The sequence below is a fragment of the Papio anubis genome, chromosome 8 (genome assembly GCF_008728515.1).
Source record: "Papio anubis isolate 15944 chromosome 8, Panubis1.0, whole genome shotgun sequence".
Lineage (NCBI taxonomy): Eukaryota > Metazoa > Chordata > Mammalia > Primates > Cercopithecidae > Papio > Papio anubis.
This window is the reverse complement of record NC_044983.1, coordinates 53,426,815-53,498,903: the sequence shown is the minus strand read 5'-3', so window position 1 is coordinate 53,498,903 and position 72,089 is coordinate 53,426,815. Positions and strand designations below refer to the sequence as shown.

Below are 72,089 nucleotides of genomic sequence, written 5' to 3'. Positions count from 1 at the left end.
GGGCAGATAGACAAATATGCTAGAAGATGCAATACTCAGTGCAGTGTGACAACTTCGGAAAGTCTCCCTTTTTCTGCCTTCTCTCTCCTCTGTCCTAAGTCTCCTACCACATGTGTCCAGAAAATACCATTGTCTATCCTATGATTAATTAAATCCACTCATTTACTCATCATGTATTCCTTGAGTGTCTCCTATTTGTCCAACTCTATTCTGTGTGCAAAGGATACAGCAATGAAGGAAATATGTATTCCATCATCATGGAATTACATTCTCATAGGAGGCTGAGAATACATTGATAGCATAACAGATAGTGATAAATGCAATAAAAGAAAATCAAGCTGGTTAAGAATGGTAGGAGGGTTAGAGTTTTACACATTTCAGAGTGGTTGTTGGGAAAGTTCTTCTGAATAAGCTGATATTTGTATAGAGAACTTGCAACATAATGACTGGGGTCCAAAACCTGTCAGGTACTTAGTGGAATGAAGTGAGTCCTACTTGTCTCTGCATCCCTGAGATCCAGCAGGGTTTGAAACAAAGAAATTGCTCGTTAAATATGTGTTGGGTAAATAGGTTTCAGAGTGAGAAAACTCACTCTCATAACTTGGACATGGGCAGTGGAAAAAGGGTGGGCTGGAGAGTAAGGGTCTTGACAGTTGGAGACACATAGGCTCTAGGAGTGAGTCCAGAGGGCAGCCTGGGACTCAGTTCTGCAAACCAGCAGCACTGGGCATTCATCAGGTAGGCAGCGAGGTATAGAAGATGTAGCTGGATATCAGTGTCTTTAGTGAGGGTTGCCTCATAAGGCTGAGGAGGTTGCACACTGAAAAACCCTAGGAAAATATCACAAAGTCAATGTGTATGTTTGCTACAGAAGTCTTTTGGCAGATGGCAGTAAAACTTCCTGCTGTGGCACTCCATTAAGTGTCTTGGCAAAGGTTACCTGGCGGATGCTAAAATGCATTCATGGGGTTTCAAAGGCACCACGGAGGAGACTGAGTGCCAGTGGCCAATCATCCTTTCAGGATTGCCTTCGGATTCAGTTTTATGCCTAAAACTGGACTATTTGTCATGACTTCTCCTTCCAACTTTGTTAATTTGCGAAGTTGGAATTGTCACAGAAAACTCCACTTTCTGTGAGGATCGGCCCCTGCCTGATTTTTCAGACTCTGCCTGGCAACACAATTCACGGCTGGGCCCCTGGTGGCCTCACTTGTGATTTCTGGGGCACCATTTCCAATTCCTGAGCTCAGTTGGCTTACGACAGGAAGTGGATCGGCAGCCTCCATCTTCTCTCCCACCTCAGTGCTTGTCCATTCAAAACCTGTCCCTCAAACAGAACTGAAGGGGTTGGCCTAGGACTGCTCACTGGGCTCCTACATTTTCCACCTGAGTTTCTCTGCTTGAGCCCCTGCCTCCAGGAATGTTGGATGGGCAGCTGGCACCTGCCATCCCCACTCTGCTCTCCATAAGCTGACTTTAAACATAAAGCAGGCAGCATTTTTGCTAAGTCTATTAGTTACTCAGCTAGTATAACGGTCTTTTCTGGGATTACAGCTCTATTGTAAACCCTGTCTCTGGAAGCAGAGTCCTGTGAGTCTGGTCTTGGGAGCTTGGGGTCCTGCCCCATTTCTAGCCTCGGGGGCGGGGCCCTGCTACTCATGGACAGGTTTGTTTCCTTGGGCCTCTGCAGGCACAGAGGTGACTCTGTGTGAACTAGAAAACAACACTGTGAAGAAATAAACAGATACATTTATCTATACACATTTGGATATAAACTATATTGTAAAAATATGTATGTAATACATATTTTAATGTATGATACATATGTTTTCTTCTAGTTTCTTTAGTGGGTACATAAATAATATGAATGTGCATTAAGTAACTGTTTGCAAAACTAAGGTCATATTAAATATGCTGTTTTTGAACTTTTAATTAACATTGGCTTAGCATTTCTTTTGCCATTAAATATTTGTTGACAATGCACTTTTTATATCGGTGCATAAGATCCCATCATCTAAAGAATATACCACAGTTTATTTAGCCAATTCCTAATTGTTGGCCATTTGAGTTTTAATTTTTTATTATTATAAATAATGCCAGGACTACTATTGGTCTGTGTGAACCTTTGATTGCATTTCTGACATTTTCATCATGGGATTATTATTAATAATCAGTCTTCAATCCTAATCAGCCTTTGGAAACAGCTATGTTCTCTTTGGTCCTCTAGTCAGAGGTTTTCTTAGTGGTATTGTGCAATTTAGTTTCACATTTACATTTTACTAGGTTTAGATTTCTATTTCTTTATTAGTGTGATGGAGTAAATCATTCAAGAACAACCAAGAATGTGCATTAGCCTTTCTTGCTAGCTGATACTCACCAATCTGTCTCATATGTATAAAAATGTCCCTTCAGGGACTGGCTCAGAGAGGGAGTGAGGTCATGAGAAAAGCAAGTAGTTGGGAAAGTCTGAGGGGGGCACCGTGGTCCCAGTGAGTGACTGGTATATCTTGTGCTGTCTCCCAAGAACTAGTGTTATCCTTATTCCCAGCCTTCAAGATGAGCGTCTAAAAGAACTTCTCATCAATTAACTGTAGTGTCTTCACTGAGTCTTGCTGGAAACTCAGTAGAGTGGGTAGGTGCTTTTTATGGGTTAAATTGTGCCCTCCTCCCAAAAAGATCCATTTGAGTCCTAATCTGTAATAGCTCAGAATGTGACTTTACATGGATATAGGGTCTTTACAGAGGTAAACATGTTAAAACGAGGTAATTAGGGCAGACTTTAATACATATAACTGGAGTCCTTATAAAAAGGAGAAATTTGGTCTTGGGAAAGATATTCCATTTTATTGCCTATCTTCACAAAGAGAGGGCTGTGTGAAGAGACATAGGGAAATGACAGCCACGTGAAGACTGAAGTGATGCTGCCACAAGCCAAGAAATGTCTGGGGCGACCAGAAGCTGGAAAGAGCAAGGAGGGATCTCTCCTCTACAGACTTCAGAGGGTGCAGAGCCTGACGACACCTTGGTTTTAGACTTCCAGCATCCAGAACTGTGAGTAAATACACTTCATTTTTTCTCAGTCAAGTAGTTCTTGATACTTTGTTGTGGCAACTCTAGGCAACTAATACATAACTTCTATGCTATAACCAACGACACTGCCTATACTTGATCAGGGAGTTTTAAACTGTAGCACTTATAATGGTGTAACTGCTGATGCATGATGCATTCATCCATCCATTCATTTCTTCATTTGACAAATGCTTATTTAGTATCAACTGGCTTCCTCATATCTCAATTTCTTTTTTCTTGCCTTCTTTCTTTCTTTCTTTCCTTTTTTTTTTGAGATGGAGACTCATTTTGTCACTCAGGCTGGAGTGCAGTGGCGCCATCTCGGCTCACTGCAAGCTCTCTGTCTACTGGGTTCACGCCATTCTCCTGCCTCAGCTTTCCGAGTAGCTGGGACCACAGGAGTGTGCCACCATGCCCAGCTAGTTTTTTTTTGTATTTTTAGCAGAGACAGGTTTTCACCATGTTAGCCAGGATGGTCTCGATCTCCTGACCTCATGATCCATCCACCTCAGCCTCACAAAGTGCTGGGATTACAGGCATGAGCCACTGCGCCTGGCCCTCATATCTCAATTTCTAATGAACCAGTGCCACAAACACCATTTGACTATTTGGCTCAGTCATTGTACCGAATTTTAGGGATTTTTTTCCCCTTTGCCTATAACTTAGTGGTCAAACAAAATATTCCTACAAGAAAGCTATACCTATGTCAGCCCTCTTTCTCCCACTGCCTGGCCATTCTACATGTTATTTGACGATATGTGATCCTGTATTGCTTGGTAGTCTGCCCGTTTATCCCATCCCCTTAACTCAGTGATGTTTGAGCCAACTCAGGTTGATCAGTTCAATATACTTCCACCCACAACAGACGAGTCTTTATTACTCCCTTCTTATCTTTTATGTGACAGGAGAAATATGTCCACTCATTCAACATAGAACCCAGCAGTTAAGCAAATACATCACTTTCTTTAGTTTATACAGAAACAGTTTATTCCTTGACAGTAGTAACCAGAATCTCTCCTATAATCTGATTCAGTTTAGCATGGAAATGAGCACACAATACGAATTCATTAAATATTTGACAATAAACTATCTGTGATCTCTGTGTTCTTGTCTGTTTCAGACAGAATGGGGCTGAGTTTCTTGCTTAAGCTGGTGTCTTTCCAACCCTTCATTTTGTCCTTTAAAATGTGTCACTGTATTTGGGGAGAGTTTGGTTAGTATTATTGGCAGAATCATTGGAAATCATGGTGGCCATGGAGAATCATCAAAGGTCTGATTCTCTCATTCTGGTGCAGCCTAGCTGGTTAAGACAAAACCTTGAGATCCAGTTCCCAACTCTCATGCTTATGAGGTCAGTGACTTGGGGAAAGTAATTAATTCTGCCAAACCCAGATGTGTTCTCTGTAAAACAGGAATAATATAATAATACTTACCCCCGTAAGTCATGCCTTCTCAATGAGATAATAGGTTTAGACTAAGAAGCACAGTAACTGGCCCCGTAGTGAGCGCTTAATAGACAGCATACTATTATTAGTAGAGCCCGGCATTGTATTTCTAGGTGTTATCTAATGACGAGGAGAATGCCATTCATTGCAGGAGCTTCAGGGTAGTCACATGTCAACAGAGTGCTCTGGCTGCCATTGGGCTGGGCTGTATGCAGGTCTGGAGCTGCAGGCTCACCTCACGGCCTCTGAAATATACAAAATTCCAGGGGCTTTTGCATTTTAAACTTTAACCTTTAATTTAGTTTAACATGTTTCTTTTATTTACCTCCCCTGCCTCAGCTTCTGGGTAGTTAGCAAATACGACAAAATCAGATGCTGCTAGGGCCTTGTTTCAGTCCCTCTTTATTTTTCTCCACCAACATTTACATCTTATATTAATTTTCATTTTCATAAAATTATCCTGTCAGTTATATTAGAGTATTGTATGTACATATCATCTTCAATAGAATTAAACATTTTCAATAACTATCTTAAGAGCAATACTTTCAACTTTAGGTCTGTGAAAAAGGCAAGAGCAATGTTCTATATTTACCTCATTTTGCTAAGTCACTTTTAGCAGTTACATCTTTAGCCCTGGAGATTTATAGAGGTTAACTTTTTGAGTAACAGAAAAATAGTCCTAAGGCAGAAAAGCCTTATGTAACCTTGGTTAACACCAAAAGAGCACATAGGTTACTGAATAGAAAGACACTGCAATGTGAAGTGGTTTATTATGTCAGAGAGCATCAAATTTTCAATGGGCTTTATAGTACAGAAAATGAGAGCTATGGTTTTTGATTAAATTATGAACATAAAATCTACTTCAGTTGTGCTAATAGAAAACCCTAATGTTGATCCTGGCATAACTTCCAAATTTTTAAACATTTATGCTTTTCATTAGTCATAATCACCATTAACACTTGAGCACTATCCATAAAAGTAGACTTACTTGCAGATGCCAAAAGCTAAAGCAACAGCAATTGAAGATTCTGAACGTAATAAAATTTCAGGCAGAAATATGAGGCCATAGAAACATTCACTTTGTATAGACTTTTAGCTCTCTAGAAGCTATTGGTAGCCTATTCTATGTATTCATATAGCTTCATTTATTAGTATAATCTTATAATCTGGGGCATTTCTGTAAATAGTTTCATTTATTACTATGCCTTCTAATGTTGGAACATTTCTGTGATACTAAATGGTCCTGCAAACGGCTTTAAAACTGCTATTATGTTCCTAAGACTTCTGACCTTCATTTCCCTCAACAAATCTTTTAAACCTCTCAACACTAGTGGCTGTGGAGCTTCGGAGATGGGAAATGTAATAACGCCAGTCACATAGGGCAAGCAGTGGAACTTTTCTCTAATGTGCTTCAGACTGGCTGGAATGAAAGAACACTGCAGACTTTTCTTCAGGCTAGCTGCAAGAGGAGGTGAGCTGGGTGAAGCATTCATGGTGTGAATAATCCAACCTTCAGAGGGTAAAAGGAGATGTTAAAACTCCTTTCTTCTGACCTATGCCAAGACTTTACTCCAGAGGTGAAATGCCTGTGAGGTTATGGAGTAGACATTCAATCCTGGATGTCATTTATTGTATCATTGTAGAGTTGCCACAAACAGAATTTCCTGATATTAGCCTCTCTCTAATTCATAGCAAATTTTCAGGCTTATCTTTGATATTTAAGGTATAAATCAGACTAATGTTTTAAAATGACTTCTGACTTGCAGCTTCATAAGCTCTCAGTACAATACTTAGGAAACAATGCAAAATGTGAAAACTCAGAATTCCACAGACAATTAAGGCAGGCAGAGAAATATGACCAGAATTTGGGTAGATTTTCAACAATAAAGCAGATGTAGTTATATAATGAAAAAATTAAAGCAGGCTGTGATATATTCTAAGTCTCATGAAACAAAGGAGGTTCACTTTCCTTGAAATGACTGGAAACATGGTTTCTCTCTCCTTTCCACTCTGTGACTGCATCTGTGTCAGGGACCCTGGCAGGGCCTGGGATATCTAAAGTAGCAACAGCAACATCAACAGCGTCCACAGACAAAACCAAAACAAACAAGAAATACATCAGCTACTGAGTGAGGGAAGAATATTGTCCTCCTCTTCCCCAACTGGCACCTGCTTTGTTCATTAGCCTCAGTCCAGCAATATGGAATAGCTTGCGGGGAAGGCCTGGTAGATGTCCCCTCACTTGAGGACTAGGGTTCCTGTATGCCAAGAGTTATAGCGAGGACTGTTTTTAAAAAAAGCCTTGGCACTAAAAGGAGTTTATGCATGGAAATAATTTTTTTTTCATGTATTTCATCAGAGTAGAGGCTAGTCTATGCAAAAAATGTATTCTTTTAAAAAGGCTTCAGTAACCTAGACACATGAATGTCAAAGAAAACTTCTATCAAACTTAATGGACAAAGAGGGGATTAGAAAATTGTACTGAGAGTTTGGAGACAACTAGAATTATCTTGGTCTCTATTCATACTACAGCCTCCATATATGGAAAACATAATGAGTGGGGAAGGAAGGAGGGAAACAACATAGGGAGCTTTGAAAGCACAAGGTTTCACCAAATATGACTAGGTGAACTGAGAGTGTCTCAGATTCCTCAACAACACTGGGGCCTAAGTATTTCAAAGAATATCCTCAATGGCTTTTTTTTTTTTTTTTTTTGCTTAAAAAATCACAACACAAAACTTGTGAAAGCCTCACATGTATGTGGTACATGTGGTATGACAACTAAATTACAAGGGGTTATCCTCTCCTCTTGTCCTACCAGGTTACATCCATGGATTATTGGATGTGAGGGTCATTCTTGACCCCTCTGCTATAGCCTCACTATTCTGTGGATAGGGCACATAGGTTAATAAAAGTTCTAGCTGGAAAGTAGAGCTATTACAAGACTGTGCAAAGCAAATGTTCCAAATAGGTGGAGAGCGGAGGTCCTCTTTCAGTGCAGCCCTGGGTAAATGCTGCTGTGCACTGGGAATTCAGCTGGGAATCGCAGTAATTAATCTTTGAGGTGGTGTGTCCGGAATTTATTCCTTCTGGTGGGTTCTTGGTCTCACTGACTTCAAGAATGAAGCCGCGGACCTTTGCGGTGAGTGTTACAGTTCCTAAAGATGATGTATCCGGAGTTTGTGCCTTCAGATGTTCAGATGTGTCTGAAGTTTCTTCCTTCTGGTGGGTTCGTGGTCTCACTGACTTCAGAAGTGAAGCTGCAGACCTTTGCAGTGAGTGTTACAGCTCTTAAACGTGGCACATCCAGAATTGTTTGTTCCTCCCAGTGGGTTCATGGTCTCGCTGACTTCAGGAATCCAGCTTCAGACCCTCACGGTGAGTGTAACAGCTCATAAATGTAGTGTGGACCCAAAGAGTGAGCAGCAGCAAGATTTATTGTGAAGAGCAAAAGAACAACACTTCCACATTATGGAAGGGGACCCCAGTGAGTTGCCACTGCTGGCTCATTTGGCCCTGCCCATGTCCTGCTGATTGGTCCATTTTACAGAGCACTGATTGGTCCATTTTACAGAGTGCTGATTGGTCCATTTTTACAGAGTGCTGATAGGTGTGTTTACAATCCTTTAGCTAGACACAGAGTGCTGATTGGTGCATTTGTATGGAGTGCTGATTGGTGCATTTACAATCCTTTAGCTAGACACAGAGTGCTGATTGGTGCATTTACAATCCTTTAGCTAGACACAAAAGTTCTCCAAGTCCCCACCCAACCCAGAAGCTCAGCTGGCCTCACCTCTCAGTGGGACCAAGGGAAATTTATACATTGACCAGATCTCTCCAGAAATATATTGAAAAAAATTCCTTTAGCTTTTCTGGTATGTAGAAATGGGAACATTATCCTGAAGACTCAGTGGAATAGCAAACCTCCTAAAACGTTTTATCATGAGAAGCATAAGACTATTTGGGATGCTTTCTAGAGGAATATCCATCAATAGGAGGAACAAAATATATAACCTCTAGGAAACAAGTCCAGAAAGCAATGAGAAGAGAATGGGTTGTACTGATTAGAATTCTTTCTTTTGACATTGACAGAAAGTCTAATTAGAAAATGGTTAGAGCAAAAAGGGAATTAAGTAACTCCCCTAAACAAAACATTCAGGGGCATACTGGAGGAGCCCAAGTAGAGTTCTCATAAACTGATTTCTCACTGTCTATATCTTGAAGAGGAGAGCCATCTTCCTCTAAATGTGTTCTGTCCTCATAAAAGATTGTCCTTTAGAGGAGAAAGATGGCTACAAAAATATCAGCCACACTTTCAGGTTCTGTCCCCATAGAAACAGAGCAGCTGCCCCTCACCCACCATATTCCCTTGTGGCCTCATTGGCTGACTGGGTCATGTGCTCATCCTGGAAATAGTCACTGGGGCTGGAGATCATCTAGCTGATTGGCTTTAGCCCAAGACTCCTGTCTTTCCCTGAGACTTGCCAGGTTGCAAAGACTAGAGTAAATTTCCAAGATAAATCAGGATCCTTTGTTTAAAAAAATAGAAATGAAAATCAGGTAGTCGAACAGCAAAGACCCACTACTTAGAGTCAGATTAAAATGAAACAGAGCACAATAAGATTCATGAAAAATAAAATTAAAACAGAATAGAGTACCATATACAAGGACTGTTAAATAGTAATATAGAATGACAGAATCAAAATCTGTACCAATCTAGTAAAGAGAAGAAATGAAATGATATGAAAATTAAGTTGTGATATGAAAAAAATTAAGAAAATCTTCCAGAAGCAGAGGAGAAGGAAAAGAAGAAATGATATAAAAGGCAGAGAAGAGAAATCTAACTTAGAAATTATAGGTATTCTTGAGCAAGAATTCAGAAAAATGAACATAGACACACTTGTGCATAATTGAAATAGACTTCCCAGACACTTTGAAAAAATGTATATCTAGGTCAGAGTATTTATTATAGTCCAGGAAATATTAATGAAAAAAGACTCCCACCTAGATATAGTCCAGCTAAAATTTTCAATTACCAGAATAAAGAAAAATTGAAATTAGACAGAAAAAATAGGCTATTCAGAGAGAAATAAAAGGAATTCTAGCCTGATTACCAACTTCCAGAAAATAATGGAATTTGTATTATCTCCAGAATTTTGAAACAGTAATGTTGTGACCCAGAAATTTTATAGTCAGCTAAATTACTATTTAAGTATGTAGAAAATAAACATGACTTTAATGAAAATATATGATATTTACCTGCATATATTAAAACAAAATTACTTATAGACACACTTCAGCCAACTGAGAATTGTATCAAAATAAAAATCATAAAGTGGAAATGCATAGCATATACTGCGGACTAAATATTTTTCCCCACCTCCACATATTGAATTCCTAATCCCCAGTGAGATGGTATTTGGAGGTGGGACTTTTGGAAAGTAATTAGTTTGGATGAGGTCCTGGGGTTAGAGTATATAAGGGGATGAAGAGACTACAGCTCTCTCTCTTCATCATGTGAGGATACAGTAAGAAAGTGGCAATCTAAATTGGGAAGAGGGCCCTCATCAAGAACCTGACCCTACTCACATCCTGATCTTAGACTTCTAGTCCCCAGAACTGTGAGAAATACATGTTTGTTGTTTTAACCTCCTATGCTATTGTGTCCTGTTACAGCAGCCCAAACTGACTAAGGCAGTATGTAAAGATTGATGGTGGAAACTGGAAACTGCAGTCCAGAGTCAAGTCTAAAAAGTTGTAATTATGGGACCTAAAAATTATGTCACTGTATAAATGATTATTAAAAATAATATGTATATAGTTTGAAATAATTCTGTAACAATGCTCTGGTTATTCATGTTATACTAGCAAAAAAGGTGTTTTTCTCCCTAAAAAACCCTTTATATTATACTTGGTATTGGAGAACAAGGAAACAATGAAACATACTTGTTTTATATTGAGGAAGTTTAAAAGATATCATTCCAGTTTTACCTTTATAAGTAAATAAAAGAAAATTAAGGAATTTTTTTGAAAATTCAAAAGTAATAAACAGTAGTATTCAAATAAAATGCATAATTTCTAAAATAACAAGAAAGAACTAAAAAATAATAGCTAGCCCAAAGCTCATACAGAAAAAGGTTAAAAGAAAAATGAAGTGATGAAGCACCAAAATTATGACAGACTCAAGGAAATTTAGGACAACATATTGTTTGTCAGTATACTTAATGTGTTAATATCTTCAAATAAATGTTGAGATGTTCATACTGTGTTACAAAGACAATCAAAGTTGTAAATACTAGTCATAAAAACAAAGAGTAGTGATGTTAACAAAATTGCAAAGGAAACAATTATAAGCTGTCATCCTCACACTGAAACATTGAAAAACAGGCAGAATTGTCAGAATCAACATTGTCAGAACACTGAAAATGGGTGAAATGTTTACAACAGCCAAGTAAACACTAATTAAAAAAAAAAAAAGGCAACTTAAAATGATAGGAAAGCATTTTGGCATTTTTACTTTTCCTTGCTTCTCCCTGTAGACAGAAACCCACATTCCCATAGTGAAACCCTCATCTCTATTTCTGGAGGAAGCAGGGATGACCCTACTTACAAATTATTGTGTATGTATGTTCTAACATATTTTGAGGCTACTTGAAGAAGTGCTAATCTCTGTTACTCCAACCTTGAAACTCAGGCTGGAAAAGCAGCAAGTATTGTTCAAAAACAATACTTGCATGCCAAACTAACAACTGATAGACTCCCAAGGGAAAAGATTACAGTTGAACCATAAAACAGACTGCTCAAGGATGCTTAAGGAGCAAAAACTGAGAAAGTTTCTTTGGGAAATTGGAACATACAAAAGTATATTGTGAAATTTAAAAGGCTACGTGCATGTCCAGGGTAAGACACATGCTTAGATAATACCAAAGAAAATTCTCAACTTTCACCATAGGCTCAATGCAAGCCTGGCTATATGTTGAGGAAGCACTCTGGAAACAAACCAATCTGTAAAGACAAGAGAAAATGTCTTCTGTTGTTTATTTTATACTTAGCTCCTGAAATTCCAGGGACTCTCCCTTAAAACATTAGCTAACAGAAGCTAAAGAACAAAGAACTAAGTGTCCACAAGAAATAGCCTTCATGAGAATTATTTGGAATAGTCATTAAATAAATGGACGATTACAGCCTTTAATCTAACAAGCAAACAAACAAAAAGCACAGCAAACTTTGGAGGTGTTAATCTGATTTTCAGAGTTACCACATTATAATACTTAAATGTCCAATTTTCAACAACCAAAAAAAAATCACAAGGCTTATAAAGAATCAGGAAAGCATGACTCATCTGAAGAAACAAAATAAATCAATGGAAATCATCCTTGAGGAAGTCCAAACATCAGACTTACTAGAAAAATACTTGAAAACAACTGTATTAAATGTGATCAAAAATCTAATGAAAAACATGTATAAACAAAGGGAAATTAGGAAAACAATGTGTGAACAAGCTGAACATATCAATAAAGTGAAATTATAAAAAAGAAGGAAACAGAAATTCTGTAGCTGAAAAGTGTAATAACTGAAATAAAAAAATCACTAGAGGTATTCAGTAGCAAAGACGAGTAGGCAGAAGAAAAAATCAGCAAGCTTCAAGATAAAATAATTAAAGTTATCAAATCTTAGGCGCAAAGAAGAAAAGCATGAAGAAAACTAAATAGAGACTAAAATACCTGTGGTATACCATCAAGCGCACCAACATATTCATTATGGGGATCACAGAAGAAAAGAAAAAGAAAGAGGCGGAAAGAGTATTTTAACAAAATAGTGGCAGAAAACTCGTCAAATTCAATGTAAGACATGAGTTTACAAATCTAAGTGCTTGATAAACTACAAGCAGGATAACCTCAATGAGAGTCACACTGACACACATTAAAATCAAACTGTCAAAAGTCAAAGACAAGAAAAGAATCTTAAACACAGCATGAAAAAAGCAACTTGTCATGTACAAGGTATTTTCTGTAAGATAAATAGCTGTTTTCCCATGAGAAATCAAAGAAAACAGAAGACACTGGGATAACATTTAAAGTAGAGAAAGAAAATAAACTTTCAATTGAGAGTTTCACATATGGAAAACTGTTCTTCAAAAATGAGGGAGAAATTAAGACATTTCCAGCTAAACAAAAGGTAGACCTGCTGTATTAACTATGTCTTTTAATTTTGATGTTTTGACATCTGACATCTTATTGACCCTGGAGAGATTTTCCCTCCCTCAGCTAGCCAATTCCTAGAAATAGAAAACTGTTTGTTTGTGAGCATTACTTTCACATAAATGTACTAATAGAGAGCCTTCCTTTCCCACTTCTTCTATCAGGCTCTTAACACTCTGAGCCAATAGTCCCCTACCCTGATTACCCCAGAGTCAAGTACCAGACAACTCAAGACAGCCTGTACACTACAGAGCCCACCAAAATCATTCAAACTAGTCAATTCTAAGTCTGCTTACTCTGCTTCACCTATTCCTTGTCACAGAAACCTCCGTAAAGGCTCTTGTTCATGTTTTCTCGTTCCTCCTGCTTCCTGACCCATCCTGATGCTTCCTTGTACAGCCCTTTATGATGAGGTGTGCTCCTTCCTCTTGGGGACTGTGAGTAACAAACTATATTTTTAATAACAATCATGTCCTGATCTTTTGGCCTTGCCATACCTGAATAATAAAACCTACATTTTAAAACATCTGTCTTAACAAGAAATGCTAAAAGATGTTCTTTAAGTTGAAATGAAAGGACACTCCACAGTTTAACTCAAAGCCATATTGAAGAGATGAAGATCTCCATTAAGGAGAATATATGAGCAAATCTAAAAGTTAGTATTGGTATAATTTTGATTTGTAACTTCACTTTTTATTTCCTAAAGAATTCAAAAGACAAAAACATAAAAATAAGTACAAATTGCTTATTGGAGTAGACAATTGTATAAAGATGCAACCCAACAACAATGACATAAAACACAGTTTGTGTGAACTATTGATTTTAACTTGGTATCAATACAAAGTAGGTGTTATAAATTTAAAATGTTAAATGTAATCTCCATTGTAACTACAGATAAAATATCTAAAAAAAACTGTGTGTAGAAGGTAATGATAATGGAATAAAAATGGTTCACTACAAAAAAATCAACTAAATAAGAATAGGCAGTAATGGAGAAGATAGGGATAAAATATAGGGCATAGAAAACAAATAGCAAAATGGCAGAAGTAAGTCCTTTCTTATCAATAATTATTTTAAATGTAAATTAATTAAACTTTCTAATCAAACAGCAGAGAGTAGTGAAATGAAGGAACAAGCAAATAACAATAAAACATAATACAACTATATGCAGTCAAGAGATTCACTTTAGGAATAGGAACAGCTCCAGTCTCCAGCTCCCAGTGCAAGTGACACAGAAGACAGGTGATTTCTGCATTTTCAACTGAGGTACTGGGTTCATCTCACTAGGGAGTGCCGGACAATTGGTGCCGGTCAGCTGCTGCAGCCCGACAGGCAAGAGCTGAAGCAGGGCGAGGCATCGCCTCACCTGGGAAGCGCAAGGCGGAAGGGAATCCCTTTTCCTAGACAGGGGAACTGAGACACACAACACTTGGAAAATGGGGTAACTCCCACCCCAATACTGTGCTTTACCAAGGATCTTAGCAAACGGGCACACCAGGAGATTATATCCCACACCTGGCTGGGAGGGTCACATGCCCACGTAGCATCCCTCATTGCTAGCACAGCAGTCTGCGATCTAACCGCAAGGCAGCAGTGAGGCTGGGGGAGAGGCGCCTGCCATTGCTGAGGCTTAAGTAGGTAAACAAAGCCTCTGGGAAGCTCAAACTGGGTGGAGCTCACAGCAGCTCAAGGAGGCCTGCCTGTCTCTGTAGACTCCACCTCTGGGGACAGGGCACAGCTAAACAACAACAACAACAACAACAAAAGCAGCAGAAACCTCTGCAGACGCAAAGGACTCTGTCTGACAGCTTTGAAGAGAGCAGTGGATCTCCCAACACGGAGGCTGAGATCTGAGAAGGGACAGACTCCCTGCTCAAGTAGGTCCCTGATTCCTGAGTAGCCTAACTGGGAGACATCCCCCACTAGGGGCAGACCGACACCCCACACCTCACACAGTGGAGTACACCCCTGAGACGAAGCTTCCAAAGCAAGAATCAGACAGGTACACTCGCTATTCAGCAATATTCTATCTTCTGCAGCCTCTGCTGCTGATACCCAGGCAAACAGGGTCTGGAGTGGACCTCAAGCAATCTCCAACAGACCTACAGCTGAGGGTCCTGACTGTTAGAAGGAAAACTAACAAACAGGAAGGACACCTACACCAAAACCCCATCAGTACGTCACCATCATCAAAGACCAGAGGCAGATAAAACCACAAAGATGGGGAAAAAGCAGGGCAGAAAAGCTGGAAATTCAAAAAATAAGAGCGTATCTCCCCCTGCAAAGGAATGCAGCTCATCGCCAGCACCGGATCAAAGCTGGACGGAGAATGACTTTGATGAGATGAGAGAAGAAGGCTTCAGTCCATCAAACTTCTCAGAGCTAAAGGAGGAATTATATACCCAGCACAAAGAAACTAAAAATCTTGAAAAAATAGTGGAAGAATTGATAACTAGAATAATTAATGCAGAGAAGGCCATAAACGAACTGACAGAGATGAAAACCATGACACGAGAAATACGTGACAAATGCACAAGCTTCAGTAACTGACTCGATCAACTGGAAGAAAGAGTATCAGCGATTGAGGATCAAATGAATGAAATGAAGCGAGAAGAGAAATCTAAAGAAAAAAGAAGAAAAAGAAATGAACAAAGCCTGCAAGAAGTATGAGATTATGTAAAAAGACCAAATCTACGTCTGATTGGGGTGCCTGAAAGTGAGGGGGAAAATGGAACCAAGTTGGAAAACACTCTTCAGGATATCATCCAGGAGAACTTCCCCAACCTAGTAGGGCAGGCCAACATTCAAATCCAGGAAATACAGAGAACGCCACAAAGATACTCCTCGAGAAGAACAACTCCAAGACACATAATTGCCAGATTCACCAAAGTGGAAATGAAGGAAAAAATCTTAAGGGCAGCCAGAGAGAAAGGTCGGGTTACCCACAAAGGGAAGCCCATCAGACTAACAGCAGATCTCCTGGCAGAAACTCTACAAGCCAGAAGAGAGTGGGGGCCAATATTCAACATTCTTAAAGAAAAGAATTTTAAACCCAGAATTTCATATCCAGCCAAACTAAGTTTCATAAGTGAAGGAGAAATAAAATCCTTTACAGATAAGCAAATGCTTAGAGATTTTGTCACGACCAGGCCTGCCTTACAAGAGACCCTGAAGGAAGCACTAAACATGGAAAGGAACAACTGGTACCAGCCATTGCAAAAACATGCCAAAATGTAAAGACCATCGAGACTAGAAAGAAACTGCATCAACTAACGAGCAAAATACCCAGTTAATATCATAATGGAAGAGACAAGTTCACACATAACAATCTTAACCTTAAATGTAAATGGACTAAATGGTCCAATTAAAAGACACAGACTGGCAAACTGGATAAAGACTCAAGACCCATCAGTCTGCTGTATTCAGGAGACCCATCTCACTTGCAGAGACATACATAGGCTCAAAATAAAGGGATGGAGGAAGATCTACCAAGCAAATGGAGAACAAACAAAAGCAGGGGTTGCAATACCAGTCTCTGATAAAACAGACTTTAAACCATCAAAGATCAAAAGAGACAAAGAAGGCCATTACATAATGGTAAAGGGATCAATTCAACAGGGAGAGCTAACTATCCAAAATATATACAAGCACCCAATACAGGAGCACCCAGATTCATAAAGCAAGTCCTTAGAGACTTACAAAGAGACTTAGACTCCCATACAATAATAATGAGAGACTTCAACACTCCACTGTCAACATTAGACAGATCAACGAGACAGAAAGTTAACAAGGATATCCAGGAATTGAACTCATCTCTGCAGCAAGCAGACCTAATAGACATTTACAGAACTCTCCACCCGAAATCAACAGAATATACATTCTTCTCAGCACCACATTGCACGTATTCCAAAATCGACCACATAATTGGAAATAAAGCACTCCTCAGCAAATGTACAAGAACAGAAATTATAACAAACTGTCTCTCAGACCACAGTGCAATCAAACTAGAACTCAGGACTAAGAAACTCAATCAAAACCGCTCAACTACGTGGAAACTGAATAACCTGCTCCTGAATGACTATTGGGTGCATAACAAAATATAGGTAGAAATAAAGATGTTCTTTGAAACCAATGAGAACAAAGATACAACATACCAGAATCTCTGGGACACATTTAAAGCAGTGTGTAGAGGGAAATTTATAGCACTAAATGCCCACAAGAGAGAGCTGGAAAGATCTAAAATTGACACTCCAACATCACAATTAAAAGAACTAGAGAAGCAAGAGCAAACACATTCAAAAGCTAGCAGAAGGCAAGAAATAACTAAGATCAGAGCAGAACTGAAGGAGATAGAGACACAAAAAACCCTCCAAAAAATCAATGAATCCAGGAGTTGGTTTTTTGAAAAGATCAACAAAATTGATAGACCACTAGCAAGACTAATAAAGAAGAAAAGAGAGAAGAATCAAATAGACGCAATAAAAAATGATAAAGGGAATATCACCACCGGCCCCACAGAAATACAAACTACCATCAGAGAATACTATAAACACCTCTACGCAAATAAACTAGAAAATCTAGAAGAAATGGATAACTTCCTGGACACTTACACTCTCCCAAGACTAAACCAGGAAGAAGCTGAATTCCTGAATACACCAATAGCAGTCTCTGAAATTGAGGCAATAATTAATAGCCTATCAACCAAAAAATGTCCAGGACCAGATGGATTCACAGCTGAATTCTACCAGAGGTACAAGGAGGAGCTGGTACCATTCCTACTGAAACTATTCCAATCAATAGAAAAAGAGGGAATCCTCCCTAACTCATTTTATGAGACCAATATCATCCTGATACCAAAGCCTGACAGAGACACAACAACAACAAAAAAGAATTTTAGACCAATATCCCTGATGAACATCGATGCAAAAATCCTCAATAAAATACTGGCAAACCAGATCCAGCAGCACATCAAAAAGCTTATCCACCATGATCAAGTGGACTTCATCCCTGGGATGCAAGGCTGTTTCAACATATGCAGATCAATAAATGTAATCCAGCATATAAACAGAACCAAAGACAAAAACCATATGATTATCTCAATAGATGCAGAAAAGGCCTTTGACAAAATTCAACAGCCTTTCATGCTAAAAACTCTCAATAAATTCGATATTGATGGAACGTATCTCAAAATAACAAGACCTATTTATGACAAACCCACAGCCAATATCATACTGAATGGGCAAAAACTGGAAAAATTCCCTTTGAAAACTGGCACAAGACAGGGATGCCCTCTCTCACCACTCCTATTCAACAAAGTGTTGGAAGTTCTGGCTAGGGCAATCAGGCAAGAGAAAGAAATCAAGGGTATTCAGTTAGGAAAAGAAGAAGTCAAATTGTCTGTGTTTGCAGATGACATGATTGTATATTTAGAAAACCCCATTGTCTCAGCCTAAAATCTCCTTAAGCTGATAAGAAACTTCAACAAAGTCTCAGGATAAAAAATTAATGTGCAAAAATCACAAGCATTCTTATACACCAGTAACAGACAAACAGAGAGCCAAATCATGAATGAACTTCCATTCACAATAGCTTCAAAGAGAATAAAATACCTAGGAATCCAACTGACAAGGGATGTAAAGGACCTCTTCAAGGAGAACTACAAACCACTGCTCAGTGAAATAAAAGAGGACACACACAAATGGAAGAACATACCATGCTCATGGACAGGAAGAATCAATATGGTGAAAATGGCAATACTGCCCAAGGTAATTTATAGATTCAATGCCATCCCCATCAAGCTACCAATGAGTTTCTTCACAGAATTGGAAAAAACTGCTTGAAAGTTCATATGGAACCAAAAAAGAGCCCGCATTGCCAAGGTAATCCTAAGTCAAAAGAACAAAGCTGGAGGCATCATGCTACGTGATTTCAAACTATACTACAAGACTACAGTAACCAAAACAGCATGGTACTGGTACCAAAACAGAGATATAGACCAATGGAACAGAGCAGAGTCCTCAGAAATAATACCACACATCTACAGCCATCTGATCTTTGACAAACCTGAGAGAAACAAGAAATGGGGAAAGGATTCCCTATTTAATAAATGGTGCTGGGAAAATTGGCTAGCCATAAGTAGAAAGCTGAAACTGGATCCTTTCCTTACTCCTTATACGAAAATTAATTCAAGATGGATTAGAGACTTAAATGTTAGACCTAATACCATAAAAACCCTAGAAGAAAACCTAGGTAATACCATTCAGGACATAGGCATGGACAAGGACTTCATGTCTAAAACACCAAAAGCAATGGCAACAAAAGCCAAAATTGACAAATGGGATCTAATTAAACTAAAGAGCTTCTGCACAGCAAAAGAAACTACCATCAGAGTGAACAGGCACCTACAGAATGGGAGAAAATTTTTTCAATCTACTCATCTGACAAAGGACTAATATCCAGAACCTACAAGGAACTCAAACAAATTTACAAGAAAAAGCAAACAACCCCATCGAAAAGTGGGCAAAGGATATGAACAGACATTTCTCAAAAGAAGACATTCATACAGCCAACAGATACATGAAAAAATGCTCATCATCACTGGCCATCAGAGAACTGCAAATCAAAACCACAATGAGATACCATCTCACACCAGTTAGAATGGCGATCATTAAAAAGTCAGGAAACAACAGGTGCTGGAGAGGATGTGGAGAAATAGGAACACTTTTACACTGTTGGTGGGATTGTAAACTAGTTCAACCATTATGGAAAACAGTACGGCGATTCCTCAAGGATCTAGAACTAGAAATACCATATGACCCAGCCATCCCATTACTGTGTATATACTCAAAGGATTATAAATCATGCTGCTATAAAGACACATGCACACCTATGTTTATTGCGGCACTATTCACAATAGCAAAGACTTGGAATCAACCCAAATGTCCATCAGTGACAGACTGGATTAAGAAAATGTGGCACATGTACCCCATGGAATACTATGCAGCCATAAATAAGGATGAGTTTGTATCCTTTGTAGGGACATGGATGCAGCTGGAAACCATCATTCTTAGCAAACTGTCACAAGAACAGAAAACCAAATACCGCATGTTCTCACTCATAGGTGGGAACTGAACAATGAGATCACTTGGACTCAGGAAGGGGAATATCACACACCAGGGCCTATCATGGGGAGGGGGGAGGGGGGAGGGATTGCATTGGGAGTTATACCTGATGTAAATGACGAGTTTATGGGTGCTGACGAGTTGATGGGTGCAGCACACCAACATGGTACAAGTATACATACGTAACAAACCTGCATGTTATGCACATGTACCCTAGAACTTAAAGTATAATAATAATAAAATAAATAAATAAATAAATAAATAAATAAATAAATAAATAAAAGAGATTCACTTTAGACTCAAAGATAAACTGATTGAAAGTGAAGGGGTAATAAAAGATATTCAAAACAAATAGCAAGCGTAAAAGAGCTGATATGAATACATTAATTCAGACAAAACACTTTTATTTAAAAACTGATATAAGGAACCAAGAGAAACATTAACTGTTGCCAAAAGAGTCTATGCCTTGAAAAGAAACAAGAATTACAAACAAGTATTCACCAGACTACAGAGTCCCAAAACATACGAAATAAACATTGTCAGGACTGAAGGGAGAAATAGAGAGTTCTACAATAATAGAAGATTTGATGAGTCATGTTCATTAATGGATAGAACATCTCGGGATCAATAAAGAAATAAAAGACTTAAACAATGCTGTAAACTAGCTAGACCTAACAGACATCTATAGCACACTCCTCCCAACAATGACAGAATACACATTCTTCTCAAGTGCACATAAAACATTCTCCAGGAGAGACTATATGTTAGGCCACAAGACAAGTACCAAAATAAATTTAAAAAGATCAAAATCTTTATGACCACAATGGGATGAAGCTAGAAATCAAAAACAAAAGAAAAACTTGGAAACTTAAAAATATGTGGATAGGCCAGGCACGGTGGCTCACACTTGTAATCCCAGCACTTTGGGAGGCCGAGGCAGGTGGATCGCTTGAAATCAGGAGTTTGAGACTAGCCTGGCCAAGATCGTGCCACTGCACTCCAGCCTGGGAGACAGAATGAGACTCCATCTCAAAAAAAAAAGACATGTAATTAGGATGTCAAGACTATCCAATATTCAAGTGATATACAGATTAAATGTAATCTGCATAAAAATTCCAAAAGCTTTTTTCTTTGTACAAATGAAAAAGGCTAAGTGACTACTAATATACTGTTTGCCTTTGTAGATTTTTCTATTCTGGATTTTCATATGAATGGAATTATATAAAATGTGGTCTTCTGTGATGGCTTCTTTGGGAGTGGTAAAATATTAAATCTAAAGAAGTGGAAAGTTAAGAAAGTATATTATATTCCAAGAATTGTCACTTACAGATACTCTTAAATTATTTACCTAAGTTCCAATATAGGAATTAAAATGGCAGGCTGATAATATCATATTAAAATTTACATTGAATGTAAATGGATTAAAAATCAAATTAGAAAGTGAAATTATCAGACCATATAAAAGCAAGGCCTATTTGTACGTGGTCTCCAAGAGACATAGTCTAAGTAAAATGACAGAGATAAATTTAAAGTAAAAAGAAAAATACATCAAGAAAACACTAATCATGAAAAAGTTGGGTGGCTATATTAATAAGAGGAAATATAGGTTTCAGGAAAATAAGTGTTTGGACACTTTGTAATGATAAAGATTCAGTTAATCATGAAACTAAAACAATCATAAATGTGTAAGTACTTATTTAATAACAACAATATATGAAGTAATATTGACATAGCTAAAGCAAGATATTGGCCTTGGTAACTGATAGAGTAACAAGATAAAAGTTAGAAGAATATAAGATTTCAATAGCACTAGAATCCACCGTGACCCAATTAGCATCTGTAAAATGGTATACATAACACCCACAAAATTCATACTCTTTCACATGCACATGGAATGTTAAGCAAGGTATAACATAAAATTTCACAATATATGTTTTTTTAACATCAGTAGCATTATTTTATAAATCCATGGCAATAAAATTTTAATGAAAGATGAATTGTTTTGAAATTACACAACAGACTATAAATAAACCATGGGCCAAACAAATCACAGACAGAATTAGAAATTATTTTGAATTAAATTATGATGAAAATGCAAAATAGTAACATATAAAAATTTGTGGGCAGCAGCTAAAAATGCTTAGACATTTATAATTTTGAAATTCAGAAAAAAAGGATTAAAATTGATTGATCTAATTTTCTACTTTAAGAATGCAGAAAAAAATTATTAAAATTACCCCCAAAATAAATGGCAGGAAAAATAATAAAGATAGAAAATAAATAAAATAAATAGGCAATAGTTAAACTGTAGAGGAAATCAACAAAGTCACAAGTCAGTTTTGAAAAACATTGATGAATGCTAGCAAGATTCATCAAGGAGGAAAACTAAAAAAAACCAAATTATTATTATTATTACTTTAAAAACCACAAATTATAACAAATGAAAAAGTAGATTTTTCAACAGATCCTACAAACGTTAAAAAGGCAATAAAGGAATATTCTGGACAACTTTACATCATTCAGTAAGAGCATAAAAATAGAAATAGAAATTCTTGAAAAACACAACTGTCAAAACTTAACACAAATAAAATAGAAATCTAAACAAACCTATACATATTAAAGAAATCAAATTTATTGTGAAACGCTTTCCTCAATGACCTCTTCAAACCTGAAGTATTTTATTGTCAAACACTTGCATAGGATAGAAGCAGTCTAATGTATACTCTTCTAGAAAATAGTGAAAGGGGAATCCCTTCTCATCTAGCTTTATGTGGCCAGAATAACCCTCATATCAAGAATTAACAAACACATTATAAAGAATCTAGAATAGTCAAAAATTGTGAGTTTATACTATCTGACTTGAAGACTCTCTATTACCAATAATCAAGACCATCAAATTGGCATAGGAATATTCAAATATATTGATAGGACAGAATCAAGTCCAGAAATATTTATCTTTATAGAATAAACTAATTTCAACAAAGATGTTAAAGTAATTCCATAGAAAAACAAATCTGTTCCATAAGTGAAGGTAGAAAAGCTGAAAGTCTATACAGTAAAAACAAACCTTGAACTCTATTTCAAATCATACACATATTAATTTAACAAAAATTCATATGTTAAGCTCCTAGCCCCCAGCAACTCAAAATATGACTGTATTTGGAGATAGGACCTTTAAAAAAGTAATTAAGGAAAAATGTGTTTATATGTTTGGGCTCTAATCCAATGACTGATGTTCTTCTCAGAAGCAAAGATTAGGAGATGGCCAGTGCACAGAAGGGTGATAGTGTAAAGACCTGCAGAACTGTGAGAAAATTAATGTCTCTTAAGGTATGATTTATTCTGAGGCAAAATTCCTCAACTGTGAATCTACAAAATGAGACATGTGCTTTTATTTATTTATTATTATTTTTATTTATTTTTATTTTTTGAATAAGCTGGAGTGCAGTGGCGCGATCTCGTCTCACTGCAACCTCCACCTCCTGGGTTCAAGCAGTTCTTCTGCCTCAGCGTCCCACATAGCTGGGATTATGGACATGCACCACCACGCCCGGCTAACTGTTTTGTATTTTTAGTAGGGACGGGGTTTCACCATGCTGGCCAGGCTGGTTTTGAACTCCTGACCTCAAGTGATCCTCCCACCTCAGTCTCCCAAAGTGCTGGGATTACAGGCATGAGCCACCGCGTCTGGCTGACATGTGCTTTTAAAATACCGTGAGAGGGGAATTTCCATACCAAAAGGGGAAAATCAGAAATAAGAAATGGGTGATGGGTCCCAAGCAAGTCAACCTAGCAAGGAAATTTTCATTACATTTTAAAGGCTCAAGAATAATTCTCTTTGGCTCCAGACTCACTGGGGTAGCTCTGTCGTCTGGGATTCTCAGAGCAAAGATCCTGCCCCCTCCATTTTAGGCAGTGGCCCTGACACCTCTGTTCACGGCCAAATATCTCTACTGGATCATTCTGTAGCATCCCCGAAGTCAGATAGTCTTCTTTAACTGTCTCATCCTCGTTCCCTTCTGTCCAAACCTTTGCTGGTACAACCCCATCTCTATTCCTGGCCTCTGCTGATATGGCTCTTTGGATCCATAAGTCACACACCTGTAATCTCTTTATCAAACACCAACATTCTTGATTTTTCTTCCCAGAACATAATTGTTCATCTTTTGCAATGTGGACAGCCCGAGAATTGTTCAAATCTTCAAGTTCTAGTTTCTGTTTGCGTAATAATTCTTTCAACTTCTCTCTCTCCTCTCCCATTTTGCTATAAGCAGCAAGGAGAAATTAGGTGGTGCCTTCATCACTTCCCTGTGCTTTGTGTCACCTCTCTGTGCACTGGCCATCTCCTTATGGTTGTTTCTTAGAAGAACATCAGTCATTGGATTAAGGCCCAAACATAAAAACACATTCTACCTTTACTTTTTTTGAAGGTCCTATTTCCAAATACAGTCTCATTCTGAGGTGCTGGAGGCTAGGAGTTCAATATATGAATTTTAGAGGGGGACACAACTCAGCCCTAACCCATGTCAAGGATCTATTGAACTGCCTGACTCCACTACATATTGATCTTTACCTTTTAAGAACTCTTCTGTAATTTATCATTTATGACACAATTAATTAATTAGATGCTATATTTTGTTTTCTAATCCATTAAAGTATTGTCTTTCAATAAAATAATAATTTCTTCACGTCCATCCATTGTGTTTGGCTGAATCACAGTCCCCACCGGAAGGCTGAATTTAAGCAATCTCAAAAATGTTTGAGCAAAACAGTAATTTTACTTCCTTAATATAAGATTGAGGTAGTCTGGATAAGAAATAGTTCCAGGGTTCATTAAATTAATTCAAAAAAATTATTGCATCTTAGGCAATGTTATAGGCTCCTGGGAGAAGATAGTCAACAAAATGAAATCCCTGCCTTGATGGAACTTAACATTTTATTTGGTGAGACAGGTAATAAGCAAGTAAATATAAGCATGATGACAGTTTCAGTCAAAGGAAAATACAAATACACACCCACACACAAGCAGAGTAAAAATTAATAGATTGGAGTAGGGTTAATAAAATAAAAATATCTAAAAAGTTGAGACTTGAAATGAGTTGTGATATAATTTGTTTCTTGTGTTTTTTTTTTTTTCTTTTTTGAGATGAAGTCTCACTCTGCAGCCCAGGCTGGAGTGCAATGGCACGATCTCCGCTCACTGCTACCTCCACCTCCTGGGTTAAAGCGATTCTCCTGTCTCAGCATCTCAAGTAGCTGGGATTACAGGCACGTGCCGCCATGCCTGGCTAACTTTTGTATTTTTAATAGAGACGGGGTTTTGCCATGTTGACCAGCCTGGTCTCAAACTCCTGGCCTCAAGTGATCTACCTGCCTCAGCCTCCCAAAGTGCTGGGATTACAGTCGTGAGCCACCATGCCCAGCTAAAATTAGTTGTGATATAATTTGTTATGAGGTGATGTGCTTTTCTTCTGATTTTAAAGATTAAAAAACAATTGTGGGAGAAAGACTATCTTTGTAGAAACAGAGGGGTGGACAAGACATTACTGTCATGTTCTGCATAAAGACACTTGAGTCAATGACAGACTGCATATAGTTGGTCCCATAAGATTATAATGCTGTGCTTTTACTGCACCTTTTTTATGTTTAGGTGTGTTTAGATACACAAATACTCACCAAGGTGTTATAAAGGCCTACAAGATTCAGTATAGTGACATGCTATACAGGTTTGTAACCCAGGCTATACCATATAGCCTGGGTAATGTAGTGGGTTATACCATCTATGTTTGTGTGAATACTCTATGATGCTCACATAATGACAAAATCGCCTAACAAAGCATTTCTCAAAACATATTCGTGACATTAAGCGACACATTGCTGTACTTCCTTTGCCCCAAATATTTTCCTATACTATGGTTTCACAATACTATTACAAAAATTATACATATTTTCTTCTTTTAACTTTCATACCCATTAACATATAAAAGGTTTCTTTTTAACTAGCTTGATTTTGTCCTTCAGAAACTTGATTACCAGTGGAAAATGATTTAAAAACATTGTTATTTATTCTGCTTTTCCAAAATTATATGAATTAAAACCCTTCAAACTTGAAGATTACAAATTCCTATTTTAAATTGTAGTTACCTAGCAGAAAGACGCTCATGACAAACTGCATGTGTCAGCAAACTTATTCTGGAGAAATTAGTTCAGACCCTCCAAGATTGCTTAGAAGATGCCTTTCATCCAGGAAGGCAGCAAGAATTCCAGGTTATCTGTGGGGCCAAATTACTGGGCAGCTTATGAAGAGACCAAAATTCCATGGTCCCAGACCTGAGACTCCCAGAAACTTTAATAGAAATGTGTTCTCCATTAAAGAAATTGAAAAGACTGTCAGATCTGCCCATTCCATCACTTCAAACTCAAAGAACAATAAAAACCAATTTAAAAATGTTAAATGCTAGGTCTTATTGTGTAAATAGCTCAGTATCCGGTTAAAAAAAAATTCCTGACTGGGTTTGCAAAGATTTTAAATTTTGAAATTTGGTTGATTTCAGTATTAATAGACAGATTGTCTAGCCTGCAGGGTCTTTTTTCTTAGCCTGCGTTTAAAATTAGGTAATTAAATAGCTTTGAATGTACTTAGAAACTACAAATAACAAGTCATGGAAAGAAATGAGGATATAAAAATGAAATTTTTCAGATCACAAATAACAAATTCAGAGAGCAAGTGAGCCCCCGCTCACCGCAGGCTGTGCTTTGGGTGGGGTTGGGGAAGGGATGCATTTCAGTGGTTCTGTCAGTTTATACAGAATTGTGTTCTCTAGAGAAACTAATTGAATGAGACCCTACAGAGTTCACTTTACTTTTTCAAAACCCATATAATTTTCATTACATTATGCGCTGGTCGACATAAGCAGAATATAAATTAGCTTGGTGAGAGCATTGTGTGCCTGTCAATAAGCTCTTTAGTTGTGATAAAGTTATGTCACCATCATACCGCTAAGTCCTGGATTAGGAGGAGGAAATGCTGAAGGGAAACTTTCTCAGTGCACCTACTCATCTCAGCCCTCTTCATTTCTCCCTCACTTTCCTTCCCCTCCTGGACTGTGTGAAACCTTTGAAAGGACTGTTATCAGCTGTCATTAAACCAGCTGTCTGTCTCCTTGGCAACCCTTATCTAGCTGTACCAGGCTTGGGCTGCTAGTGAGTACCTTCAAACCTGCTTTGAGTAAGGTGCTTCAAAATTTTGCCATCTACTATACTAAACTCATAAAATATCAGGAGAAGAACTATATCTTAGTCTGCCTACAGTCTTTATGGCCTAAGAAGATGCACTGCAATTCACCAGCAGTGAAACAAAAAAGGTGGGAGGAAGAGAGAACAGTCATTTCATAGATGCAGAAAAAAAATTATCTTTGATCCTCTTTTCAAACTGATGAATATTTTCATGAAGAATGTCTCTGGCTCTGATCAACTATATGTTATTAATATTCTCATTGTCTCTTCTATATTCACATCTAAGCTTACATGGCAAATGTTGAATCACTGAAAGAAAAGGAGAAGCCACCTCTCTTAGCTTCTCTGATGGTTCAATAGTTAAGACTAAACAAGACACTGTTGGCTGCCTGCTGTCTCTAAATAATTTCTTCATTCTTTATGACTGCAGAGTTCCAATTTTGCTGACATTTTCAAATCCTTCTCTCCTTCCACATTGTTCAGGGTAAATCCTGGCTAATTTAAGCCAATCATAGTAATTTTATTCCTTTTTCCAGTGATTGATTAGAAGATTATGTGACCCAATGTTGGTTAATGAGAAAGAAGAGGAATTCAACAGGGAGGCTTCAGAATGGTGCTATAATCAAGAAGAAATATAAAGAAGTAAACCACCATGATGCTTCCATTACTAGAACACGGGTAACCATCTTGTGCTCATGAGGGGGTGCTGACCTGAGGTTGGCAGAGATAAAAGTCATAAACATTCTGGACCTCCATGACATCACTGAGCTATAGAATTTCCTAAAATTGAAGTAGTCCAGCATTGGGACTTGTTTTAAAGTAACAAAATAGAATTTCCTTATTGGTTATGGCATTTAAATTATATATGTATTTATTTTACTTTCAGCATCCCAGATATACTCATAATTCTTTATCCTTCTCATTTTCAGTTCCCAATTTCTCAAAGTACTTCTTTTAGAAACATTGCTCAGATTTTAAAATCATCCAATCCATTCTCATATATGTAGGGGCACCTTGGATTAAGCTATTGATTCAGAAAGTTAGTTAAAATTCCAATGTTTTCTAGGGAGTCTGACTCAAAAGCATCCTTTAACATGGAATGGTTTGCCATATTGGCTCAAATTCAACTAGCTCCTTAAGACAATTTTATCCAGAAGAGGGAAGATTCCATATAAAGGAACGGACAGGAAAGAGCGAGGAAATGGGAACTCCGTTAGGGGCTCTTAGAGAAAGAACAGCATGAGGGCTAACGGGTTATGGGAGGGTGGGCTCCCCATCCATTTTTTTATTCTTAAATGTGAACATAACCAAAGGATCACCACATCATGAGGAAATTGAGAGAAACCAGAAATAGAGAGAGAATTAAATTTTTTAGTAGTTGTGCAAAGAAAGATGAAGACTGAAAGAACCAAATCCTCACCACTCTTTCTGAAAAGGTAAAGAATTCTTGTCTAAAGTTGATAAATCAGGAAATAAATATATAAGCTAATTGTTTACCAAGTAAAACTCTTTTTGTTGTGATATTTGTGGGACTGCAGGCCTAAATATAGGTCACTCCTACCCCAACACATATGCTTTAAAAGCCCAGAAAATGCCAAGTAATACCCAGAACCCTATAGACAACTCACATTAAAGAGACAGACCTAGTGAGGAGTTAGACCTTCCTAGAACACAGCAAAGAATGCTTACCAGCTAGTCTTATTTATTTATTTATTTATTTATTTATTTATTTATTTATTTAGACAGAATCTTGCTGTGTCGCCCAGGCTGGAGTGCAGTGGCATGATCTCAGCTCACTGCAACCTCTGCTTCCTGGGTTCAAGCGATTCTTCTGCCTCAGCCTCCCTTGTAGCCTGGATTACAGGTGCGTGCCACCACATCCAGCTAATTTTTGTATTTTTAGTAGAGATGGGGTTTCACCATATTGGCCAAGCTGGTCTCAAACTCCTGACCTTGTGATCCGCCCACCTTGGCCTCCCAAAGTGCTGGGATTACAGGCGTGAGCCACCGTGCCCGGCCTTGTCATTTTTTTATTCTTAAATGTGAACATAACTGAAGGATCACCACGTCATGAGGAAACTGAAAATCAGGAATGAAGATTATAAAAAAAGAAACAAAAAAACTAATGGAGGAAGTATGTTTTGATAAGTAGAACTTTGAGAAACCTCTAATTAGAATATTCAGAAAATCAACATTTTTAAAGTAAAATAAGAGAATTGAGAGAATACTCAAATAATTTGAAAGTCTTTTCAAATATTAAAAATATAATTGCAAAAAAAATTAAATAGAAGGCCTTTTAAATCAAAGTGGCAAAAGTTTCCAGAACATAGAGCAAAATACTATGAAAATACAAGCATAATTACAGGGTGAAAAGAGACCTGCAAGATAAAATCAGGTGTTGTAATGCCAGACAATTGATAGTTTCAGAAAAGAAGAACATAGAAAAAGTAGAGAGAAAATTATTGAGAAGATAATAGGGTACAATTTCCTAGAATTTAAAAAGGACAAAGGGCTGGGTGCGGTGGCTCATGCCTGTAAATCCTAGCACTTTGGGAGGCCAAGGCAGGTGGATTGCTTAGGTCAGGATTTTGAGACCAGGCTGACCAACACAGAGAAACTCCATCTCTACTAAAAATACAAAAATTAGCCCGGTGTGGTGGCGGGCACACCTGTAATCCCAACTACTCGGGTGACTGAGGCAAGAGAATCACTTGAACCCGGGAGGCAGAAGTTGCAGTGAGCCCAGATTGTGCCACCGCACTCCAGCCTGGGCAATAAACTGAGACTCTGTTTCACAAAAACAAAACAAAACAAAAATAAAAATAAAAAGAACAATTATTTTCAGATTCTAGGGAGCAAGAAATTAACAAACATTTTTAACCTGGAAAGCAGTCGGTAGAGATTGGATTGGGAAGATGTAGGGCTCTGCAAGACAAGTATCCAAAGGAAAGAGGATTCCAAGCAACAGTTAGGATAATTGGTATGATGGGATATCCTGAGAATATAAGGGGCATTTTTTATGTGTGTCGAGAAGGAAAATAGGTTAACTGGAAACTACAAAAACCAAAACAAAACCCAAAAATAAAAAGCAAAACCCTGAAACTTGTAAGATTGTGATGGAAAAGATAAATGGAAGATTATCATATCAGTTTGCATAGTGATCATTAAGATTATGATTGAAAAATGAAGATTATGTATAAGCTATCTATATAAGATAGATATCTATACACATGTGTACATTTGTACATTTTGTTATACAGGTATATATACTCCAAGGATTACCATATCATGAGGAAATAGAAAATAGAAAAAATATATATATACACACACACACACATACACATGCAACTATATACATATAGAGAGATATACATATATATGTATGTGTATATAGATATACATATATAGCTATATATGTATAAATAATATGGATACAGCCATATATTTTTATAGACACTATATCTATATGTACATCTATATAGCTGCTGTTGAAATTTAGAAAAGTAACAAGTAGTATGACTAAAAGCAATATCATCTTCACACATTCTTAGGAGAATGGTCAAGCAGAGCAAATGCTCATCTTTCATTGTGGGAAGGCAAGGAACATCTGTAGTTGATAAATCAGTCTTAATGACTTTGAACTCCAACTCCAGTTTCCTCTGACAGAACGTAAGTATGTAAGGGTCTAACCCTAAATCCCTGAAGGAATTCAGAGGAATTATTTTCTAGAAGCTGTAACTGTATCAAGGAAAAGACTTCCATACTCTGGCATTTTTGGATCACACAGCTTATGGGGTAGAGCACAGTTAGTCACTTGAATGGAGAGTTGTCCAGCCCATGTAGAGACTTCCTAAGTAGGTTTTTAGTGACCAATTCTTTTTCATTTTTTTCTTTATTTTCTTCTTATATAATAATATTTGACACACAAAATTTATGTGATGTGCATATAAGCTATGAAGCCAAATAAGGAACAAATATTGGTGAAATCATAGCCCATGTAAAAGCTAAAGTAAGAGCTGCTAATAAGTTGTAAACACTATGAGTTTCTTTTCTATATCACATCTATTCTTCTTACCCACAGTTTATCACAATCCTGGATTCTGTAGTCATCCTTCTCATGCTTAAAAAAAATACAGATTTACCCCAGGCATGTTTTCTGCTGGATAATATATTTAGTTTTTCTTTGTTTTGAACTTTATAAAAACAATATTCTTTGTATATTATTCTGAATTATGTTTTCAGTTATTCAATCTTGTATTTGTAAGATTTCCCTGGAAAAGACCAGATAGTAAATATTTTAGTCTTTGTGAGCCATATGGTCTCTGTGACAACTACTCATCTCTGCTGTTGTAGCAGGCAAACAGCCGTAGACAATACGTAAACAAATGGGCATGGCTATGTGGTTTACAAAACCAGGTAGCCTAGGGGCCTGGCCTATCGGTTTAGTTTGAGTAAACCTGCACTACAATGTACAACACAAGTGAGCAGGATGTTTGTCTTGTTGAATATACTGTTACTAGATGCAGTGTAGAAGCTCAATAAATACTCTTGAATAAGTAAACACATATATACATACATTCATCTTGGTGACATACTTCTCTGAATATTTCCTTGAGATAAATTATTAGAAGCAGAATTTTTGCACCAAAGAGTATGCAGTCGTGATGTTTATTTCCAAGGCTTTACATAGCTCTTAAAAGTGTACCTTGTTTACTCACAGCAGCGACATGTAATAATGCCCATTTTCTCATGCCATTATCAAAATTAGCTATTATCAATTTCTGCTGCCCTTACCTTCCAAAATGAAAATAAATGAAACCTTGTTGTTTTATTTAACATTTTTTTTTAATTAACAGTAAGACTGGACATGCTCTTAAATAGTTTCCTGGTGTTTTATTTTCTTCTTTTGTGAAATAGATCTTCATATCCTTTGTATGTTTTTCTATTCGATTTGTTTTTGATGCTTCATAAGACTATTTGACTATAATAGAAATTAACCCCATGTGTATGTTAAAAGATGATGAGGCATCATTCAATATGTGAATTAAAAAGCTGAAGTTATTGCTTAGTATATTAAAGGAGAGTAATGCTGGTCAGGCACTGAGTGATGATTTTGTATAGGGTTTTTGGAAGGTGGTCAGGGATTAAGAGACTTCCAGAGGTGGAAGTAGGTTGAAATCCCTTTAGCAGAAGCCCGGTTACTTGTATGAGACTGTATTGATTGGTTTATATTCAGAAGTGCATTTACTGGAAAGTAAATCCCTGATGGGCTGAGTCAGAAACTCTGGGTCTCAGATTGGTTGGTTTACGAAAGACTATTCACTGAGGTAACTTGTCTTTGATGTGTGGAACAGATACACAAAATGGATTCTTCTGACTACTTGCTAACATTGCTGAAGGAAAGTCAGGTTTTTGTCATAAGAAAGTTTGAAGTTTTTTATAAACACATTTATTACTGTTTTACTTTTTAATTCTTGAGTTTGATGTCATGTTTTTCATGAATGTCCTCCACCTCCACCATGGTTGTAAAAAATCAATTTTCTTCTGAAACATTCACAGTGGTGTTTTTATTGATGCATAATAGTTGTACATATTCATGGGTACATGTGATATTCTGATACATGCATACAATGTGTAATGATCAAATTAGAGTATTTAGGCTATCCATCACCTTGAACAAGTATCATTTCTTTGTGTTGGGAACATTTCAAATCTTTTCTTCTAGTTATTTTGAAATATACAACATATTGTTGCTAACAATAGTCACCCTACTATGCTATTAAATGCTAGAACTTCTTACAAAAATTTTTATTTTAATAAGTTTTAGGTAACAGATGGTGTTTGGTTACATGGATAAGTAATTTAGTGGTCAATTCCGAGATTTTGGTGCACTTATCACCCAAGCAATGTACACGGTACCCAATGTGTAGTCTTTTATCCTTCAACCACCCTTTCCCCCGAGTCCCCAAAGTCCAATGTGTCATTCTAATGCCTTTGCATCCTCATAGTTCAGCTCCCATTTATGAGTAAGAACATATGATATTTGGTTTTCCATTTCTGAGCAACTTCACTTAGAATAATGGTCTCCAATTCCATCTAGGTTGCTGCAAATGCCATCACTTCATATATTTTTTTATGGCTGAGTAGTATTCCATAGTATATTTTCTTGTTGATTGATGGACATTTGGACTGGTTTCATATTTTTGCAATTGCAAATTGTGCTTTTATAAACATGCATGTACAAGTTTCTTTTTCGTGTAATGACTTCTTTTCCTCTGGGTAGATACCCAGTAGTGGGCTTGCTGGATCAAATGGTAGTTCTACTTTTAGTTCTTTAAGGAATATCCCCCACTGTTTTCCATAGTGGTTGTACTAGTTTATATTCCCGCCAGCAGTGTAAAAGTGTTCCCTTTTCACCACATCCTTGATTGTGGCCATTTTTACAGTAATAAGATGGTATCATATTGTGGTGTTGATTTGCATTTCTTTGATGATTAGGGATGTTGAGCATTTTTTTATGTTTGTGGGATGTTTGTATATCTTCTTTTGAGAATTGTCTATTCAAGTCCTTAGCTCACTTTTTGATGGGACTATTTTTGTTCTTGCTGATTTGAGTTCCTTGTAAATTCTGGATATTAGTCCTTTGCCAGACGTACAGATAGTGAAGATTTTCTCCCACTCTATGGGTTGTTTGTTTTCTGTGCTGATTATTTCTTTCATTATGCAGAAGCTTTTTATTTAATTAAGTCCCGTCTATTTCTTTGTTTTTGTTGCATTTGCTTTTGGGTTCCTGGTCATGAAGTCTTTGCCTAAGCCAATGTCTAGAAGGGATTTTGCAGCATTATCTTCTAGGATTTTTATGGTTTGAAGTCTTAGATTTATGTCTTTGAACCATTTTGAGTTGATTTTTGTATAAAGTGAGTGTTTAGAATCCAGTTTCGTTCTTTCATTTTTTCAAAAATATTTTGTCATCTGGAAATATATATATTTGGTATTACGTCTTTTTAACTTCATATTTCATTGTGATAGCAAACTTTTTTAAATTAAACTTTAAGCTTTGGGATACATGTGCAGAACAGTTTAATTCTTCTACATGTGCCTTGCCAATTATCCCAGCACCATTTGTTAAATAGGTTGTCCTTTCCTCACTTTATGTTTTTGTTTGCTTTGTCAAAGATCAGTTGGCTGTGAGTATTAGGCTTTATTTCTGGGTTTTTATTCTGTTCTCTTGCCTATGTGCAAGGTCTATGTGCCTATTTTTATACCAGTACCATGTTGTTTTGATTACTATAGCCTCATAGTTTAGTTTGAAGTCAGGTAGTGTGATGCCTCCAGATTCATTCTTTTTCCTTAGTCTTGCTTTCACTGTGTGGCCTTTTTTTGTTTTCATATGAATTTTAGGATTTTTTTTGCTAGGTTCATGAAGAATGATCATGATATTTTGATGGGAATTGCATTGAATTTGTACGTTTCTCTTAACAGTATGGTCATTTTCATAGTATTGATCCTACTCATCCATGAGCATAGGGCATTGATATGGTTTGGTTGTGTTCCCACCAAAATGTCATCTTTAATTGTAGCTTCCATAATTCCATATGTTGTGAGAGGGTCTCAGTGGGAGGTAATTGAATCATGGGAGTAGGTCTTTCCTGTACTATTTTTGTGATAGTGAATGAGTCTCACAAGATCTGATGGTTTTATAAAGGGGAGTTCCCCTATACAAACTCTCTTGCCTGCTGCCATGTAAGACGTGATTTTGCTCCTCATTCACCTTCAGCCATAATTGTGAGGTCTCCTCAGCCATGTGGAAGTGTGAGTCAATTAAACCTCTTTCCTTTGTAAATTACCAAGTCTTAGATATGTCTTTATGAGCAGCGTGAGAACATGCTGATAGAATAAAGTGGTACTGGGTAGTGGGGCACTGCTGTAAAGATACCTGGAAATGTGGAAGTTATTTTGGACCTGGGTAACAGGAAGAGTTTCAAACAGCTTGGAGGACTTGAAGAAGATAGGAAAATGTGGGAAAGTTTGAAACTTCCTAGAGACTTGGAAGACTCAGAACACAGGAAGATGTGGGAAAATTTGGAACTTCCTAGAGACTTGTTAAATGGCTTTGACCAAATGCTGCTGTCTCAGATGGAGAAGAGGAATTTGTTGGAAACTGGAGCAAACGTGACTCTTGCCATGTTTTAGCAAAGAGACTGGTGACATTTTTCCCTGCCCTAGAGATTTGTGGAACTTTGAACTTGAGAGAGATGATTTGATTTAGGGCATCTGTTGCAAGAAATTTCTAAGTAGCAATGCATTCAAGAGGTGACTTGGGTACTGTGAAAATCATTCAGTTTTATATATTCACAAAGATATGGTTTGCAATTAGAACTTATGTTTAAAAGGAAGCAAAGCATAAAAGTTCAGAAAGTTTACAGCCTGACAATACAATATAAAAGAAAATTCCATTGTCTGGGGAGAAATTCAAGCTGACTGCAGAAATCTGCATAAGTAACAAAGAGCCAAATGTCAATCCCCAAGACAATGGGGGAAATGTCTCCAGGGCATATCAGAGAACTTCATGACAGCTCTTCACATCACAAGCCTCCCAGAGGCCTAGGAGGGAAAAATGGTTTCCTGAGCTGGGCACAGGGCCTTGCTGGTTTGTGGAGTCTCAGGACTTGGTGCCCTGCATCCCAGCTGTGGCAAAAGGGGGCCAATGTACAGCTCAGGCCATTGCTGCAGAAGGTGCAAGCCCTAAGCCTTGGTGGTTTACACACAGTGTTGGACCTGCAGGTGCACAGAGGTAAAAGAATGTCTTTGGTATTTTGATATGAATGGCATTGAATTTGTAGATTACATTGGGTAGTATAGTTATTTTAACAATATTAATTCTTCCAATCTATGACTGTGGTTGTCTTTCCATTTCTAGGTGGCATATTAAATTTCTTTTATTTGTGTTTTATAGTTTTTATGGTAGACGTCTTTTACTTCCTTGGTTAAAACTTATTCAAGATATTTTATTTTTGATAGTTATTGTAAATGGAATTGCTTTCTTGATTTCTTTTTTAGCTAGTCAGTCATTCATGTGTAGAAATGTCACTGATTTTGTATACCAATTTTTATTCTGAAATTTAGTAAATTTGTTGATAAGTTCTAAGCGTATTTTGATAAAGTCTTTTTGTGTAGGACTCCCATAAGAATTTCTTCTTCCAGCAGCCAATTGAGCCAACTGAGTTCCTTTCCTCATGGGGGCCCAGTGTGCAATGGTTGCAAACAGCAGCTTCCCTGGTAGTGATGCAGACTGTTTGTTGTATGGGTTGCTCTAAGGGACCTTAGAGACAGTCCTTTCAGATGGATGTTCATGTTTCTGACCTTGAACTACCCCAGTGTAGGCTCCAAACAGGCATGCGAGGTGCCACTGGAAAACCCCAGGGCACTGTGGCCAGAGTTCACATTGGCCAAGTTATGTCATTCCGCACCAAGCTGCAGAACAAGGAGCATGTGATTGAGGCCCTGTGCAGGGCCAGGTTCAAGCTCCCCAGCTGCCAGAAGATCTACATCTCAAAGAAGTGGAGCTTCACCAAGTTCAATGCCAATGAATTTGAAGACATGGTGGCTGAGAAGCGGCTCATCCCAAATGGGTCAAGCACATTCCCAGTCATGGCCCTCTGGACAAGTGGCAGGCCCTGCACTCATGAGGGCTTCCACTGTGCTGCCCCCTCTTAATATTCACCAATAAATTCTACTTCCTGTCCACCTAAAAAAAAAAAAAAATGCTTTCACTTCAATTACCCCTCTCTCTTATGTGCTTTTAGTCTGTTATTTTAGTTTTATCCTGATTCCCTCAATAAACATTAGTATATTTAAAAAAAAAAAAAATTTCTTCTAGGGCAGGTCTAGTGGTGATGAATTCCCTCAACTTTTGCTTGTCTGGGAAATACTTTATTTCTTTTTTATTCCTGAAAGATAACTTCGATGGTTATAGTATCTTTGACAGATTTTTCCTTCAGAACATTAAATGTATTACCCCATTCTCTCCTGGCCTGTAAGGTTTCTGCTGGGAAATTTACTGTTAGTGTGATGGAGGTTCCCTTATATTTCACTTGATGCTTTTCTCTTATTGTTCATAGAATTCTCTTTTTATTTTTGACTTCAAAGTTTGAGTGTAATGTGCCACGGATATGACCTTTGTGAGTTGGATGTATTTGGGGATCTTTGAGCTTCCTTTACCTAGATGTCTACCTCTCTTGCAAGACTTGGGAAACTTTAAGCTATTATTTTGCTATACAGGTTTTCTATATCCTTGCTCATTCCTTCTCCTTCTGGAACTTTCAAAATTTAAATATTTGGTTGCTTTATGGTGTCCCATATGTTACATAGGCTTAAAAAGTTGGTTTTTACTCCCTCTTCTTATTTTTTTTTTTGTCTCACTGGGTTATTTCAAAAGATTTGTTTTCAAGTTCAGAAATTCTTTCTTCTGCTTGACGTAGTCTATTGTTTAAGATCTTGCTTGTATATTTTATTTCATTTATTGAATTATTGAGTTACAGGATTTATTTTAAAATAATATCTATTTCTTTGTTGAATTTCACAGATCATAAATTATATTTTCTGCTTTCTTTGTATTGTTTATCCATGTTCTCTCATATCTTAGCTTCTTTAATGTCATTATTTTGAATTCTTTTTCAGGCATTACATAGATTTCTTTTTCTGTTGGAAGGTATTGCTGGAGAATTGTTGTTTTCCATTGCAGATGTTATCTTTCCTTTCTTTTTCATGTTTCTGGTGTTCTAACATCGATGTCTGTTCATCTGCTATGACAGTACTACTTCTAATAACACAGATTGTTTTTTGTACAGAATGATTATTTCCCACTGATGTATCTAATGTTGTTTGGGTAGGGGTCTTTGGCTTTGATTCTGGGTGGATGTAATAGTCTCCATATGATTTCTCCTGTAATCAGTGTCAGTGGTACCTGAGTTCCTCAGTGGCCTAGGCTACAGTTGTTAGCAAAGGATGTGGTGAGGGTTTGCTGCGGACAGGAATGTCAGGTAGGCTGGTCCTTGGGAACCAGTGGTGGCAGCAGCAGGCTGGCTATGCCAATTTTGGGGCCTCCAGTTGGATTGTTCAAGTCCTGGTAATGGCAGTGGTGGGCCAGGTGGGTAGGTGGATCCTCAGGCCCCTGGGTGGCATGAGTGGCATTAACAATGGCAGCTATAACAGTGGGCTAACCCTTGGGTGTCTCTGTCCTCAGGCACCTTAACGGTGCACACAGGTACAGGCTGTGGTGGGTGGGTTGTTTGATTCCCAGGTCCCCAGGTGGCATGCTGGGGCATTGGCAGTGCTAGTGGTAGATGGGGTAAGCTTATCTTCAATACCCTGGATAGTGTGCATGGGTGCCAGCAAGGACAGGCAGGGTGGATTAATCCCCAAGCCCCCAGAGGATGCATGAAAGTACTGCCAGTGGAGGCTGCTGGCAGGGTGGGCTTGTCTTCAAGTGCCCAGATGGCACATGCATGCACTGGCAATGGATGGGCCAGGCCTGTTGTCAGGATCCCTGATTGTGCTCATGGGCTCCAGCTGTGGCAGGCAGGTGCGCCTGTCCATCAGTTGATGGTGCTCGAGTGCACCGTGTGTTGTGGGCAGGGAAAATTGATTCCCAGGCATCAGGACAGTGAATGTGGGCAGTGGCAGTAGGGGCAGTGGGCAGGGTAGATCTATCCTCAGGCCCCTGGGTGGCTCCTGAGTGGGTCAGTCCCCAGACCCCATAAAAGCACCTGCCAGTGTGCAGTGGCTCTGCTGCTTGCGGGTAGGATGGAGTGTAATCATTGGTAGCAGCCTCAGGCATGCTGCTCTTAGGATCTTTGGAACATGGGCTTTGGCAGCCTTTGTCCCAAGGCAGCCTCCTGACTGTGCTGCACTGCTGGTTCGTCGGGGTGTAGGACATTGTGTGGACTAAAGTGCTGGGCACCTCATCACACAGCTGGATCCAGCTGGCATTATGACTCTGCAGACCCCTGGGTGAATGTGATGGGATGTCAGCAGGTCTCCAGTAATGTGGAGGTACAAGGACTGTTGGGCCCCAGGGCAAGGTGTTGTCTGGTGGGGACTGGGTTCTCAAAATGGTGCCATGAGGTGGTTACTTGGTCCTTGAGAAGGTGTGTGTGACCAAGGGTGAACTTTCTCTCTGGAACAATGCCATCATATGGACTCCAGGTTGCTCCCTATACTAGTCTCAGGGAATGTGAGAGCTGAGAATCTCTTCCATGGCCAGGATTCTAAGAATTGGTGGTGGGAATAGGGGACCATTGGAAATCTCTTATCTCTTTCCTACCCTGCGGAGTTTTTCCTGGCTTCAAGCCAATTCTGGTCAAGCTGGCTGCTTTGCTTCACTCTCTTTCCATGTTTCAGAAGTTCCCTGTCACTTCCCTGCTGAACCCCTGAGTTCTCTCTTAGATACTCTATTTGACATGAAATTATCTGCTCACTGTTTTTATCTTTCTTTATGAAGATGGTGAGTGCCATGTACCTCTGGTCAGCTATCTTAAATCTAAGTCTCCTTCACAGTGTTTTAAAATTCAGATCGTTAAACCATTTAAATAATGTAATCATAATCCATCTGAAATTAAATTTTGGTGTAGGTGTTAAGTAGTCATTTAATTTCTTATTTCAAACTGAGTTGCCAATTTTCCAACTCACATTCACTGGATAACATACTTTCTTCTTTTATTTGGATAATACAATTATTCAATTACAAAAACATATGTGTGTGTGTATTTATTTCATTTTTAGAATCTTGATTTCCTATAAAAGCATCAATATTTTCAGTTACAAAGCTTTATAATATGTTTGAATAACTAAAAAGGGCAACCTCCATTTTATTTTTCAACAATGTCTAGCTTACTACTGAACATTTATTTCTCTACACAAAAATTTAAAACTTTTGGAAACTTCCTTTATTTGAAAAATATGGCCTGCATTTTTATTGTAAATGCATTAAATTAACGTTTCTTTGGGAAGGAGGGACACCATATTGTCTCCCCATCTGGAAAGATGTAAGTTTCTCAAATTACTCAAATCTTTTATTTTTCTAACCAAAGTTACACTTTGGGAGTTATAACTCTTTCAGACAATCTTTTTGAATGCATAAAACCTTCAGTTCTCAGAAAAAAAAAATGCATATGCCCAAGCTCATAATATTTTGCATATTTCTAGAAAATAACAAATTGTCATAAGTCCATCAATGGACTCAAGATTAAAAACGGTCTTCTACATTCAAGTTTTGTAGTTTTCTAAGATTTTATTTTTTCTTATGGAATCTACCTATTTTATATTAACTTTTTTTACATGTTAAGCATTTAGATAATAAAATTATTATTGTTTTTAAACATGTCATCATGACATGGTACATGCCTGGCCTCTTGCAGGCCGTCTAACTGGGTTCTTGGGCCCTTGGGAGCATGGGCTTTGGCACCCTTTGTCCCAGGGGCAGCCTCCTTACTGTGCTGTGCTACCTGCTCCTCAAGGTGTAGGACATTGGGTTGGCTACACTGCTGGGGACCTGGTCACACAGCTGGCTCCAGCTGGCATTATGACCCTGCAGCTCTCTGGGTTATTCTGTATTTCATTATTCTACATTTCATTATTATTAGCTGTGACTTCTCCACTCACTAGCTGTGGAGAAAAATCACTTGCACCTCCCTACCTCCATTTCCTCATCCTAAATGTGGTGATGTTCAAGGTAACCTAACTTAGAACAGTCTTTCAAATGTTTATGTGACATATGAATTAATTGTCATTATTAAAAATAGATTTTTTCCAGTTAGCTAATTGCTGTATGTGTTCATTTCCATTATTGAAAATATAATATTTTTTCAAATTAATTATTTTACTTGGCCACTTACCTAACTTTCTTAAAGAATTTTCAAGTTAAATCTCTCAAATTTTTAAAGTAGTATATATCACTTAAAAACAATAGTAATCTTGGCTCTCCCTTTTCAATATTTATACCTTGCATTTATTCTTTTGTTGCTTTTCATTGGCTAAAATTTGCAGAAAAATATAATGGTAGTAGATGTTTTACTTGGCTCTAATGTTTCACTATTAAATGTGGTTGAAGCTGATGGTTTTTTATTATAAGAGAATAGACTGCCATTCCTAAAAATAATAAGGCATTTTATTTTTGACCATAAATAAAAGGCAACTTTTATTAACTGCCTTTTTGGAAAATTCTTGGAATCATAATATTATCTTCCTTAAAATACATTATAATAAAATATATTAAAATAAAATATTAACAGTTCTGTTAATTGACTTGTAAACACTGGTCCTATAATTAAAATTAGACTAGTATGGGATATTACATTTTAATAATAGCTAGATTTGCATTATCAAGGCAGTAGGTATAATCTGAGTCATATATTTACATATAATTTTATTTATTTTTCCATACATCAGTTTTGATTCTGTCTCTGAGCCTTCATCCTGCCAGCTTGTGACCATTTGGAGGACTCATCCACTTCTACAGGTGTCAAAGGTCCATAGTCTAAGGAAGTGCTATATTCACAGATTGTCTACACAGTATATAGCTAAGACATTAGCCACTATCCTTTTTGATCCAGTGGCACTCTTCTACTTCCATGTCTCTCTGGGGACTTCAGAACATTTGCAAGCTGAAAACATCAGGTCAGTGGTTGTGTCTCTGTAGATAAACCTTGAATATATTTGTCTCTGGAACACTGCCAGGTGGCAGGCATTTATGATCCAGTATTCCCACTGCCTGAGTTTCCAGCAACCTGCAGATGACTTCCTTTTTCAGGAAAAGCAGCAAGAGCTTTGCTTCAGTTTCTTCCAATTGGTGATGAAAGATATTAATATTCCATCACAACAAAAGGGCACAGAAAGGGTATGTTTCCACCTTCAATCAGTGTAAATGTTTATATCTGATCTCACCAATATATTATTTAATATTTCTTTATCCGTATTCATAACTCATAAGTGAAATTTGTCCGTAATTTTTTTTCTTGGTCTATCTTTGTCAGATTTTAATGTCAAGGTCCTAAATACATTTGAAAGTTCTATGTCATTTTCTATATTTTGGAAAACATTAACGACATCAGAATTATCTGTTCCTAGAGGTTTGATGGAACTTACCATCTGGATGTGAAGACTATTTTAGGTTTCAGTTTTGTTAAACTTCTTTTTCATACCACATTTTAATAAAATGTGTAACTCTATTTGTGCATGGAAGCTAAATAGTCACTTGTGATCTACAGATCTTTTCCCACCAGTTCATTATGGCTTCTCTGGAAAGTTGTTACTTATCCCCTCTGACCCACTGGCTTATGGAACAGTCTATTGCTAATTAAATTGTTTTATGATTCCCATACATTCAGCCAAACTTTCCTTGTTACTTATTTTAATTATCCCCACTACCACTTCCAATCCAATTTGCTGAATATTTATTCTTATAAGAGAAAGTGGTAGGGTATATTTTGAGCTGAAGAACTATATTCACAGCCCACATCAGATAATTGGAATTAACTGTACTACAGGAATTTCCTCTAAAACAATGCTGTAATTTAAATGACAGTAGTGACATTAGTCAGCTGTAGATTGCTGCTAGATTTTTAAATAATGAAATACAGAATAACGAAAAACATACTTAAAAATGAAACTAGATATAAAGCCCAGAAATTGAATTCACTACTTGAGTTCTATAAATTCTATTATTCTATTCTCTCATTTTTTGAAATACTTATACAATATGATTGATGCCTGAGGAAGGGCTCAAACAATAACTAAAACTAAAATAAAGTTTTCCATTTACTCAGGAAACAATTTGTAAGTTATAAAGCTAAACGACTTTTGCAGTTTTTATATTTTTTATTTCTAATGAAAATAGTGCCAAATTTCACCTTATTTCATGTTTTAGAGATATAGCTTTACATTGCTCAGATTACTAGAGTGCCATTATAATTATTTGTGAAGAAATTAGAAATTAAAATAAATCATCTAATTATTATTGTGATATAATTGACATGTACATATATATCTTCAAATTGGATTACCTATATACTTCACAAAAGAATTAATAAACATTTTTTAAAGATTTTTCTCCTTTCATCAAAATCAACATGTTCATTGAGAAATATGACTAAGATAAAAGAGAATTTTCCAGAAAACCATGACTCTATATCATTCAACCAGATGGGACCATGTTGCAATTAGTAAAATGCCTTTTCCAAAGGTTAGCAACTCATCCCTGTAGAAAGAATCAAACCGGATTAAAACAAGTTTAGATTCAACAATCTGAGTCCTCAGCTAACATAAACAGAACACTCACATTCTCTCTATATAAGAAAACTGTTCAGTTTCACTGATTTTTAGTTTTTATTGTGATTTTCTGTTTACTAAAATTCATGCATTGGAAATGTACTACTTTTGAAATTAAGAAAAATGCTGTAATAGAACCATCTGTTATTATACATATACATGTATATACATGTGTATGTATGTCTCTCTCTCTCTATCTATATAAATGTATTTGATTTTTTTCCTTAAATAAAAGCTCTGAAGATAGAATTATTGAATGAAAGTATATAAGCTCTTTTAGAATTCTTTGTTGATAGGGTTATTTGAATAATCTGTATTCTTATCTACTTTTCTTACAATTTTTTTTCATTTGTGAGATGAGAATATTAAAACCTGCCCCTGTGTAAATGACTTTATCACATTCTCCTGACATTTCTAAGTGTTTTTGTAAATATTTCAGTATGATGTCATTAGATGTATAGAGGCTTATAAACTTGATTCCTTAGTAGTTTGATTTTTTTCTCATTAAAAACTTCCATCTTTGTCTCAGTAATATTTGTGTTTCTGCTTTTTTTTTGTGAAAGGCAACTGTCAGACATATATTCTGTTCTTGTATTTTAAGACATGCTTCTTATAAATAACATTCTAATTAGATTTTGTTTTTTAAGAGGGCAGTTATCTTAAAAAATAACTGTTCTCATCAATTTTAATTAAGGTTATGTTTAGTCTTATTTTTTCTATCATCTTTTATATTTATTATTAGTATTATTGTTTTTTATTTTCCCTTTTTATACACTTGTTGGATTGATAAAATTATTTATATATATTTTTTCCACTCTGATAATTTGGAATTTTCTTGTATGCATACATTTTTGCCAGTGCTTGTCCTTATATTAATTCATATTTAAACCTGTGTTTCTTTGTTAATAGAACACAATGAACAATGCTTTTTCTCCTCCTTCTTCCCCAAACAATATAAATGGACAAGTTTTTTCTTACCTTAAGTTTATTATTATCAAGATTTTTTTTGATAGTCACATACCAGCTTATGATATTATCATCCATTTATTATGCTCACTGCTAACTAGCATCTTATATTCTTTACTCCCCAATCTTGAAATTCTATTATACTGATGAACTTCCTCAAGTTATTTCAATAAAATAAGCACATGAGTAGAATATTTCTTATTCATATTATGTACACACACACACGCACACAGAAGAAAAAGAATGTGAATGATGGATTGTGATGCTGAATTTGAAGTGCTTCCTTCCTCTTTGCCCTTCTCCAGGTGTAATAGTTTTCCATATCTGATACATATTTTAATATATAATGATATACAATATTATATCTTATAATTTCATTATAAATTATTTTATTGTATCAATTAATTTATATACTGTTATATTAAATATATAATTTTATCTAGTATACACTATCAAATATATTTTAAATGTTTATACTATATAAATATATTTATATGTATAGTATATAATATACTATACTATCTACTGTCTCTCTCCATATATATGTATATATTTCTCTTGCTTTCTGTCACAATACTGATTGCAGGAACCATCTCTGGATGCTGTATATACATATATATGGAGAGAAAGAGAGTACATAGTATAGTTACTATACTACATATGCATATGTATATACATATATATTGAAACAGAAAGAGACGGAGAAGCTTAGAAATACAGGGCATTAATGACCCTCGTGGTAACCTTCAACCAGTGGGGCATAAGGAATGGTGAATAATTCTGGGCTGCATTCTGTATGCTGCTTAGAGGAGCCAGCAGAGTTGAGGCCCCGTTGCTCACAGCAATGACTTTAATAGCATATTTTTTGTTAGTCTTTCTGCTTTCTGTTTCTACAGTAATCCACAGTCACATGTAGCTACCAGGTCATTCATGTTCTTTCTGTTCCCTCACTCATGTTTTCTGGGATTGCATGGCAAATAAAATCCTTCACCCAAGTTCCAGTTTAGGCTATCTTTTGGGAGAACCCAAATTAAGATACTGGGCTTGATTTCAAGTAAAAGAATAAATTTAACTGCTGTAATTAATCAGTATGTTGAAGTTGTTTATCTTGTAATAGTCAGCAAGACCAAAGGGCCATCCGAAGTGGTAGGAATCTGAGGTGACAGCTAATAGATACCATATTCCTAGGGGCAACATAGACAGACAACCAACTAGGGTACTTCTTAACTAATAACCAGAAAAGGACATTACTACAGAAGAGAAGGGTATGGGTACACTGTGCCTAGTGATTACATCGGAAAATAGCCATCTCTTACTCAGTTTCTAGATCTTAGCTGTTCTCAGGTGCAGGTTCCATAGATTAAAGGGAAGACTGACTTTCTTTGAGGAAAAACCTGCAATGCCACCACCAATATTAAACACATTTATACTCCTCCAGAGAGGCCTCTAAGTCATTTACTAGAGTAAGAGTATACTAGGCAAAGAAAGTCACCCAGACATTTGAGAGCTGTTGAACACAGGTCCTGAGCTGACACTAATACTAGGGGACATGAAATGTCAATGTGTTTCAAAGTTAGGGTGAGCCTTGTAAAGACCATGTGATAAATGGGCTGCTGGTCTAAGTCCATTTCACAGAGGGCTCAGTTGGTATATTGATCTACACTGTGGTCATTTTCTCAGTCACTTCCCTGTGTGCATAATTGAGATAAATATACTTAGCAACTAGAGCCCTCAGGTTGTCCCATATCCTGTGGAGTAAAAGATTGTATTAGAAAAAGCCAAGTGGAGATTTCCGAACCTGGCTCTCCCAGAAATATAGTAAATCAGGTGAAATAGTATATCCTGGGTTTAATAAGAGAAATTAGACCTCTCTTGGAGAACTAAAGTTTGCAGAGGTAGTAAGCCTAATCCTATTCTCACTCGATTCACTTCCCTGTGAAAACCATTAGAATTTTGGTGGATAATGGTGGACTACAGAAACTTAACCCAAGATTTGTTATGCAAATGGCTTCCTTACTGAAATGAAGATAATCTCTGTGCCTGGTATGAGGCCACAGATCTGATGATGATATATTTTTTAATACTAAGAATAGAAATTACCAGAGGCAGTTTTTGTATGGGAAATACAGCAGTACACCCTCATTCTCACTCCAGAGCTATGTTAATTCTCTTGCTTTCTGTCACAATACTGATTGCAGGAACCATCTCTGGATGTTCCGTTGAATATTACCATTATCAGAGTGCTTTGAGAATGCCTGCTTTACTGACATGGGGTCCTGAATAACATCATCTTGGGCTGAGGGACTCATTTTATTCAGCAGTAGAAGTGTGACAGAGGGCACATGACTGTGCGACTCTTTTTTTTCTACCATAATTCATATTAAGGGACTAACTAAAGGCTCATCTAAAAAGCCAGTTCAGGATGATACACTTCCACAGGTAGCTCTGTTCTCCAAAATAGTCTATATACAGTAAATATTCAATAATGTTATGTGGTCTCCAATAGCTGGACTCTAATAGCCAACAACATGGGTCTGGGAACAAAGAGTGAAAATACAATTGGTGTCCTTCATTAAAACTCTTAGTAGCCCACTTGCAGAATTTATGAGTCCCAGCTCCACTATTTTAGGTTTTGCTGGATCAGAGGTCGCAGATTCCAAGGACAGAGTAAGTAATCAACTAACCTGAAGCTACAATTACAACTCCTGTCACTTTGGGATCCTCATGCTGGTAGGGCAACCCTCAAAGAAAGGAGTCAGCAGCCAGGAGAAATAACCATAATCATCATGAGTAGCTAGAGATGCTGTTACAGGGAGTAGGGACAGGGAGGCATAATCTAGAACTCGGGTTCAGTGGGATCACCTCTTGGTGCTCCCATATCAGTGACAATATCAACATGCAACTGCAGCAACCAACCAGAGCCAGCAAAGGTACTCAGACCCTAAGAGATGAAAGACAGGGTCATCTAATCTTGCAAGACCCCAGAGCAGCTAAAGGGCTGGCTAAGGGAAGAAAGCGGGGAGTGAAGAGGGAGAGGACAAAGTCTAGTGTTGACCCTGGTACTAGCTGTGCAGTGGGATGTTTGCTTGTTCTATTACGTACTATGTATTTGTTAGGGATTATGCTGGCCACCTCTGAATAGGTGACAAAGTTTATCAGGTAGCCTCTGTAGATCCGAGTCATGTGAAGGTGAATCAACGCAAATGCTTTTCATGTCCTCCATTCTTCTCCTGGACCCACTGACTTTAACTATGGCTGTGGTGAAGAATCTGTGTGCATGCTGCCTGCACCCCACCTCAATCACCCTCTGTTCCTCTCTCTGCTTTTCTGCCTTAGGATTTTTTCTTTCTTTCTTCTTCTTCTTTTTTTTTTTTTTTTTTTTTTTTTGGTAAGAAACAGAAGCCCTTTTCAGCCCCAGATACAGGCAGGCACAGCTGAGAAACACAGGAGAGTTAACACTCCTAGGGACAGCTCTCAGGCAGTGGCGGATGGCAGCTGGTATGTGTGCGCTTTTTTTTCCCTTCAGCTCTGAGAGTCATCCTCACAGCTGCAACCTACATTGTGGACTCTTTATTGAATTTTCTCCCTCTCCATCTTGCTCCTCCTGCTCCTTCACTTCTCTTTCATTTTTTCCAACTTTATTGAGGTATAGTTAACAGATAAAAATTATATACATTCAAGGTGTGTACTGTGATGTTTTAATACATGCGTACATTACGAAATTACCACAATCAAGCTAATTAACACATCCATCCCCTTACATAGTGTGTGTGTGCATGTGCATGTAAGACTAGTTACGATGTATTGTCTTGGCAAATTTCAGGTATGTAACACATTGTTATTATTTAACTACAGTTACCAAATTTTGCATTAGATCTCCACAACTTATTCCTCTTATAACTGGAAGTTTGTACCCTTTGACCAACAGCTCTTCATTTCCCCCACGCCCAAGCTCTGGTAACCAGCACTATTCTCTATTCAACTATTTAGATTCCACATATAAGTGAAGTCATGCATCATTTGTCTTTGTGTGTCTAGGTTATTTTGCTTAGCATTCTGTCCTCCAGGTTCATCCACATTGTCACAAACGGCAAGATTTCCTTCTTTTTTAAGGTTAAATAGCTTTCCATTAAAAATGCCACTGTAAAATTCCAATTTCACATTTTCTTTATCCATTCACCTATTGGCAGACACTTAGGTTGTTTCCATGCCTTTCTTGTAAACTACCTGCATCCAAGCACTTTTCACCATTTGTGGGGAGCCCAAACTAAGACACTGAGTTTACATTTTTCTTGACAAAATTAGCAGTATTTACCCCATTGGGATTAAATCATTTATTCCTCAGCCACTTCTCAGAGAAAGCATGAAAATATCAAAATGTGATTTGAAATGAATAAGTATAATTTAAGTATTTATTCAATGAAATCTTATTTGTTTTTGTTTTGCAAACTCATAAGAAAAAGAGATTTTATCGGATGAAAAAATACAAGAACTCTGAACGGTACACCAATACAAGATTGTCACTTGTAAAATGAGAAATACGATCATGAGTCACACATATTCCCTTGTATGATGCTATTGCGATACAGCAACTACAAAACACCAGTAATGTCAATCTTGAGCCTCTGTCTCAAGGCTGCTTTTCATTGTTTGGGCTACTCCTATTTTTGTCTACATTTTCTTTGTTCCTCTCTTTCCAGCAATCCATACTGTCTATTTTTCATATTCTGTTTCTCTTCTCTCTTTTTCTTTTAATAGAATATTTCTTTTGACATTGAATAGCTGTCATTTTGCCCCTTCTCATTCAGCTTATAAATAATTGTGTTATCTGAGGATTTTGAAATTCAGATTCCCTTTCTCTAGAGGTTTCTTGAAGTACCGGTGCTCCCCCTTTTTTAAGATTGGTACAGTAATTTTCAGGAAAATCTGACTTGAAGGGACTTTTTCAAATCCAAGATTTCAGATGGTACCTAAAGATTCTCTGAGTATGTTCTTCATTTCTCAGTGCATTGTTAATGAAACGTTAGCCCTTAATAATTTTTTAACAAATTAGAATCTAAAAAAAATAGATGAATTTTTTTTGGAAATTCTTAACTTCAAAGTATTGAAAGCCAATTTCAGATCCAGAATTCTGTAGCATAAGAACCTAAAAGCAAAATCATTCACATGTAAAGATACTGTAGTCTTTATTTTTAGATAATATGAAGAACATAGTTGTGCTGTGGAATTGCTGACACATTCTTGTCTCAATGTCTTAACAAATAGTTAAGACAGTGCCCATGGACGGCCATAATCCCAAATCCTGTAGATGAAAACATGGGATGCTTGCTGTGGCTTTCAAAAACAACTATTCTTTTATTATAAAACCATTAAAGAAGCACATGTATAAAAACGTTTTATGGCAGAAGAAGAGTTTCAGAGGAATATGGAAGAAGGGAAGGTACTAACTGTGTCAGACGCTAACTGCCCTTTCCAGAAAGAAAATAAGAAAAAATATCTAGACTCCAGACATGGACATGTGATGAGAAAGCGGAATAAAAATCATGGAAACTCATTTTTCCTTTCACCCTTCTCTCTTCCCCTTTTACCTTCACTTCTCCAAGTTTTCCACAACATCTTTCATTGAGAAATAATAACATTTAAAATGAATGGACAGTTTGTTATTTGTGCTAAGCATTTACATAAAGCATGGCAGCATGAAAAACGAAACCAGTGACTTAAAACCCAAAGTCTTATCCATACAAATTACAGCTTCATTGTCCACTATCGACTAGGTTTTCCCTTTCTTAAATCAGTTCCCAGTCCGCCACCTCCAAGCCATTTTCCCAGTTGCACAGCCAAGGTAGCACATGACCCACTCTTTCACACCTGGAATGCTGAGTTCTTGCATTCCTGCAGGCATAGCTCCCTGTCCATCCCTGGAATCAAATTCTGTTCCCATCTTTTTGGCTCACACCAAGACATCTGAGACCTGACACACTTCCTTCAGGAAAAGTTGCTTCAAAAGCCACAGGGGTGAGTGACCATGCAAATAGGATTTCTGGAAAGCAATGTTATTTAAACATGTGTCCCCCATCTCCTGTGCCCCCACCCTCAGCCAGTTTTGTTTTTGGATACATGTCCACCATCTTCCTCCTGAGAACCACTGCCTGGGGGCGGGAATGGGTGGTAAGAATCAGGTTGAATTCAAAAACAACGTTAACTATCTAGTGGGAAGAGTGAATCTGAAATCTCTTTTTAAATGTACTCTCTCACACAGATAGTTTCCAGAGTGTGCCCTATGTACAGATTCAGTTTCTTTCTTTCTTTTGAGATGGAGTCTTGCTCTGTTACTCAGGCTGGAGTGCAGTGGCATGATCTCTGCTCACTGCAATCACCGCCTCTTGGGTTTAATTTATTCTCCTGCTTCAGCCTCCCGAGTAGCTGGGATTACAGGCACACACCACCATGCCCAGCTTATTTTTGTATTTTAGTAGAGATAAGGTTTCACCATGTTGGTCAGGCTGGTCTTGAACTTCTGACCTCAAGTGATCCTCCCACCTCACCGTTCCAAAGTGCTGGGATTACAGACATGAGCCACCATACCCAGCCGTACAGATTCAGTTTCTAAAGAAGGTTTTGCCTCGTGCAAACACTGAGGCGGCTCCCAAATACAGCAAACCATGGGAAAACCTCCATGTGAGTTTAAATAGGTTGAGTCTGTCACTATAGTAACAAAACTGATTTGCTAAATGAGTTTGCAGTATCTCACAAAAGACAAAAAATAAATTGGAGCTGATTTGGTAGGAAATGTCATTTTTCAAAAGTTGCTATAGTTAATGAGAATGCAGAGGGACTATTTCCTTTTAATTATGAAATGTTGACATTTTAGGGCTTGGTAACTGGGAATGGAGGGACATCTGTAGAATAGGTTGGGCACTTGTATCCTGTTCCTTGGTGTTTTCTTTTTCTTTTTCTTTTTTTTGAGGGAAAGCTTATTTCAGACTACTGGGTTTACAGTTGAATGGTAAAATGGGATCTTTCCAATTACCAGATTTATTTAATATATTTTACATCAAGTGAGAAAAATATTTATAAGGTAAGAATAAGCTTTAAAAAACCAAATATGCAAAATCCCACACATTTGCTCCAATTATTTGCTACCTGATCTGTGTTTAATGCTAAGCCAAATCTGTATTCCCAAGTATTTACTATTTAATTAAATGCTCCCTTCTGTTAACTGCAGACCTGCTAAGCCATTATTTATTACCAGTCTCTCTCTCTTGCTCTCTCTCTGTTTTTTTGTTTTTTGTTTTTTTCACGCAGGCTGTATTCTGGATTACATAACTGGTCAGAGTGAACTGTCAAGGCTCAGCATTCACAGGCATACCTCCCACCCAAACGCCAGCCTGGGCTTCTCAGCCTCAGCTGTTTTTCTTCATTTTCTCCTGGCGCAAGTCATAATTCTGTTGACTTAAGGCAGATCATTTTGTTTAACCATATATATTTATTTAAAATGAACTTTGGACTCAAATAATGCCTTTGTTGTCAGTGTGAGTGCTATTTCCTTTCGAAATGTAAAGAAAGTTGATTTTGCTCATTTTGTAGTTTGAAAGAAGCCAGACTCCCAATACAGAACACTAAAAGCTTGGCTTTCTCTATAGAGCATGGCCAACTCTAGAATAAAATTTCTTTGCATAAATCTTTGGCTAAACTCTTCTGATGTGATCTATGGCCAAGTTCTCATCTCCTTTCCCTCCGCAGTACATTTTCTCAGAATACAGAGTTCTCATTAATGTCAGTGGGTCAAAGCCTACCCCAGGGCTTTTTTCTAATCTCATTAGCGTCAGTGGGTCAAAGCCTACCCCAGGGCTTTTTTCTAAAAGAATTTCATGCTCAGGGCAAGACTGTGCTGAGAATATATGAATGAAGACAAACAAAACAAAACAAAGCAATGTGATTGATGCTAACCTGAAACACTCATTTTTAAAAGCAATTTCTGAGTGTTCTGTTTATTTCTATGATACTTATCATTGATCTATACCAGGGCTTTTACTCTTTGTTAGGAGGACAGAAATATTTGGAAAGGTGCTGAGAAACACTGTCAATTTCCCAGTGCCTATAGATAGACACAAAGGCAGATACAAGGCTGGGCGCTATGGCTCATGCCTGTAATCCCAGCACTTTGGGAGGCTGAGGCGGGCCGATTACAAGGTCAGATCGAGACCATCCTGGCTAACACAGTGAAACCCTGTCTCTACTGAAAATACAAAAAATTAGCCGGGCACAGTGGCACCCGTCTATAATCCCAGCTACTTGGGGGGCTGAGGCAGGAGAATAGCTTGAACCTGGGAGGCCGAGGTTGCAGTGAGCCAAGATTGTGCCGTTACACTCCAAACTGGGTGACGGGGGGCTCCGTCTCAAAAAAAAAGATAGATACAAAAGGCTATTTCCTTGTGTCAGTTCATCCCAAGAAATGTCACATGATTCTAAAATGTTTTGGCTAGAGTGATACTATAGAATAATTTCTTGTTTCCTTTGTGTCGATTATGGTAGCAGTAAAAATTACAGCATGCTCTGTTTTTGTTTATTCAGTTATTTACTAGTACATAGGATTTTGTTTTTTGGCAAGGGATTTATTGAAAATGAAATAGCTATATTGAAAATTTAGTAGTGATTTAAAATAAATAAATGATTTATTCAGGCTTTTTAAAGGATAAAAATTATAAGAAGCTAATGAATCTCTTATGTAGCCCAAGTCTTAAGTGGTCATGAACTCTAGCAGATTTTTTGACAAAGTTAACTCCAGGACACATTAAAAATATGAAAAAGTATAAATAAAAAGGCATGCTTGCTTGAAAACATGTCATGTTTATTTAATGTCAGTGCTTTGTTACAAAATTCCACAAGATGTATTTTCTTAGCCAGTGTAAATGCTTCACATTTGTGACTGGACTTTGATTAGTGGCAGTGCTTTAAATGGTATTACTGAGCAGTTTTGAGAACAGTACTTTAAACAAGAGGAACAGTATCTTGGTAATGAGAAGGCTGTGCTTTAGGAATGTACAAATTTAATGAGAAATAGGCTTCCAAGGAAGCTTTTGATAGAAATAATTCCTGGTGTGGAAAACATTGAATGTTTGTCTTCCTCAACAAATGATTTTATTGCTTCTGCATAAACATATAAGAACGTATCATAGCCACATGAAAAATAGTGTATAACTTAACAGTTAATTTTTCCATGTGATCCAACAAGTGTTCAGCATGCAGGAAATAGACCGATAGCATATACCACTCACTGTGTCTCCGAACTTGCTTACATCATGCATTTAATGGGAAGTTTTCTTCTTGTGATGCAGCCTTGTGAGGAAGATTCTTGTCTGCCTCGTGTGACTATGGTTTGTCTCCGGCCTTCCCTCACCTCTGGAAGTTACGATGCTAGCAAGGTTTGTTGATAATGCTGCTCCGGAGTATGGGGTGTGCAGTCTGAGTTTTGCTTTCATCATTGTGAGGAAGCTGCAGAATGCCAGACAGTCTCTGAGGCATTACTATAAATGTAGATTGTGAAGTGCAAAGCACCAGGGAAATTATGTTTCACAATTTGAGTATAGGGAGAAGAGAGAAGGTTCAACTTTAAACATAAAAGGGTCAGTTTAATGAAGGCTTGGGGTGATTTAGGCAGAAGCACTGTCGGTAGCAGGGCTCATTCTCTCCAAAGACCTATGTGAATTAAGTGATCAAAGGTATTGTTCATAAGGATTGAATAGGCAGGCACATTTAAAGACCAGCTGAAATCATTAGTAAATGAACAAGATTGCATGTGGGTAGAATGACCAATGAATAGGCTGATAGACACATTGAAAGAAAGACCAGCTGACATTATTAATAAATGGACACACTTGCTTGTTAAAATAAAAGTTCAATTATTATTTTAATTTAAAATTGCATAACTTAATTTAGTCTCTATTTTCTTAACAATATGATGCCGGTGCACATATTTTAAAAGGACACTGAATCGTGAGGACAATGACATGAGACTTCTTAGATATTCTAACATACTTATATAGAGAAAATTATTTTGTCCTTAGTATATAGATGCCTTCTCTGCCTAACCCCTGGTTAGTGGGCAGCTCCAAGATCAAGGTAGATATAACCATAGCTCAGGAGAAGTATGGTGGATCATTGCTCTTGTCAAATCTACTCTGTGCAAATTAGACTTTTCCATGTAATTAAATCACACTTTTCACACATTTGTGGCCAATGGCTCTATTGAAGTAGACTAGAGAGCACGTGGATTGTTACAGTGTACAAAGGATTCTATGATTAATTTGCTACTTTGTTGGGACTTCCTGTGATCTTGGCCAGCTTTTTAGTCAAAGGATTCATTCCGAAGCTCCCGTCAGTTCTAACAGTTGATCAATCTTTCATTTTGGTCTGCTTTCTTAGGAGAATGCCCGAGAAAATCTTTGTTAGAATCACTTATTAATTTATAGTCCACTAAAATTGATTTTCATATCCTGTTTCTTACATGAAGGAACTATCTTGACCAATATTTTTTATTTGATCAGACAAAATTAATTTTTTTTCATTTGCTCCATTTTGCCAATATATTTAGAGCCAATCAGAGAGTTCTCTGATCTTCAGTTTTGAGTGGAATTGCATGTAGTTTATCGGGTTTAATCATGTAATTGACAGACTAGCCAGAAAGATTCAAGATTTCAAGGGCTAAGCACAGTTGGTATAGTGCTAGCCTTTTGTAATCCAATCTGACTAATTTCAAGGGATGAAAATAACATTAGAATAAATGCACAGGAACTGCAAAATCGAAGGGCAGTGAATTTACTGTTTTACTTAAGATTATCAAAAAGTAATAGTTAAAAAATGAAAACTTTTAAAAGTGGTTTTTAAATGCCATAGCATAAACCCACATTTTTCTGAAAGTGCTTTGTGCATTTTTTTCTTATAATTTCCATCTTTTTATCTATAACAGAGTGTTAATCTTCCAAGTTAAAAAGAAATTTGAAGCATTTAAAGATCACTATTGATAACACTTACAATCATCATGCTGATTAGGAACTAAAGTAGCTGAAAAAGTGGCATTGGTATAACTTATAATGGTTTTTCCAATGTCAGATCATAAAAAAGTAACTTACATTACAAAATTTATTTTTACTAGAAGACTATTATTATGCCCATTATAGTTTTGCTCTGGATTATATGCTTCAAAAATGAGTTGATTTAATACTTTTTATTTATAAAGGAAGTGATTTATTTTCAATGAACTGCCTGTATTCAAACTTAAGTTCTACCATTTACTAGCTGTATGATCTTGGGCAAAATACTCAAGCTCTTATTCACTGTGTGCCTCAGTTTGTCTAACATGGGGATGATAATCAGCCCTACCTGTTAATTTCTTAGAAGATTTCAATGAGTTATTTTTTTTTAAGGTGCACAGAGTAAGTTTCTACGTGTCTGTTAAATAAATAAATAAATCACGTTTGACCTTCTTTCCTTTGTCATTTGCTCCTTCCTGTCTGTTCCCTTCCTCCTTTCCTCTTTCCCTACTTGCCTTTATGCCTTCCTCCACTCTCTCCTTTTCCTTTCTTATCTCAACACAGCAGAAGACTGAAACAGAAGTTGTATTGATATCTTTTTTATTAGTTTATTGGCTAACAGATATTTTTAATGGCTTTACTTCTCATGTATATTTCATGTCCTTCTATTTTCATATTTTTTGGCATCATAAGGAAACTCTACTCTCCATGGAAAATAAATACATAAAAATCTAGACTGAAAAGCCCAAGGTGTGTTTCGTAATTAAATTATCATCATGTAGGTGAGATTAGGAGAAATGGAACAGTTTGACATTTACCGACATTACTGATGCCCAGAAGTCAGAGCCTATTTTCAGAGCTTGTTTGAAGGTAATGGTGCCCAGAGCTGCTTAATAAAGATAATGGGCCAATGTGATTAAGGAACTTTCCTTCAGGGACTTTACAGTGATGATCAAAGATCTGATGCCTCATTGAAAGCATGTCAGTATCACCTCATTTTAACATTGAATGAGTTCACCTTAGAATTACATTCACATTAGTGTTAGTTAGACGTCCAGTCTCAAGTATCAAGGAGCAAGAGAAGAAAAATTGAAAATATATTCATCTAGAAATCAGCCATATACCTAAAGAAAGCATTTTAAAGATCATTATAAAAGATGTGTACTAGGCACTGTGATTTCAAATACAAATGAATAAAGGAAACCCTTGAAATGGGGGCAACTGAGTTTCAAAGAATTTTCTCAATCATGAAACTAATATTATCATTCGTGAGAACCATTCTAGGAAGTATTCCAAAAAATATGCCTTTGGAAATGCCTAATATTTATTTTGACTTAGATTGTCTTAGTTTAGTATCTTTTGTTTCCCAGGATTTGGCTATTTACAGAGAAAATAAAGAATTTCCTACCAATGTGAAGAGAGTAAATTTAGATATAACTCACTGAAAATGATAATTCATTGACTAATTGTACATGTGACAAACACTCACTGTCTTTATGAAACATTCTTGGTTGAATCATCTTCAATGTAAAAGCCAGTCTTAGTATAGGAATAGTGACCTTGAGCACCTTCTGCTGAGGCCCCATGAACAGGCGAACAGGCGAACAGGCATAGATACCCTGGGCTTGGGGTGGGTGCTGTTAATCCATTGACCAGGCACTCTTTCCTGCTGAGCCTGGAACCAGCCTCGGATCCCTTCTCAGTAGTGTTCCAGGCAGGTACCGAGGATGGCACATAAGATGAAATTTATTTTCCATCCCACTGCAAATTCACCTTTCAACAAGGTGCATGAAATACCATAGATCCTTAGCTCTTAAAGCCAAGAAGGAACAGCCAGATCCTGACATTGCATCTTCAACTTAGGGGGATATTATATATTCCTGAAAAGTAAGAAGCAGGGGAACAGCCATGCTAGAGATTGCAAGACCTGCTATTCTTATTCTATCTTTTTGGGAACGCTTTGTGCTCCTTGCTCATTGTTATTTCCCAAGTAAATTATTGAAAGAGGCTTCTTCAGTTCAACACATACAAGTTAGTTACGGTCACTAGCCTCAATTCATTACTGTGAAAACAAATTATCTAATTAACATAGCTGGGAAGTGCTATGATGAAGACCAGGCTGCTCCTGTTGGTGATTGCCATATTCCACCTTGAGACTGGGCTACTTTGGCAGCTTACTTTATGCTCTGGGGACATAGCACAGGAAATAAGAAAGGGACTCATTGTATGCCAAAACAACTTATTGCAGGTAGCTGCTTCCATCCCTAGTGCCTGCCTGCTGTCCAACCCTGCTCAGACCTCCAGGGTAACCATCAACTTGCAAGTACCAAGAACTCTGGAGGGAAACACATGCTTATCTGTCCTCTGTACTTGATACAGATAACCACACACTTAGCTATCCACATGAGTCCCTCTTATAGACATACCTTGGAGACGTTGTAGGTATGGTTCCAGATTCCAGATCCCTACAACAAAGTGAATATTGCAATAAAGCAAGTCCAAACTTTTTGGCTTCTCAGCACATACAAAAGTTATCTTTACACTATGCCGTAGCCTATTAACTATGCAATAGCATTATGTCTAAAAAATGTGCATACCTTTTTTAAAAAATAGTTTGTTACTAAAAATGCTAATGATCATCTGATCCTTCAGCAAATGGTAATCTTTTCGCTGCTGGAAGGTCTTGTCTCCATGTTGATGGCTGCTGACTGATCAGGGTGGTGGTTGCTGAAGACTGTAGTGGCTGTGTAATTTCTCTAAATAAAAAAACAATACACTTTGCCTCATCAATTGATTTTTCCTTTTACTAAAGATTTATCTGTAGTATGTAATCTTGTTTGATAGCATTTTAGCCATCATAGACTTGTTTCAAAATTGAAGTCAATCTGCTCAAACCCTGCCACTGCTTTATCAATTAAGTTTATAGAATATTCTAAATCATTTCTTTTGACAGACCCTTTGTTGTCTTTTAAATAATGTTTACAGCATCTTCACCAGGAGTAGATTCCATCTCAATTAACCATTCTCTGTTCATCCATAAGAAGCAAGTCTTCATTTGTTTTATAGTGAGATTGCAGCAATTCAGTCATATCTTCAGGCTCCACTTTTAATTTTCTAATTCTAGTTCTCTGGCTATTTCTACCACATCTACAGTTACCTCCTCCACTAAGGTCTTGAACCCTTCAAAGTCTTCCACGAGGAGGCTTGTAATCAACTTCTTCCAAGCTCCAGTTAATGATATTTTGACCTTCTCTGAATCACAAATGTTCTTAAGGGCATCTAAAATGACAAATTCTTTCAAGAAGGTTTTTAATTTACTTTTCTCAAATCCATTGGAAGAATCACTATCTGTGGCAGCTGGAGCTGTACAAAATGTATTTCTTAAATAACAAGACTTCAAAGTCAAAATTACTTCTTGGTCCATGAGCTGCAGAATGAATGTTGTGTTAGCAGGCATGAAAACAGCATTTACCTCTTTCTACATTTTCATTAGAGCTTTGGGGTGACTAGGTACATTGTCAATGAATGATAATATTTTGAATCTTTTTGTTTCCATAGCAGTATGTCTCAACAGTGGGCTTAACATATTCAGTAAACCTTCCTGTAAACAGATGTACTGTCATGCAGGCTTTGTTGTTTTATTTCTACAGCACATGCAGAGTAGATTTAGTTTAATTCTTAAGGGCTCTGGAATTTTTTGAGATGGTAGCATTGGTTTCAACCTAAAGTCACCAGCTGCATTAGCCCCTACTATAAGAGTCAGCCTATCTTTGAAGCTTTGAAGCCAGGCTTTGACTTCTCTTCTCTAGCTATGAAAGTACCACATGGCATCTTCTTTCAAAATATAGCTGTTTCTTCTACATTGAAAATCTGTTGTTTAGTGTAGCCATCTTTATCGCTGATCTTAGCTAGATCTCTGGATAACTTGCCGCAGCTTCTCCATCAGGATTTGCTGCTTCACGTTGCACTTCTATGTTATGGAGATGGCTTCTTTCCTTAATCCCATTGACAAATCGCTGCTAGATATCATTTTTTCTTTTGCAGCTTTCTCATCTATCTCAGCCTCCACAGAATTTAAGAGTGTTAAGGCCTTATTCTAGATTAGGTTTTGATTGAAGGGAATGTTGTGGCTGGTTTAATCTTCTATATGGACTACTAACACTTCCTACATATCAGCAATAAGGCAGTTTTGCTTTCTTATCCTTTGAGTGTTCACTGAAGTAGCACTTTAAACTCTCTTCAAGAACTTTACTTTAGCAATCACAATTTGGTTAACTGTTTAGCCCAAGAGGACTAGCTTTTGGTCTATCTTGTCTTTTGACATGCCTTTCTCACTAAGCAAAATCATTTCTAGCTTTTGATTTAAAGAGAGAGATGTATAACTCTTCCATTCATTTGAACACTTAGAGACAATTGTGGAGTTATTAATTGGCCTAATGTCAATATTGTTGTGTCTCAAGGAATAGGGAGGCCTTAGAAGAGGGAGGGAGAAGGGTGAATGGCCAGTTTATGGAGTAGTCAAAACACACATAACATTTGTTGATTAAGTTCACCATCTTATATTGGCACAGTTTCTGGTGCCCCAAAGCAATTACAATAGTAACATCAACGACCACTGATCGTAGATCATCATAACATATGTAATAATAAAAAAGTTTGAAATATTGTGAGAACTACCAAAGAGCAACACAGAGACACAAAGTTTACACATGCTGTTGGAAAAATTGCTCTGATAGACTTGCTCAATGCACAGTTGCCACAGAACTCCAATTCATAAAAACAGATAAACAAACAACACAACAACAACAACAACAAAACCTACACACAAAACTGCAGTATTTGTGAAGTGCAATAAACTGAAGCACATCCTTAAGATGAGCATCTGCCTGTAATTTAACCCATCACCCGTTATTCTTTTGCAAGCAGGCTTCTTTTCTCATTCTCTGTTTCTCTGGCATTTGGTCCTTCAAATTTGAATCTGTCTTTGATCATGACATTTACCCACTCCAGACTGTCCTACTTCTCCATTACAGCAAAGCATCCAAAGATCCATTCACTTCTGCCTATACCACTCCCTATTTTTTCAGTTGTTCAATATTCACACTTATTTCTTGTACAGTAATTGTATCTGGGAATGAAGAAGTAAGAAAATTAAAATATTAATCAGTTTTAAGGGAGAATCAAACAAAACAGATTTGCTGTTGTTAAGAGAAAGGAAGTGCTTTCTTGCAGACAGCATGGCACTCATAAAATTCAGCAAGCGAGGAATGAGGCATTCGAAGGAATCTTTTGTAGTAGTAAATGAGCCACAGCAAAAAGTGATCTTTGATTCATGGCCAGCTCTTCCAAATTAAAAAAAAAAGAAAAAAAAAAAAAAAAAACAGACAGATAACCATGGGATCTAGTTGGAAAGACACAAAGATTTCCTGCTATGAAACCCTGCTCTTGTTGGTTTGGCCAGCGTTGTTTGTTTGAATTAAGGGGATGCATTCAAATTGCATGACTTGAAGCTTCACGGTACTGTGCCAGTCTCTCAGGGGCTGCCTAGAGGAGGTGAGAAGTTCAAGTCACGGACTTCAAACACCCCATCTTACTTGAATCATAGAAATTCTGTTCTCGTATTATATATTGGGGGTTCTTTATTTAGAAAAAATGTTTGCAGATTAAAGAAAAAAAATTGAGAATGCATGTAGTTTAATGCATTATTTTTAGAAAAATTTTGATAAAATGCAAATTTGTCTCTGTGTAAGAGGAACATACTCATATCTGTACACACACATGCACACACACACACACACAATCACAAACACATATAGCCACCCAAGCAGAGCGTAAAGCCCTAGGGATTTAAGCAAGTTCATATTTGATGAGGATGGGGATGGAGCATCTATGGTCTGAGAGGCTGGGGCCTGGGAAGGACAAAGCCAGGCTAGGATGACCATGGGGCACTTAGGAGGATGAAAATGGGGGAGCTAAAGGCAGATGTGACCCTTTCCCAAGGCTATTCCGGCTCTGAGATTCCTTTCCGGGCAACTCTGATTTTTGGAAATGCCTGACAAGTAGCTTCATATATTAAGTTGTGTGGCACAGTATTCTCAAATGTCCTTCAAGGAATAAGCTCCTGGCTAGCTAGCGTTCACACTGAAGAGAGAACAGACTGAATTATATTGCCTCAGGGACAGTACAGCCCATTCACTGGGCAGAACTAAACCATTCCAACAGAGTGTTCGGCTTTAATCCCTGCTTCAGCTAAAGAGCAATTTTACTTTGCCTTGGGAATGCACTGGTTCTGTAAAATTGGAATATCAAAGGGTTTTATCTTTAAAGAGACCCTGGACGTTGCCTTATTTTCTCTCTGTATGCTATCATTTAGACATGAAGGCATTTCCATTTACTATTATGCAAGATGGTAAAATAAACAGCTCTCATTAATATCTCATCTGATCTTATTCCTAATACTCAGTGTTCTTTTGCCATTATATATGGACAGAACTAGAAGAAATTTTAAAATTTGTTATGGTTTCCTGTGCTCTATACATATTCCTTAGTCATTGTTTTTTCTTTTGAGAGGGAGTCTCACTCTGCTGCCCAGGCTGGAGTGTAGTGGCTCAATCTTGGCTCACTGAAACCTCTGCCTCCTGGGTTCAAGCAATTCTCCTGCCTCAGCCTCCCAAATAGTTAGGGTTATAGGCATAAGCCATCATGTCTGGCTAATTTTTTTTTTTTTTTTTTATTTTAGTAGAGATGGGGTTTTACCATGTTGGTCAGACTGGTCTCGAACTCCTGACCTCAAGTGATCTGCCTGCCTCGGCCTTCCAAAGTGCTGGGATTACAGGCGTGAGCCACCGTGCCTGGCCCATTTTTTTTTTTTTAATAGAAGCTGAATTTGATATTTTCTCCTTTAAATGTTTTCTTCTCTTTCTCTTGAAATAGGTACAAGCATTTTTAGTTTTTTTCATTCCTCATCCATTCCTCAGATATTTTTTATTACCTAAAATATGTCAAAAACTGTGCTAGAAGATGGATATCCAAGAATAATTTATATTTCTAGGTCAAAATATGAGTGTCTATTTGGAGAAAGAAAAATCAGTGATGAGCCAGGCACAGGAACATTTGAAATCTTTTATAAATACAGCAAAAGGAGGATATATATGAATGGTACTGAATCCAAAGAATAAAAATATATTTAGTTGTCTAAAAAAGGGAAGAATATAAATTTAGAACAGGCTCTAGACTTCAAATCATGTTTTCATTCCAATAAGAATTTTAATTAATTTGCATTCTTAAAGGAAAATTAAATATGTCTTGGAGACTTTTGTCTTCATTCTATTTTACACTATTTAATATTTTATTTTTTGTTATAAGAATTTAAGCATATACATAAGTAGAGTTAATATTATAATCAATCCAACATCCAGCTTCAACAATAATCAACATGTAAGTATTCTTTCATCTATGTTCTCTGCTGCCAACACTTTTCCTCCACATTCTTGAAACATTGTTTTAAAGCAAATTCTATTATTGTATAGTTTGTTTAGTAAATATTTAAGCATATACCTTTAAGAGACAAAGATTTTTTAACATTACTAGAATACCATTATCATACTTAAAAAATTTAATAATTTAAGGCAATTTCCAGAAATTACAGTTTCATCCACAAATACTATTTTTAATATATATATGTGTGTGTGTGTGTAGATATATGTGTGTGTGTGTGTGTGTGTGTACTGCTAAGAGATAAATCCCACTTGATCATGGTGTATTATCTTTTTGATGTGCTGTTAAATTCAGTTCACTAGTATTTTGTTGAGAATGTTTATACCTATTTTTATCAGAAATATTGGCCGGTAGTTTTCCTTTTTTGTTGTATCTTTGTCTGGTTTTAGAATCAGGGTGATGCTTGCCTCATAGAATGTAACTCATTATATGAAATCCCTCCTCACTGATTTTTAAGAATAGTTTCAGGAGGATTGATATTAGCTTGTCTTTGTCTACTTTGTGGAATTTGACTGTGAGTCCATCTGGTCCTGGGCTTTTCTCTGTTGGGAGACTTATTTTTAATTACTGCTTTCTATTGATTTGTTCAGGTTTTCTATTTCTTCCTGACTTAATCTTGGTCAGTTGTATATTTCCAGGAATTATTTTGGATGCCCATATTGTCTTATCTTTGGCCAGCAGGAGCCTATCAATTTTACTTTTGTTGTTATGTTGACCACAGCCCAGTAGTTGTTGAAAGCTTTCTTGCATTTTGATATTACAAGATTTTCCAACCTCCTTTGCCATACTTCTTGGGGCGAAAATAGAATCATCCATTTCTCTAATTAACACTGGATTCTTTTCATGGAAAATGATTCTTAAGAGTCCAAAATTTGGCATTAATTGTCATTGTTAGAGAATTGGTCACTGCTAAGCTATTGACTATGTGAAGCAAAAATAGATACATTTTTAAGAGAAAAAATAAATCCTTTTCACATAATATTTTCAATTCAGATTTAAGGCTTTGGACTTCCCATTTAACGTCTTTGATTCTACGTGTGCATTTATTTGGTCTTAGGCTGAAAATTTTGTATCCTAATTACATTAATTATTTATTTGGTTTATAAAATAAAAAATATTATGTTACATATGTTTTAGATAGTAGTTTCAAATATATCAGTATTATTACTCTCTAATTATTTTACTTCTTATCATTACTTCTTTTTCTTAACTTTTTTTTTTTTTTTTGTAAAGACAGGGTGTCATTATGTTGCCCAGGCTGTTCTTGAACTCCTGGATTCAAGTGATCCTCCCACCTCAGTTTCCCAAAGTGTTGGGATTACAGGTGTGAGCCACTGTACCTAGCCTAATTAATATTTAATTCATTATTATTATTATATTTCTATCTTAAAGGACGCAAATTATATAAACCGTGGTACACTTCTTTTTAGAATTTTCTTGGAATGCCAGCAATAAAAAAATTATGCTATTTTATACTTAATAGTGCATATTTATAAATGCAGTTTATGTGCTTAAAATAATGTTATTATATTTGATGTTAACAATTCTTCTCTAATGACTTTAAACTTCTGACTTCTCTAACCCCTTTCTAAGCATCAAACCATCTAATGTAATAAAAATTCACACATTCTTCAAACAATTTGTTGCTTATCAAATTATTCCAATATTTGATAAGCATTAATCATTATTCAAATGATTTGTTGCTTATCACTGAAGGGCATACGTGAAGAGACCTATGATATTAATCCTTTGTATTCATCAGTTTTCATGCTGCTGATAAAGACATACCCGAGACTGGGAAGAAAAGAGGTTTAATTGGACTTACAGTTCCATATGGCTGGGGAGGCCTCAGAATAATGGCAGGAGGAGAAAGGCACTTCTTAACATGGTGGTCACAAGAGAAAATGAGGAAGAAGCAAAAGCAGAAACCCCTGATGAACCCATCAGATCTTGTGAGACTTATTCACTATCATGAGAATAGCACGGGAAAGACTGGTCCCCATGATTCAATTACCTCCCCCAGGGTCCCTCCCACAACACGTGGGAATTCTGGGAGACAAAATTCAAGTTGAGATTTGGTGGGGACACAGCCAAACCATATCACTCTTTTTATAGACGTTTACAATTACGAACTGAAGAAAAAACTATACATTTATATAAATTGCAGAAAAATGCATTCTAAGAAATGGCTTATTTTATTGCTTGAATTATTTCTATGATGTGAAACTAAAGACTTGGGAAGATAGGTACTTGATTATAGCCAAAATGTTTGGTAAAATTGTTGAAAATAAAATTTATAGGGGAGAGTAGTGAGGTGGCAAATTATTTATATCTAAGATTGCAAATTTCATGGTTGTCCAGGAGATGGAAAGTGGAACTACGGAAATCTTTCTGCAATATTATCTTGGTATTTGATAAAAGTAGGTATGATTTTAACTATACTTGGAAATTTCACAAAAATCACACTGATGTGTACGTAGAATGCTTTGCTTTGGATTAATTAGGTGCTGAACTGATTTCCTAAGTTTCAAGCTTCCCCCAGTGTAACAAAGACAATATAAAACATACGTAACAGCAAGAAAGTAACCTTGGTCCACAGGTTGCACTGCTATCTTCCCTTCTCTTTGATATTTAGGAAGCATAGAAAAGTAAGATTAGATTGTAGAAATATATGATACTTGTCAATTTTTGAGCCATTAACATTCATCATATTGGAAAATGGCCACAGATTCTTTTTCTCTTTTTAAGAGACATTCACCAAATGTAGAAGCAAGAAGTGAGTCACAGAAAAACCAGACGGTGAGTGAAGTGAATGTATAAAAGCATGAACTTTTGACCTAAGCATTATAATGTTTAATCTGTGCTAGAACTACATCCTCAGTTGATGTATTCTACATTTTTGCAATCTTACAATATGAGAATTTATTTATATTGTGATGATGCAGATGTTATACATAGAAGGCCTAAATGAATGCTCTCAAAATGAAAGAAAGAAGAAAATAAAAAAGGAAAGAAAAAGGAAAAAAGAAGAAAAGTGTTCTAAGCATTTCAAACACTAAAAGAGTTGAATATATTATCACGCTTTTGAGAAGCTTATGATATCAGAGAACATATGGGGTAAAAATGGCTCAATACAGGCAATGGAAATGTTATTTACTTTTCTGTGACTATTTTTTAACATATATATTTGGAAGCATTGGCAGCTTTATTACAAGATATACAAATCTGGAGGGGTTGCAGGGGTGCCTTCTGGATGGAAAGTCTTCAGTTAGATGCTCACTGGGGTTACTCAGCCCTGGGCATACAGGATTCTGTTAGAATGCTAAGGTTTCTGGCTCCTTTGCAAAAGAGAACATTGTGTGTGTGTTTGTGTGTGTGCTTGTTGCTTTTTAATGTTAATGATTGATATAATTTTCCAGGTTACTTTTCAGGAAGTTGGTTGAAAAACAAAATAAAATAAATAAGCTTTAAAAAATAAAAATAAAATTTCCCAGGTTCTTATTACTAGTGTACATCACACCTTTTCTTACTATTGCACATCACACCTTTTCTTACAATTGGACAGGTCTATTTCCACCAGACTTGCTTTCAGCTGAACACTGATATCTCCAGTGCTAGAACCCAGGCCACTCAAATCAATCTGCTTTCTAGTCACCCAGTAGTTTTTCAATGTTTCTGACTCAAAACAAGAATATATACACCATCCTGACCCATTCAATCTGACAACTTGTTTTGTTGTTTCAGACTGAATGGGTGAGGATGATGCATATATTCATCTAGGAAACTCATTTAGAGAAATATAAAATATAGAAGCAGAAACAATTTTTAAAATTATTGCTAACTTAAATAATCACCATTAGATATACACCATGGAATACCATGCAGCTATAAAAAGGAACAAGATCATGTCCTTTGCAGGGACATGGATGGAGTTGGAAGCCATTATCCTCAGCAAACTAACTCAGGAACAGAAAACCAAACACTGCATGTTTTCAATTATAAGTGGGAGCCGAACCATGAGAACACATGGCCACATCTGGGGAACAACACACGCTGGGGCCTGTGGGGAGATGGGGGAAGGGAGAACATTAGGAAGAACAGCTAATGGATACTGGGCTTAATGCCTAGGTGATGGGTTGGTCTGTGCAGCAAACCACCATGGTACACCTTTACCTATGTAACAAACCTGAACATCCTGCACATGTACCCCAGAACTTAAAATAAAAGTTGAAGAAAAAAATCACCATTAATATTTTCGTGTAAAGTAAGTGTGCTTGCACGTGTGTGTATGTGTGTGTGTGTGTATCTGTATATGTTTATGTGCAGAAGCTATCGGTGCCTTTCCCTACCCCCTGGTTCTTTCCATTGAGGACACTGTGCTGATTAGATCTGTCAGGACACACCTGTGGAGCTAGGGTTGGGTGGGGGTTGAGTGATAAAGGAGGAGGTGGGCATGGCAAATTACAATGCCACTGCAGATGCAGTACTGTCCCTGATGGCATTCCAAATTTCACAGAAATGAGTCTGCTGGCCCACATTTTCTCTGCTTCACTGCTGCTTATTTCTAATGTCATAAGCGGAATGTTCTTTTTAAATTTTGTTGAGAACACAAATCGATATTTCATAAGGAGCTAGCTAATATGAGTGTACAGTCAATTCCTGCCTTTAAACTTATGAGTTTTATGTGGGACATATAACTTGCTAATTCATAATTACAAAGAAAAATTTATAATGGCTCAATATTAATATTTAGCCTAGTTTCTGAGCTAGTTTCTCTTATAAGTTGGATGTTCTATTTACAATTCCTAGAAAGAAGCTGAAAAAGCTGGAGCTACCAGTGGATATGATTTGGGAAGGGGGTTAGAGAAGCCTCTTTTTCCACACTTCCAAAAATTATTTTTCTATTTGTTGTGGGCTCTGCCCAGATACACCCTGGTGCTCCTCTAATTACTGTAATCACATTAGTAGGAAATGCCAATGGGCATTTTGAATACACAGCTAGGACGTTTTGTTGCTAGTTCTTGGGACAAGACAGAGTTTGAATTGCGTCCTTCTGATAGGCCCTTGGGCGACTGTCACCCTTAGTTCTCATGGATCATGTTGGGCATGTAATGAGGTCTCCCGTCGACTTCTGAGTAGGATTATACTCTCAATAATGATTTTTGTTTGTCATTCTTCTATTGCTTTTTCAGTCTAGTCTCTTCAGCATTATTTTTATCTAACATTCTTGAAGTCTGTGGCATGTAGATAATACTCATTCCTACTTTTGGAACTGATGTATTCTCTTCTCATGTCTTATTGTTTATTAGGTATAGACATTTGGCAGAAGGGAAAAGAACTAAATGTATAGACTGTCACTAACTTTTAGAGCTGACTTGAAAAGAGAAGTCAAAGGGTAGAGGACAGAGGTTATGAATAGAAGGGTATAATATATATTCTATGTTTGAAGGACAGCTTAGAGAGAATATTTGAGAAAACAGGCTCATAAAATTGGTTTTACTCAAGTTGGAAGATGCCTACACTCAGTGGGATTTCACCATCAACACCAATCACCATTATTGTTCTTATCTTGAACAAAAATTAATATCTGGATTCCCGTTTGTTTTGGGTTCTGTGCTAATTGCTGGAGATTTATGTCATAATGAGTCATCCTTGAACACGGTATTTTCAGCAGCTATTATTGTGAGGAGTAATGACAATACAGCGAGTAGGGTTTCAGTATATTACCAACTACTGAGTTCATCCAAGAAGGGAAAGGATGAAATGCAGGTTGATTTGGAAAGTGTTTACCAAAGTGTTTAGGAGAAAAGGCTTAGGGCCAGGAGTAGTGATTCATGCCTGCCATCCCAGTGCTTTTGGAGGTTAAGGTAAGGGGATTGCTTGAGGCCAGGAGTTCAAGACCAGCCTGGGCAATGTAGCAAGACTCTCATCTCCACAAAAGAGAGAGTGAGAGAGAGAGAAAATGTTTGTATTTCTGTGAACATTTATAAAAATTTTAGTAGAAGCTCTCTTCTCAAATACAATTAGGCATAGCAATTTGTTAATTATTTTGAAAGAGTTGGTCAAAAGCAGAGCATCATTATAGAACCAACCACACTTTAACATAGATATCCGAATTATTATACATAAAATACTGGGGTTCCTTCTTATCCATCCTACATAAATCACATCTGTGATGTGACTGATGGACACACTGAATAATGTTCAGAGCGCACTGAGGAAGAAACTGTAGCTAATGAAAAGAGCTATGTGACAAAATCCCTTGCCATATTTAGTTGGATATGCAATCCTTATGTAGTGGGAGGTCAAGTGGGATTTTTGCTCTTTCAAAAAATTGAAAGCAAAGAATATCAAGTGACCACATATTATAAAGAGAAGGGTCAGACTCCCTATGGAGAACACGCTATGGGTGACCATCTCCCAACATACACAGTGCTCTGGGACCCTTAGCCATCATTCATCTTAGGTATAGAAAAGGAGCCAAGGAGATTACTTGCAAGGTGAAGGAGAGACAAGATTTCCTTGGAAAGAGTTGCTGGATGGCTCTTTGTCCTGTGCTCCAGAACGGGTACTGAAACTCCCTCTCCAAAGAATATGTCCTGGGCTGCTGCCAAAAGCCAGGAAGAGAGGTATGAGAATACCCATGAGTCCTCAGAGCTTTAGAGACACAGGGAATTGAGAGTGCCTTTTGCCTGAAGAAGTCTTCAGGTGAGCAGCTCCTGGAGTCGTCCTGCTTGCAGGACAGTTGGAGAGGACAAGGGTACCTGAGTGCAGAAGGCAGGAGGGACAGCCAAAGTGACAAAGAGTGAAGATATTGACACTTCTTCCCTTCCCTACTCTAGGCCTTTGAGGGACGCCTGAGCTAGGGGAAGGGAGAAGTCTGAAGATGAAAGAGATTGCAGTTTGATTTTTTTTAAAAGATAGAATAGAACTACTACTATTAATGTCTATAAGTGATGGGAAAGGCTATAGACCCTACCTGAGATACAGTCAGGAACAAGAACAGCAGGCACAGCACAGCACAGCATATTTGGCAGAGAGCAACAGGAAGAAACACTTTTGCCTGCAGCCTATGAAACAGTGTGTGGAAACTGCCTAATGAGTGGTCATTATTAAATATTCAGGAAAAGTGATAATGGAGTGCAAACAGAAATAACTCGAGCTGGTTCGTAATCACTAGTTAGCCAACCTAAGGGATTTAGGACCACCTAAATTCTTAGACAGGTAATAGTATTGGATATTTTCTCATTAATTTTGCACCCTGTTGGAACTTGTGCCATTATTGTTAAACATAGCAGTAATTAGAATAGCATCCAAGTTCCCCGATTGTCATATTTCTTAAAGTTGATTGGTGTTCTTACTGCAATGTAACTTGAATTTCATAAAAAGTTCAATGCCTCTTATTTTTTTGGTCTTGATATAAGCAAACATTTGAAATTTATTTCACACTATGGGAAAATCATATCTTGAGACAGATCTACTATTGAAGAAGGAAGAATTCATAGAAGTCCATAAGCCCCTTTGAGTACCTCTGCTGCCCCCAAGTCTCATGCTTATATATAACTCTTATGCCTTTATATGACTTAGTCCCAGGTGACGGTTGGTTAACGGGCATCTTGACTAAAGTGCAATGAGATGGCCATTTTTATCATGGAGAAAATGGTTATTTACAGCAGGTCCAGAGAAGGTCAAGAGTCCATAAGGAAGGGAAAAGCTTATTCTGAAAGACCCACTGGTGATAGATAGAAACGTTCTTGATGTGTTTCTAAATTCTGTAAAACTTTATGCCTTAGCACTGCAAGGAAAAGATTTTGAAATTTTTATTTATTTATTTATTTTTATTTATTTATTTTTTAATAAATAGAGACAGGGTCTCACTATGTTGCTCAGGCTGGTCTCGAACTTCTGGCCTCAAGTGATTCTCCCACCGAGGGCTCCCAAAGTGTTGGGATTAAAGGTGTAAACCACTAAGCCCAGCCAACAGAGAGATTTTATCTGAAAAGTGAAAATACAGGACTATTCTGCTTTGAATTTATTCTTCTTCGAACCAACAATATTAAGTTGATTTCTCAAGTGCAATCAAGTATTTATTGTGACACTTATTTTGACGTTTGCTTATGTTTGTGAATAGTTGACAATTTTTCCCCAGTCTTGAAAAAGCACCCATGTTCCAAGATCTGCAGCCAATCCTGTGCTTCCTCATTGTGCATGTGGGTGGACAGTGCTTCCATGTCCTCACTGGCCCTTGTCCTGACCTGCTGTGCCCACTCACACTTCCAGGAAATGGAATAATCTTTCTCAGGGCTGATGGCTTTTTGTTGGTGGAAAGAAAGGAAATATAGAGGAGAGAAGCTAAGAAGCAATAATACATCTATAATTCAAAGGATTTAGATAAGTAAAAGAAATACTTTTGGAAATAATTGCTGAATGTGTTGCTGATGAGATTCTAGGACCTCTATCGGTAGAGCCCTTTGAAGTTAGGAGCTGCTGAAATGAGGTTTGCCAGGGGAGCCAGAGTGTGGCCCTTGGCCTTTGCTGGTGACATGGCAAGCACAACTCTCTGGCCATCTCTGGTTAGTCTATTTGGGGCTTCACAAGCTCCCTCCACTGACTGCATTGTCACCTCATTTGTTTTTACCATTAAATGCTTGAGATGAGAAGTGAAGACCAAGAACAGCCTATCTGCAGGCCAGGGAAAGATTTCATTCATTGTGAAGAATAAACCCATATGAAAAGTTTTCTCCAAACACTTCCTGGGGTCAGGGTACTCATTAACAAAGAAGTCTGTGTGACAGAAATTATGCATCTGGTTCTATAAGGTGCTTCAGCTTTGCCTGGTTGAGTTGCTGTGGAGTTAATCCCAAGATAAGGAGAAAAGATGCTGACCTATTTTTACTAGGATTAACTCCTCAAACAGCTATTATAGGTGAACAAATGCCCGATCCATTTCCATGCGTGAACACCCATCTGGGCACTGATGAGGCCAGAAGACCTCCGCTGAGTTGTAGTCGGGGAGCAGCGAGGGTTGCGTCTTTCAGAGGCCTGTGGCACCACTACAAGGACCCATTCACCAGGCAAGGAGTCCCAGGAGTTGGTTTCAGATGCCTGTCAGGAATCTGTTCAAAGGTTAGTTCCACTTTCAGAGCTTAACAGCACCTAGAGAACAGCCAAAATCTTTGATCTGTATCTTGAAGC

General features: G+C 37.2%; 1 non-coding gene across 1 annotated transcript; it reads left to right on the top strand.

Annotated features, from left to right (window-relative positions):
• The first annotated feature begins 36,273 nt into the window (after nucleotides 1–36,273).
• On the top strand, nucleotides 36,274–36,407 carry LOC116268737. The gene has a single exon (XR_004175905.1). It is a non-coding gene; the product is annotated as a small nucleolar RNA SNORA70 (small nucleolar RNA).
• Nucleotides 36,408–72,089: the final 35,682 nt, after the last annotated feature.